The sequence below is a fragment of the Pinus tabuliformis genome, chromosome 2_2 (assembly GCF_031772625.1).
Source record: "Pinus tabuliformis cultivar Carrire ecotype Pingquan chromosome 2_2, CPIR1, whole genome shotgun sequence".
Taxonomy (NCBI): Eukaryota; Viridiplantae; Streptophyta; class Pinopsida; order Pinales; family Pinaceae; genus Pinus; species Pinus tabuliformis.
In genome coordinates this window covers 470,878,266-470,950,354 of record NC_142300.1, presented here as the reverse complement: position 1 = coordinate 470,950,354, position 72,089 = coordinate 470,878,266, and the positions used below count along the sequence as shown (strand labels likewise).

The window sequence follows — 72,089 nt, the reverse complement described above, 5'->3', positions numbered from 1 at the left end:
ATTTGTTGCTCATAATGATGAAGTGAGCAAACTTTGGCATGAGCGATTTGGTCACTTAAACTATCGCTCTCTTCAGAATCTATGTAAAGAAAATATGGTGACAGGTCTTCCCATGGTATCTTGCAGAGATGGTGTTTGTTCCGGATGTGTACTCGGAAAACATCATCGGGACAGTTTTGAAAAACGTGCCTCTTGGCACGCCTCAGCCCCTTTACAGCTCGTGCATAGTGATTTATGTGGTCAACTTCCAGTTGCTTCATTCTCTGGCTACAAGTATTTCTTAACTTTCATTGATGATTTCTCCAGACGCACTTGGGTATACTTCTTAAAACTCAAGAGTGAAGTATTTAACATGTTCTTGGCCTTTAAGGCCTTTGTTGAAAAACAATCTGGACATCAAATTCTTAAGCTAAGATCTGATAATGGCAGAGAATATGTTAAAAACACATTCATCAACTTTTGCACTGAGAATGGAATTCAAATGCAACATACTGTTCCATATACTCCACAGCAAAATGGTGTAGCTGAAAGGAAGAATCGCACCTTAAAGGAAATGGCTAATTGTATGCTTCAATCTAAAGGACTTAGTCTTAATTATTGGGCAAAAGCAATTAAATGTGCAAATTACATAATAAATCGCACTCCTACTAAGGTTTTAAAGAATATCACTCCAGAAGAAGCATGGAGCTCAATCAAACCAGATGTAAGTCACTTTCGTGTTTTTGGAAGTGAAGCATGGGCCCATATTCCAGATGAGAAACATAAAGCTTTAGAACCAAAGAGTGAAAAATGTATTTTTGTTGGATATTCTGAAGATGTCAAAGGATATAGACTTATTCCACTTAAGTCCAAAAATGTTATCATTAGAAGAGATGTAAAGTTTGATGAAAACATATCGGCCTGCGAGCCTAGTTCGGCGAATGTGCCACCTCTCCCTATCTCTTCTACTTTTGAAAATATTTCTTCTTCAGATGATGAAAGTGAGGATGAAAATCCTCCCCCACCTTCTTAGGATCCTCCTTCAGCTCCTCAGCTTCCAAAATGGGTCCGTGCTACTTGGGATGCAGCAGGTGATCTTGCCGGTGATCCTACAGATCAGCGACGTACACGTTCTCAGTTCGAGAGAGCCTCTTCTTTACTGGCTCAAGCTTCAATGAATTATGATCCTGACACCTTTGCAGAAGCTTCAGGCCATCCAGATTGGGAAGCAGCTATGAATGAAGAATATCCTTCATTATTGGCAAATGATACATGGGATCTTGTTCCTCTACCAAAGGGACGAAAACTTGTTAGATGCAAATGGGTTTACAGAACCAAGTATGGACCAGATGGGAAAGTTGATAAACATAAAGCTCGTCTTGTTGCTAAGGGCTTTTCACAAGTTGAAGGCATTGACTACACTAAAACCTTCTCCCCTGTTGCCAAAATGAACTCTATCCGCCTTGTTCTTTCCCTTGCTGCTTCTTTCAAATGGGAAGTCCATCAGATGGATGTTAAATCCGCCTTCTTGCATGGGGACTTGCATGAAGAAATCTATATGGAACAACCTATTGGCTTTATACAAACAGACTCCAGCCTTGTATGTCAGCTTAAGAAATCCCTTTATGGTCTCAAGCAAGCTCCCCGAGCTTGGTATGCCAAAATGGATAACTTTCTTTTAGAATCTGGCTTCTCTAGGTGTCATTCTGACAATACTGTCTACACCAAGAAAGTGGGCAAGTCTCTTATCATTCTTGTTCTTTATGTTGATGATCTTATCCTGACTGGTAGTGATCCCAACCTTATAAACCATGTGAAGTCTAGCCTTAAAAGGAAGTTTGAAATGACAGACTTAGGACACTTACATTATTTTCTCGGTCTTCAAGTCTTGCAATCCAAGGAAGGTATTTCCCTTTCTCATTCCAAGTATGCCAGTGATATTCTACGCCACTTTCACATGGAAGACTGTAAGCCAGCCCCTTCTCCCTTTCAGTCTGGAGTCAAACTTTCAGTCACTTGTACTCCTCCTGAAGTTGATGCTACCTTATACCGTCAACTTGTAGGAAAACTTTTGTATCTAACCCATACTCATCCTGACCTTTCCTTTGTTGTTGGCCTTGTTGCTCGGTTTATGCAAAACCCACGTGAAAGTCATTGGAAAGCAGCTAAAAGAATACTTCATTATGTTCGAGGTATAGTTCAGTTTGGGATTCATTACAGTGCTGAAGCATCTCCTCTATTAGTTGGTTTCACTGATTCCGATTGGGCTGGTGACCCTGATGATCGGAAGTCTACTGCAGGTTATGTGTTCACTCTTGGTTCAAGACCTATTACATGGGCTTGCAAGAAACAAGGTGCCATTTCTCTTTCTTCAGCAGAAGCAGAATATCGTGGTGTCGTAGAAGCTAGTAAGGAAGCCTTGTGGCTTCATCAGATCTTGTCAGAGTTTGGCTTTCAGCAGCAGCATCCGACTACACTTTGGTGTGATAATCAAAGTGCCATTCAGCTATGCAAAGATCCAGTCCAACATCAGTGCAGCAAACACATTGAACTACACATGCACTTCATCAGAAAGCTCATTCATGACCATGTTCTTGAAGTGCAATATTGTTCAACAGATGATCAAGTTGCAGACATCTTTACAAAGGCTCTCACAGAGGCGAAGTTCACTAAACTTCGATTTATGGTTGGAGTTCAGGAAGTTGTCACTAAGGGGGGATAGGCTCTAGTGCCTCCTTCCTTCTCCTATTGTGTCATATTTGTAAATCCTTCAATCCTATCCCAAGTTGTTCTTAAGGGGGGATGTTAGGATGTTCCGACACATAGGAAATAGTTAAGTAAAACTTGGTCTAGTATAGAGTTAGGTAAAGTGTGTTTCTTTACCTTGTACATTTTGTAACTTACAATCCGACGGTCACGATATGTAGTGATCCGACGGTTCATTCTCTCCCCGGTATTACCGACACTTGATCTGTGGCTTAACACCCGATTGGTCCATGATTTCTATTTAAAGCACATGGAGGGTCATTTGTAGGGTAATCCGTCTATGAGAGAAGCATTTGTAAATTTTCATTCTTTTATTAATAAATTGCCTGAAGTGGCCGCGTTGGCTCAGGCCGTGGACTGTTTCCCTCTTTGTGGGTTTTAACCACGTCAAAATACTGGTGTATTGATCTGTGATCTGTTTGTGAGCGGTGTCCTTTGGTGTTCTGTCTGAGGAACTTACCCTGTAAATTCCTACACAGCTGAAGGGGCTCGTTACACTGAGCCTGTGCGCGATGAGGACAGTGAAGAGGAATTGGACTGCATCTACCAAATCACAGCACTAGATCAAGATCGGGTGAACCTGACAGTGGACGGGAGAATCTCATGGGAACGTGACAGTTCCTGCACATCGGACTCCGATGAAGAGATCGAGCGATGGCAGAACCGATTACATGAGGTCACAACGCTAAATTGTAATAGGATGGTTAGATCATTACGCCGCGTAACAATAGAAGCAAGGGAGTTACTCATAGACACAATGCACGGGGAGGAACTAGTAGACCGTTGCGAAATGGCATGTCTAGAGTAGAAGCAGCCAAGCGCGCACGTGATGAACCGACTAAGAATCAAGAATCTGAAGCCACCACGGCGAGGTAGTCTGCCAACTAATCGTGACAAAGCCAGTACAAAACCGGGGGGGAAAGACTAGCGTCCATCTGAAACGACCACCCAATAAGAATATGTGGATACCAGGGGTTCGATGGGCCTCTAAAATCAGCAACAAAAGGAGAGGGACAAGGGTAATAAAAGTAACTCCTCAGACTGTAAAACCCACAGTTCACGAGGTCCTGGGCAAAGAAATTCGGTGGTTGCAAGAAGCTATTTAGCGTGGCACCAGTAAGCTTCATGAAATCGAGGAAGAATGGGCACGACTGAGGAGGAAAAGCGTGATGTTGGAGGAAGATATCAACAAAATCAAAGCTGGCGTCAGCACGAATATACAAATAAGGGAACCAGGCCTGGTTGGGTCTAGCTTGGCACTAAAACGAGCAGCGACCCTGCTATCATGGCTGCGATCGCACCAATGAAGAAGTGTACCATCTACAGTAGCGCTCGATGGGATAACGGAGACAAAGGCACGCGAACGGTGCCCGCAACTTGGGCTAGCAGGGACGGGGAAATCTCGGCCCTGGGGTGCGACCACCTGACTAGCTATGGAATGCATAGTCTCAATGCCCCAAGCAGCTGAAAAGAGGCACGGGACTTTAAACCAATCCGCAAGAGGCCTGCATGGAAAAATGATTCCAGGCAAGGCCAGTCGATCTGCCAAATCGCAATCGTGTCAAAAGTGTTGTGCTACCGCGTGGAGAGGCTGGGAGGTGACCGTTGAAATCACTATTCACGAAAAGAGGTTCGGGTTACGGCAGAGAGGAGCGAACAGCAAGTCATTAAGACAAGAACCCCACGTTAGATACAAAAAGATCTACCGCTCAGAAGATAAGAATAAATTGAAACATGAGGGAAGGGTTCCATTCAAACATACATGTGGGTATGTAATAGTGAGCATCAATGACCAAGGGGCGTGAGTCACCACCCAGCTACTAGCCAATAAACTCATGAGAAAATGTCATGGAGATGAGGTACCAGCCCCTGTTATTGCACTTGCAAAACAGTGTGCAGAAGGAGTCCAGTTCAACTAGGCGCAGTTCTTATGCGACGAATTTCTGACCAATTGTAAGGAAGCACAGGAGAAAGGTAAGACTTTCCATTATGCATGGTTTCTACTATCAATCCTTCTGGTTGCAGGAGAATTTCCACAGGGTAGCCAGTTTCCCAGCATTGAGCACACCCTACCTGAAGCAGTGTGGTTTACTTCGCTCTGGGCTACGAAGGACGCCATGAGGGTCCGGGAGATCAAGGTATTTTGGATATTCATGGAAGCGAGTATCCAAACATGGATCACTCGCAGACTGTGGATGTCCCGAACAGTCTACGACAAGTTGCTCAGCACGGCTGAGTTCAAAGCAGACATGCACAACCTATATCTCCGAGCGTGGAAGGATCCAAAGCAAACATGGGTCAAGCTCCCGTTCATTGCCATGGATGATGCAATTTACGAGGTATTGGCAGCATGGCCTCTGGAATGGCATGCCCTGGACATGGCCGCATTAGAAAGGATGGCAGCATAGCAGCGAAAGAAGGAAATCCAGTTGCGACTCACTAAACTGGCAGAAAGGACACGTCAGGGACAAAAGGCCACTTCGCTGCAAGAGGCGACCTAGGAAGTACTTGTCGACAAAATTACGGAGGATCAGGGAATGTCCTCGGAACAGGACATGCAGAAGGAATCTAAGACACAGGAATGCATGAACCTTACCACAAACTCGCCCCAAGGCAAAAGGTCGCGCAGTAAGGAATTGCCACATGCACGCAAGAAGTCAAAAACAACAAAGACCTTGGAAAAAGAATTTCTTGATAGCAGTAAACTAGCATGCAATGTCGCTGCTGGCGCATTAGAGACGTTGATGAAGGAGCATACAACTGTGTTGGGGGAGCTCAGAGCACAGTTTTAGGCATTACAAGTGCGACCCTCGGGAGGGATGTTACCAAACCTTGTAGATGATATAACCGTAGCCGAGCAGACAGTGCGTAGTCACACAATGAACACTTTAGTGTTGCCAGTAGGTGTGGTCTGAGCCGAAGCCGAGGGGGACATGCGAAGTTGGGAGTTGAATTTGACCGCTCTGCCTCATGAAACCCTCTACCAACTGTAGGATGGGGTAACCGCTGAGCTGCGTGCCAGGGAAGGTCGCGCCCTCCAAATCTTAACAAAGCATAAGGCAAATCTGGAGCAGGTCATCTTACAGCATGATGACTTGGTTGTCCGCAACCAAGAAGTGGAACAGGTCATGGCAAAGGCTTGCAACAAGGTACTAGAGTTGGTTGTCCTAGCGGAACTTCCAGTAATTGATAAGATCCATCACATGGTGGCAGGATATTGTACGACCCGGGAGTAAGCCGTGAGAGCTCAGTGTGAATTAAATTTGCAGATTGCAGAGCTACAACTGCAGGCGCAACCACCCACGCCCCCGGAAGTTCGCGAACAGCAACGCAGCGAAATTTAAGCAGGATTGGAATTCATGAAGCGCGCGGTCCAAGATTGCTCAGGATTGTTAGATCAGTGCCTCCTTACGCTCACATCCCTACAGGACGACCCAACGTTGCAACAGGTAGAAGCTAAAGCATGAGAGTTACAGCAGGCGTATGACAAAGTTCGGGGGGCTGTGCAAACAGTCGCTATAACACAACAACTAGCCAAAATGAGGGAGGCCCAGGGCCTCAAGGCACAAGTTGACGCCACTCGGCAGAAGGAGGCAGTACTTAAAGAACGCATCCAGCCTTGGCTGGATGAAGCCTTCGCGGTGTTGGGTGTGGAGCTTGATTATCTTCTGTATTCAAAGGTTTCAGCCATATGTATACCCTAGGAAGACTATACACCCCTCCACGCGGGGGGTGCGGGGGGGACTTGTCCCCCCCACGAGGGTCCGGGGGGGCTAATCCCCCCTGGCTGGGGGGTCCGGGGGCCAGCGGTCCCTTGGCGGGGGTTCGGGGGCAACGCCCCCGAAGCTAAAAATAGATGCAAAATTGCCTTGTAAAAGTCTAGTAATTTCTAGTCAATCGGGGTTGTTCATTAGGTGGATGATCTTATGGTAGAAGTTATGTTTAATTTAGGGTTTTTTTCCCTAAAAGGCAACCCCTCACTATATATGAGTGAATTGTATTGTGTCTATGTATATCTTTATTCTGAGTGAGGAAGAGAGAGGAGATTGAGAGCGAAGAGGGTGTTACAGCGCATCCGTTGTGGGTTGTATCTCTTCAGTTTGCTGGATAATATAATAAAAGAAGGACTGGCTGTTTCTCTGTGGACGTAGCCCAAACTGGGTGAAACACGTATATCTGTGTCTCTCTTGTTTTATGTGTTTTCTATGTTTATATTTCTCCAATATTTTATGTGTTCCATTGCTCTGTAATATATAATTTTCTAACACACGGTTTCCACCAACATCGAGGGAAAGTTAGCAAACATGCAGGCAGCATCGGAACTCAGCCCAACAAAGGAATCTGATGAGGATGCATTGGTTGGCCACGTCGAATAGATAAAGAAGGTGGCAGAATATTTTGCCGTGAGGGTAAGCGAAGCCCAAAATTTGTTGAATGACCTCCGTGCGAAGATTACTATACTAGCCGAGTGACTCAAGACAAGTCACGTTGATTGTGTTGGGGGCCTGTTGGGTAGCGGAGGTCCCTCGTAATGGTTTTGGGGCTCAAAGCCCACAGTTTTGGGTGAAGGTATGGTAAAGACTCCGCAAAATGCGCAGAGCACAAATTGCAACGAGTCAAGTCAAACAGTTGTCCGCCCGAAAATAACGTAAAATAATAGGAAGTGAGTCGGCCTGCCCATGGTCTGCGAACCATAAGAATGTATAAATAGAGCAAGGCTCTATGGCTAGAAGTTAGTTTTTGGAAAGTTTTGGTTTTGGATCTTGTTTTTCATGGGTTTGTGAAGGCAATATTCTCTACGTCTGTAAGTCCAAGTCAAGGGTGTTGGTAGAGGGATAGAGGTTCTGCAGCTGTGTGTGCAGAGGCCTGGTAGAGTCTGTAGCTGTGTACGTGGACCCCTGCAGCTGAGTGTGTAGGGCGGATCTGGTTGTATTGGCGAAATATATTAATAAAGATAAGTTGTTTGCTAAAATATCACGGATCTATTGTGTTATGGGTTATGCATCTGTTCTCTGAGCTTATCTCTTTTTATAATTACGCGCAGTGGGTTTATTGTTAAATGTTTGCTTAAAGATGAAACTAGAAGAATAGATCTGGAATAGCTTCATTAATAAAGTATAACTGTGCGAATATATGCGGAAGCTCGATAGTAGTACAAAGTGGTGCGAGGCCACAGAACTATTCGCGACCCCTCCAGACCACATCAAGACATCCTAAGGGTGCGGAAACCTGGTTCCAGCACCCTCCCCTGCTACCTCGGGTGAGACCTCAGTCCGCGCGCTACGGGTTGTTGCCAAAAGGGTCGGTAGCTGCGGGATTTGTTTGGTTAAAAACACTTCCGAACCTGGGTCATGGCCCAATAAGCCAACAATCTACGTGTTCTTTTCAATTAGATAAGATAATATAGTTTCCTTCTCCTTCTCTATTTCCCTAGTTTATTGTGTTTGGAGATGCTATGTTGTGGGCAACTTCAACTGTCTTCTAAGTGCTTAAATATCTTCATTTTTCTTCTTAACAATCTCTTAAGTTACATCCACATTTTTGGGATCCAAACCTAATTTAATTACAACATCTTCCGGTGATTTTATCCTAACATCCTTCACCAGAGAACAATTCTTTTCCATTTTAAGTTCTGCAATAGTATTATTCAAATAATTTTGTAATTTTGATACATTTGAAGCAGAACTAGTGAGAGAGGAATAAATCATCTCACTATTTTGTCTATGTAGATCAATCTGATCTATAGGATGGATTTGTTTAGTATTAAAGGATCAAACAAAAGTCTTGTAATCTCCAACAGCTCTAGAAGCATAAATTTTAGGTTCAAGAAATGCTAACTTAAATTCACCTTTTTCAGTATCAAGCTATGAAAGAAAATTGTTTTTATTAGAAGAAGTTTGCATCCAAAACTCGATATAAGTTATTGCCTTCAAAGCCTCATTCTTTTTCTTCATTTCCAAAAACTTAGAAAAGATTTTTTGGTTAGAAGAAGGAGAAGGAGAAGATTGTTTTGTCCCTAGATCCAATTCTTGCATTTTGAAAACATGCTCACTTGAAACAATAGTAGCTGGTGAAGAAATGTCATATGAGACAATTTATGATACTAATCCTTCCATATTGTTTGTCTTCTTTCTCTTGTATACTCTAAATTGTTCCATTTCTGACTCTAATAAGCTTTGATTTTTCCTCTTAAGTTATTTTTCTTTCATTGGAGTTGTAACCAAAAAAAATTGTCCTACTGACTACTCCACATTTTGATCTTTTGTCACTTTCTACAAAGTGTTTTCCTCCCATGTGTCCTTATTATTAAACTTCCCTATCTTAGGCTTGGACACATGAAAATAATGTGGGGATTTATGTTGAACTATGATGGCTTAAATTCTCCCAATGGGGTCATATGGCCAAGTAACGCCCAATTTAAACTTAATTTGTGCCATTAATTGTTCCACCTCTTTGTCTATTGACCTCTGATTCAATATAAATGGCCATACATGTGCCTTCATTTTAAACAAGGTTTGTTTAATTCTAAGCAAAATATGAACTTGATCTACAGTGAGGCTTTGTCTAATGAATTCAAGAGCAAAAATATGCATAGGCAAAAAAACTGGCAACTGATAGGGTGGATGTTCACACCCATACAATATAATTTATGTAAAATGTTGGAACAAGTGCCAATCACCAAGCCTTATTTGTTCACTAATAAATATACTATAGCATATGTGAAGAAATTTGTTCACAAATCATTGAATGAAAATTCCTCATAATTCCTTCTAACCAAGGACGTCCAATGAATCACAGACCATTGATTCCCTTGAAAATCCTACTTTTGCAATTGTATCGGGAATTTTTCTGGATGATAATAAAAATAAAAATACACCAGGACTGATCGATATTTAAAATCTTTTTCAACTCCAAATTTAATAAACTGGTCATGAATGGCCTCAGATAAAAACTAGTTACAATTGAATAAAATTTGTGGTTTCTTATCTAGACAAAAAGTTGACAGAAAATCTAGAATTACTTCATCCACTTTCTCATCACTCTGATATCCTAAAATAAAACATAAAATGGATATGACTTGTCTTAAAAACTCTGGAAATTTTGATGAATACCAGTCCCTTAAGGCATGAATAATTCAAAAATAGTCTCTCTTTTTACAAAAATTAACTTCTGATATATTTCCAAGAGAATTTCACTAGAGAATGGGTGCAAAAAGCTAGGCAAAGATATGCACAAGGCTTTTAAAATGGACTCAGAATTTACAAAAAATAGGGTTTCACCGTTTTGAGCAATTATGGTTTTCTCACTGGGTAAGTACCTGTCTGCACACCATACTACTAATTCCAGAAAAGGATGAGTTTGAGGAAATATAAACTGGGCTAAAAATGACTCCCACAAAGAAAGATCATCGCAATTGTCTTGAAACTTTTGGGAAGCCAAATTCTGCAATTCATAAACTCTGAGTTTGTAGATTCTATTATGTTTTCCCTATCAACTAAGGGACATTCATCAAATTTTGGGATGGTTTCAGACTAAAACTAAGACTCTCTTCCTTTAGTTGAACTCAATTTGAACTATCAACTTGTAGCCAGGAGCAGAATTACCTGTAAAATGTATCACGCGTTGTATTTATGATTTGTCACTGAGGGTTTTCTGAAATTTTTCACTTCGATTCTCTGAGTCTGGAGAGTGAATGAAAGTGATAGGGGAGAGACAAAGGTGGAAGAAATTAAATTATGAATGGGAGTAGAAAACAGTGGAATGAACGTTCCGATAAGGGGCATATTTAGAATTAAAAGGAAAACGTTATTCAGAATTAAATGGAAAACGGCCAATAAAATGGTGGCAGGTAATATTTATTACCAAAAACTGGGAATGGTTTTTTGTGCAGGGGTTTAGGCGGTAATTGGTAATGAGTGAGGGAGGTGCGCAATTTATATGTCACTGCCACGTTGCAAAAATAACTTTTTGCACGCACACCCCCCGCCTCTTCATTAAATGTCAAGCAAGCGGGGAGGTCGCACAATAGAACAAGAGTCATTGATCACCAAAGCGCCAATCGCCACCAATAGAAATTGCACGATAGTTAGTGTGTGGCAGTTTCACATTTTGTTTATTAAAATAATATATTGTGGCATTATATATTTGCGCACAAACTATTACAATGTGCAATAATAATAATAAAAAATTGAAATTTTAATCAAAATTTTGAAATTTTCATGTAACAAGAAAATGTTACAACACCCCAAGTGTTGGTGTAGTGTTGGGTGGAAGAAACACCTCTTTCGCTGCCCACTTTCAAGCTTTGACAATTGTTACAACATTATTTGGCTTTCTACCCCCTCAATTGCTACAACATTTGTTGTTACAACATCCGTTGTTACAACACCCGTTGTTATAGGATCTGTTGTAATGGTCATTGTTTCAGTACTTTCAATAGTATAAGTTGTTATAGCATCAAATTTTACAACAATTTCAACATTTTCAACAGTACTGGGTGTTACACCATCAGTTGCTACAACATTTTCTACATATTTAACATTGACATGTTGTTATGGCATATGTTGTTCATCATGGAATTTTTGAGGTCTAAAATGGGCCTCCTAAGAAAAATGTACAACCAAAATAAACTTTATAAGAACCAATAGGATTTAATATGATGATATCAACCATGGGCGATGATTCACCATTTTTGGAGTAAAAAAAGTAAAAAGATTAAAAAATAATAAAATAATAAAACTACTTTTTCAACTCATATTTTCAACTTATCTCCCTAAATTTATACTCAAATTTCAAGTGGGAGTACTTTTTGGATGCAAAATTTAATTCCTCATCCAAGGAGTACCCATGTTGCATACTTTCGATGGACCCTGCTACACGAAAAAATGAGAAATACATGAAAAATTGTGGCTTCAATCATGTTTTTCATGTATTTCTAATTTTTCTTGTAGCAAGGTCCATCGAAAGTATGCAACATGGGTACTCCTTGAATGATGAATAAAACTATGCATCCAACGAGTGTTTCCGCTCCAAATTTGAGTAAAGCCATAGGGTGATAAGTTGAAAATACGAGTTGAAAAAATGGTTTTCCTTTTTTCCCTCGAAAATTTGATGATGTAATCTAATATTATTTTATTATTTCCACTATTATTTTATAATTTCTTTAGGATGCCCATTTTAGACCTCAAAAATCCCCTAATGACAACATCTATTGTTACAACATCCATTGTTGTAGCATCTATTTTTCAATTCATTGTTAACTATGTTTATGCTTCTTAATTTGTTTTCTTGATCCCCTAAGTGTTGTGGTGTTTGGTGGAAGAAACACCTCTTTGGCTGCTCACTTTCAAGCTCTAACAAGCAAGATGAAATGGCTTGTGGTTACAACATCCGTTGTTACAGCATATGCTTCTCAATTTGTTGTTACCTATGTTTGTGCTTCTCAATTTGTTTTCTTGATCCTCCAAGTGCTATTGTAGTGTTGGGTGGAAGAAACGCCTCTTTGGCCGCCCACTTTCAAGCTTTGACATGCAAGTTGAAATGGAGCTCTACCCCCTCAATTTTCTCCTCAAGGTACTACATCTTCCTCAAGGCTACAAATTCAACTGCTTTGATAACATATGATCCATAAACATTAGGCCTATTGCTTGTTTATCTCATCAACATGGACCATTGTGAAAATAAATATAAAATAAAACAATGATGTCTCTAAAACTCAATTATTATTTCCAATGCAATTCATTAATCAGTTGTCAATGTAATTCATTTACAAAACCAGAAATTTGTCAAGTCGAGTTCAAGGATCCTTTGTTAGTCCAAGTGAGTTAAAGGATCCTACCCATGATGCATTGTTGTAATTCACGTAACCAATGCTCAACCTTCAACTTGTATACAATTGACCAAAAGAAACATTTGTTAGGATCAATTCTCTTAATCAACAAAGGGCATAATCGACTATTTTTGCATTAGGTTTCAAGCCTAATTCCAAAAGTATTCCAACATTATAATTCATCAATAAGACGCTATTTCATAAGGAAGTTCCATTTATTTAGTTAAAAATTGTTGCAACATCTAAAATTCATAGGTTCACCAGTGAATAGAGGTTCATCATACCCAATTTTTGAATCGACCAATGCCAATCCATAGATTCCATGGATTAACTTGATTTTGAATTTGACCCCTAATTATTATCCCTGGAAAAATCTACCTTGAATATGTTCTCAAACTGTTAGGCAAGCACAAATAATTTGCAACAATCATTTATATGGAAAGTGTTTACCCTGTAGTTTTAGTGTAGACTTGTAGAATCCCTTTAGCCCTAAATCACCTCTATTTCACCTTTCTTGTCTTCATTCTTCGACTAAAGTTAATTTCTTTCATCGTCCCACAAGTAGTTGACTTTTTTTCACCTCTAAGCCTAAGCCTATGGTGGAACGATCCCTTTATCTCCTAGCTCTTCTACATGTGAGCATCAAACACCACCATTTCTCTAGGAAGTGACATAAACAAAGGTAAGTTCCCTTTCACCACTTCTTGCAACTAGAGAGTCAATGCTACTAGTTGCAATTGCACTTGTGTCATTCTTGTTGATCCTTCTGCTCCACCTGGAGTTGACTCTAGTCTCATTCCCCATAACCATTTCATCTTCAACACTTTTACTACATCTAGATACTCAATATTGAAAGGTAACAATGACCATCCCTTCACTTGAGTGTGGAATGTAATGTATATATAGCAAAAAAAATTACAAAATCTTAGCTCAAAGACTCCCCATATCTCCCTATAAAATAGATACAACACCGTTTTTTAAGAAAAACTTCTTCAAAATATTGAAAAGCGGTGATGCTACCGAGTTGAAGGGATTTGAATGGGTGTTACAGCATCAGTTGTTATTGCATTTTCAGCAGATTTAACTTTGACAATTGTTATGGCATATATTGTTACAACATTCATTGTAATGGTCACTGTTTCAGTGGTTTCAATAGTAGTACTTGTTCTAGCATCAGCTTTTACAGCAGTTTCAGCATTTTATACAGTAATGGGTGTTACAGCATCAGTTGTTATAGCATTTTCAGCAGATTTAACATTGACAGTTGTTATGGAATTATTGTTACATCATCTGCTATTACAACATCATGTGGAAACACCATCCATGGTTCTATCATAAAATGCATTGTAAATATTTCTTACAAATATGTGAAATTAAGAAAAATGGATTGAGTCAAAGGGACACAGATTCAAGCGCTAGGGAGGAGGATTTCTTTCTTGGGAGGTTGAGGTTTTCATGTGGATAAAATCTGAAATTTTTGGGACAACCATTAAAAGTTAGTTGGTGCATGAATTAATGAATCATCTCTTAAAATTGAATGAACTGAAAGGAAGGTACACATGCCCATAAACTTGGGAAACTTCACAAGGAAAAGGGACAAGAAACTAAGAGGGGAACTGTGCAGTGCAAGAAATAAAGGACGGAGTAGTAAATGTGATACAAGAAAATAATATAGGCATGAAATTCGAATTCATGTTTAAGGAGAGAGGAAACACAATTTGAGCAACAGAAAAAAATAAATAAATTTGTTTAGATTAGTAGGTAGCATATAATAGGAGAGAAGAGAAGGGTTGGGTTGGCTCTCAGTTTCCCTAGAGGTTGTGGATTGAGTTGCTAGTCTTTAGAGCCTTGTAACGGTTTTGGGTTCCTTGGAGGTTGTGGGTTGAGATAGGATCCATGGAGCTCTGTAACAGCTTGGGTCCCATGGGGGCTATGGATTGAGATGGTTTCTTGATCCCTGTAACAGCCTGGATCCGTGGAGGTTGTGGGTTGGGATGTAATCTATGTAGCCCCGTAACAGTTTGGGTCCCCTGGAGGGTGTGAATCAAGATAGGAGAGTCTAGAGCCCTAGATAGCTTGGGAAGAGGCTAATCATGCAGTAGCATCAAAATAAAACTTGATTAAAGACCTTGGTTACTGCATTATTGTTATAATGGATCCTAGACTCCCTGGAAGGGAGTGAATCACTATGTATGCACTTGGGGTGAGGAAAGGACCTTTGGAGTCCTTGTGCTCAGAAGATGGAAGCATCAAATAGTGGGATTGAGGAAGTGGCCCAATGGATTCCATGTTTTCGTTGGCAGCTGGTGTTCTAATCCCTTAAGCAAGCACCCCCCTCAAAATCTAGAATCTGGCTCGGGGGTGACAACTACGAGTGTGGCTGCAACTATCTATGGTTGGGTGGAGAGTCCTTGTCCCAAACTCATTTTCCATGCAACTTTAAATATAAGTATACATTTGTGTTTCTTAAATATTAATGAACTTATGATGCATTTCTGGTTGAAATGGTTTGGATTCTTTTTGGACTATAATAGCATTTTAATGTGATGAGCATGTGGATGCCTCTCTATGCAGAGATAGATTTATAGTTATGATAAATAAATGCATACATAAACACATATGTCACACCTATGAAATGAACAGTGTTGATAAACAAGTTGAACTAGTGTATGCATCTGCAATGGAATGAAGTGTTGTGTTAAATGCTCATTACCGCAGTTCATAACATATACTCTACAGCAGAATGTGTAATGTTGTATATAATAAACTAACTTGAGTCATATTCCTGAACCAGAATCCTGTCTTGGGGTAAATTCTCATTCATACTAATTAATAGTGCATATGTAAGTAATACAAAGATGTCATGAAACTCCACACACAGTGGAAGGATCCATAAGGATTTGGAATAAAAAAATTGGAACATTGGGCACAGAGACCCTTTTTATTAACATAAAATAAGTACATAAGAGACCGCTGGCTTGGTAGGGTATGTACATATACATGGATGTTATTTCACTGGGCTATAAGCCCTTGAACCTATGCAAAAGACGTTGATTTCATGTTGGAAGGGTTATCCTCCCTTTAAGTGTAGGAATAGTTGAAACCCATGCAAGAAGGCTTTGACAGCCTTACATTATAAGCAACTTGGATATATTCTACTTGCACCAAGGTGTAGCTAGCTCGACCTTGAAAATATATGCATATTCCCATGGAGCTACTTATAGGATTATTTGAAGCCTGAAACCTTTGGTGTGTGGCAGGCAAGGTGGAGACCTTTCAGGAGTTCACACGCAACCGGTGGTAGGTAAGGGTTGTAGGAACACTTATGACTGCATGCCTGGAATTCCCTGTCCGAGAACGGGGAATGCAGAAGGGCCAGGAACTCCTTAGAGTTGGATTGGCTCAATATCAGGAGGGCTAGCACCATAGGGAACCTTAATAAACCATCAATGTTGGCACCGAGTACTGGCATTGATCTAGAGGTCTGTAGGACCTCTGAGACAGAGCCATGGTCGAAATAACTAGCTCATGGAAATTATGGTCGGTATGAGACTTTCTCTTACAACGGTCGTAAAGATCCACATCTGATGCATTTCTTAAGATAGGGTCAATATCCCTTAGTTGATCCATGGTAGAGATTGAAGGCAATATTGATGCGGCGCGGGAGGGAAATCCTTAAACTTATAATGAAAATTCAACAAAACGTTACACTGCTCCAAACCCTAGTCATGGAGAGTCTTTGTTGGCATGACCTAGTTTTTCGTTTAACGCAATTGGATGAGGAAGTGACGACGTGGCCCAAAGGTACAAACACAAAAGATTACCCTCGACGATTGTGTGGCGCGGTTATGGGATCAACCAAGATGATGTCAGTCAAGATGATCTGGCTGACACACCAACTTGGAAGTTTTGCGATTGGTCAGAGGTGGACCCTCTTGATAGGTCGAAGACGGGATGATGGAGTGAGTGGAGGTCATTGCATTTGGTCAGAGGTGGACCCTCTTGATAGGTCAGAGATGGGATGATGCAGTGAGTGGAGGTCATTGCATTCGGCAAGCCCTGATATATATATATATCTATATCTATATCTATATCTATATATATATATATATAGATAGTAACAACTCTAGTTGTGAGGCCCTTATGACAAGTGGAAGTCAAGTAGAGTTTAGAGGAAGAAATAAATAAATATGTTTTACCCCATTGCTTTAACAATATGAGGGGTTAGGTGATGTTACACATTCGTTCTTACAACATTTTCTTCTCAATCCGATGTTACCTACATTTATGCTTCTCAATTTGTTTTCTTGAGCCCCCAAGTGTTGGCGTAGTTTTGGGTGGCAGAAACACCTCTTTGGATTCCCACTTTCAAGCTTTGACAAGAAAAATGAAATGGGTTTTTACCCCTCATTTTTGCAACATTTTTTGTTACAACATCCATTGTAATGGTCACTATTTCGGTAGTTTCAATAGTAGCAGTTGTTATAGCATCACCTTTTACAGCATTTTCAACAGTAATGGGTGTTACAACATCAACTGCTACAGCATTTTCAGTGTATTTAAGATTGACATAATGTTATGGCATCTGTTCTTACAACATTTGCTTCTCAATCTGTTGTTACCTACGTTTTTGCTTCTCAATTTGTTTTCTTGATCCCCCAAGTGTTGGTGTAGTGTTGGGTGGCAGAACCACCTCTTGGTTGTCCACTTTCAAGCTTTGAAAATCAAGATGAAATGGCTTGTTGTTACAACATATATCACGGCATCTGTTGTTACAGCAACTATTGTTGCAACATTCGTTGTTACATCATCTTCTTTTCAATCCATTGTTACCTATGTTTGTGCTTCTCAATTTGTTTTCTTGATCCCCCAAGTTCTTGTGTAGTGTTGGGTGGGAGAAACACCTCTTTGGCTGCCCACTTTCAAGATTTGACAAACAAAATGAAATGACTTTCTACCCCCTCAATTAATACAACATTTGTTGTTACATCCATTTTTACAACATCTGTTGTTACAGCATCCGCTCTAATGGTCACTGCTTCAGTAGTTTTAATTGTAGCAATTGTTACAGCATCATCTTTTACAATAGTTTCATCATTTTCAACAGTAATGGGTGTTACAACATTTTTAGCAGATTTAACATTGACATGTTGTTATGGCATTTGTTGTTACAACATCTACTGTTACAACATCTTCTATTATAGTGTCTACTTCTCAATCTATTGTTACCTATGTTTGTGCTTCTCAATTTGTTTTCTTGATCCCCTTAAGTGTTGGTGTAGTGTTGAGTGGCAGAAACACCTCTTTGGTTGTCCATTTTAGAGCTCTGACAAGCAAGATAAAATGGCTTGCTGTTACAGCATCTTAGTTCTAACTTACTTGAAATTTTATTATCGTATGTGCACTTTGATATGATGTAATATAATTATTGTTTCATTTCATATATTGTAATATTAGATATATAACAAAGAAATTGATTATTGCATGAAATAAATAATAAATTTTCATTCTAAATGTTTTTTGTTGTAGAACAAGGATCTTCCAAAATATTTGAATGATCCTTATCACATAGATCCATATTGCATTGGCTTTGATGTTGAGATGGAAGATGATGCTCATGATGGCACAGATATAGATGACAATGAGGTCGATAACAATACAGAAGATGATGATGATCACAATGGTGATGATGATCATGAGGCAATTGTTGGTAGCATCTAGTGACATTCATGATCATATAGAATGCATCATGGATCATTTTTTATATATTGTTATGATGTTGATTTTCATGGTTACTATCATATGTATCATTTTCATAGCCTCTTGTACCATATTATTGAGTTGTATATTTTTGAAATGTATCATTTCGAATGGGAGGTCATGACTCATCAGTATTGACTCGTCAACTTTTATATGTTGAAATCGGTTGATGATTTGGATGCATATTTATTACGTATGATGGTTTTGATTTACTACTCATGATGGATGTTGTCAAATTCACTTAAATTATAGATATTTGATTTACTTGTTTTAATTATAGATGATGATCATGTTACAATAATTATCTTGTTATTTTATATATACTGGATGTTGTAGATTTTATTTTGATGTAGGTTTAATAAGTTTATTGATGTTTCTAATTCGTATGGATGTTTGTTTCCCTAAAAATTCTTTATAAACATTATCCTATAAAATATTTCAAATGCATTCATATGTTGTATAATCATATAACTTATTTAAGAGACATGGTATATTTAACTAATTAAACATATTCATTTAATTATATGCAAAACAATAATCATTTTTTGGAAGCAAACAAAGAAGAAACAATGGAAGCAAAACTGGAGGCCAAATCAGAAACCAAACTGGACACATATCCTTTCACTAAACCTGGCACTCAATAAGACACTAAACCTAGCATTATTTCCTATGATTTGAAGAAAAAAAAAAAGAAATGGAAACCACGCTAGAAGCAAAATTGGAATCCACACTAGAAGCAAAACTGGAAGTCACACTAGAAGAAAAATTGGAAGCCACACTAGAAGCGAAACTGAACACACAATTGGAAGCCACACTAGAAGCGAAATTGGAAGCCACATTGGAAGAAAAATTGGAGGCCATACTAGAAGAAAAATTGGAAGCCACACTAGAATCAAAATTGGAAGCCACACTAGAAGTAAAACTAGAAGCAAAACGCGAAGCAAAATTGGACGTTAAATTGGAATCCAAACCATGAGCCAAATTGGAAGCAAGTCTCGGTGCTATTTCCGGTGCTAAAATGGTGTTATTCAAGCGTTATTTATAGCATTATTCCTAGTACTACTTATGACCTTATTTCCTGCACAACTCCAAGAAAATTATGGGGCGTTACTTTGGACATTATTTATGGTGATATTTTTTCGGTGCTATTTGTCTGGCTATTTCCGACGTTGTTTTTGGAGAAATTTACGACACAAAATCAAGCGCTAGAAAAAACATACCTAGCCACGCCCACTTTTGCACTGGGAAAGGTGTCCAATTCAAGAACTGAAAAATTCTAAATTCCGACGCAATTTTAGGTGTTATTTCCCTATTTTGTTATAGTGTGAGTTTTTATGTTGGATATGCATTGTCAGTTTACTAAATTGCTTAGAGTACCATTATTCCTTTACTAAGTTCAATGGAATTTTATTGATACTACAACACTAAAAACTAACTTGTATAATTATTATTAATGGAGATTTTGGTCTGCTAAATTGTTTACTAATGAATGTTAGAATAAGTATTTGTTGAACAAGATCAAAGTTGTTTCCTAGGGTTATAATTGTTGCAGTGCATTTATGGTATGTAGAAAATCCTGTAGATTCACAAGCTCATGCAATTTACTAAAGCGCAAGACAAGAATCTACTTCTACTTTCAACCAGCAGAAGCCAAAAGATCGATGAAAACAACATGAACAAGAAGAGGATAAATCAATGGCACATAACACAAGATGTATCTGGGGAAAGACACTGCTGAAAACGTTGTTATTTGTATTGCATATATCAGAAATATGAGTGAAGGTACAAAGCTTGTTCTTACTAGAACAATTCTGCACAAGTATGTTCAACTTTCTCAGCTCACAAGCAAGCTCTTAGCCAACACTTAGCCAATTCTGCAGCTCTCCAACCTCCTAATCTCTTGCGTAATTACTAGGATGAATTGCCTGTATTTAAAAGGAATTCATGCTTCCAAAACTGTGCAATCCAAACATAGCATCAATATCTAATGCATGCATGATATTTACACTCTAGTAAATAATACCACTGATAGTACATTGTACCTGCACTCTAGTCTCAACTGGGTCTTTCTCTGAACTAACATGCATGAGTTTCTCATGAGGGGATCTTCAGTCAACTGGAGTAGCACTAGTGGATGCATTAGTGCATAGTCCTCTATTAGTTCCAAAAACAGTTTAGAACTAATTTAATTTAACTTTACTCATTAAATTGAGTGATCTAATTTCCAACTAAATTTAAACTCATACTGGACCCCTAAAACTTAGGGAGAACATATACATGACTACAGAAAGACTTCCAACTCGAAATTCCTAAGCTAATTAAGTTAATTAAACTTAATTAACTATTTACAAGTTGTTGTGAGAATAGAATTCGATTTTAATTCTCAGTTTAATTTAAGGACAAATTAAACTAGAATTTCTTGTTGCCACTTCTCAACATGGTATTGGACTGCTCCTATATTGTTGCAATTATGTTCATGTATGTTGTGTTAGGGTTTCTTCCTAAAAAAAAGATACCAATGTTTGAAAAGCAAGTTGTTGGGACAAGGGTTGTATATGCAGAGTTATTTATGCTAAGCAGATATTGTATTATTTGATGCAAGTATTTGTATGAATTCGATGGTTGTATTCAGTTGTTGAGGGTTTGTCAGTTGTGCTGCTATTTTTGACAGAGACATGTATATGATAAGACAGGGTTTTTGGCATAATTATTTATGCATGGATTGTTAGAGAGAGTATGTTACTGAGCTAGGGTTTGATCCCTTAAGAAAGAAAAGTTGGTATTTTTGTTGATGACCTTGTGTTGCATATTAACAAAGTCAACATATGATTTTTTATATTATTTATATTGATATTGAGCATATGTGGATCTAGTATGAAAATTGTGAAACGTGGTCCACTTGTTGAATGGGGTGGCAGGGTGGTGCAAGGTTGGATATTGGAGTCTCCTTCAGGTTGAAACATGTGAACACTTTAGGGTATCAGGGTGGTGTTAGGGTAGGTTGGAGCATGTGTAAGGTGTTGGAACATCCTTTCAATCGGAGCTGATAAAACCATGGCGTTGGGGCATCCTTCCAGTTGGAGTAGTAAACTAAGGTGTTGGAGCGTCCTTCCAGTTGGAGTTGGTAAATCAGGGAGTTGGATCTTCCTTCAGGTTGGATTTTGTAAATCATGGCGTTAGAGCATCCTTCGAGTTAGATCTGGTAAATCAGGGTGTTGGAGCATTCTTTCAGTTGAGGCTGATAAATTTGGAAGTTGGATCTTCCCATTGATGTAATATTCAAAATACCTATATTAAGAAGCATTTGTTGGTTTTATTCTAGAAGGGTTTCCACCTAAAATTTATTGTGTATTGTCTTGGATGTTGTGCATTATTGAATAGTGTTGCTAATTTATGTGTTGAACTAATTTTAATGATAATTAATGCTCTATGAAGTTAAGTAATTAATAGAAGAGAAATATTAATTCAACCCCGTCTAGTTATTTCCAACAAATGCGACTTTTTATAAGCACGGGGAGAGATAAAGGAAACTATTGAAAGAGGGGGAGTTTACCTGATTGTCGTGATAAAGTTGATCTTATGTGCCATTGCTTTATTTTGTTGTTGATTTCCCTTGATCATTAATAACAATATTTTGGTGTTTCCATCAATGTCAAAGTGGGAGAATGTTAGAAATATGTCGGCATTTGTCAGACCAGAAGGTAACTCCTCAAATGTAATCGTATTATTCATTCAGGTTGTTCATTATTATATACAAGAGGGAGTGATTGTTCAGTTCATCTCCTGATGACTCTCCAATTTATCTATTATTTATTTACACTAATTACAGTTGTTCACCCAATCCCTATGATTAGGTGTCAACATTCCCCTCCTTAATTTGAAGGGATGTTGGTGAGTCCAAGCATCGTTCTGAATCTTTCAAGCTTTTCTCTTCCAAGCGCTTTGGTGAATATGTCTGCAATTTGCTCATTAGTGGAACAATGGCGAATATGGATTGTTTTGGCCTCAACATGATGTTGAATCAAATGATATTTTGTATTGATGTTCTTCGTTTGATCATGGAACTTTGTGTTCTTGGCCAACTTTATTTTCGAGGTATTGTCAATCATGAGTGGAATCGATTGTACTTGTTTTACCTGCAAATCTTCCAGAATTTTCCTGAGCCACATGATTTCTTTTGTTTCCTCGGTTGCTGCGACATATTCTGATTCTGTTGTGGAATCTGTTGGAACTGATTGTTTGCGTGATCTCCAGGAGACAGCTCCTAATCCAAGACTCATAGCATAACCTGAAGTAGATACCCCAGTTTCTTTGTCTCCATCGAAGTCTAAATCAAAGTATCCAATCAAGCTGAAGTTGCCCACCTGTGTATACTTGATTCCAAAGTCTTGAGTTCCCTTCAAGTACTTTAGAACTCCTTTTGCAGCAGACCAATGTCCCTCACAAGGCTTTTGCATAAACCTGGGGAGGATTCCAACAGCAAACGAAATGTTTGGTCTAGTAGTAGTTAGGTAGTTGAGACTTCCTACAAGTTGTCTATACTTTGTTGCATCCTCAAATTCTTTTCCTTCAATGGATGTGAGATTTAATTTTTGTTCCATTGGAGTAGTCAGAGGATTGCATTCAGTCATGCTAAACCTATTCAATAGATCTCCAATGTACTTCTTTTGAGAAAGGAATATGGACTTCGGATGTTAAGTTACTTCAATACCAAGATAGTAATGAACATAGCCCAAATCAGCCATTTCAAAACCTTTCCTCAATTCCTTCTTTATGGATGCAATGTATCTCCCATTATTCCCCGTCATCAAAAGATCATCTACATATACCACAAGATATAAAATTGTTTTTCCAACCTTCTTGACAAACAAAGTTGCATCATCAAGATCATAATGTTTGAAATTGAGTTTTAGAAGATGCTCAGTTAGTTTTTCATACCAGGCTTGCGGTTCTTGTTTGAGGCCATACAAGGATTTCACAAGTTTGCATACTTTATGTTCATGTCCTTTTATAGCAAATCCTTCAAGATGGGACATAAAAACATTCTCTTTTAGATCTCCATTCAAGAAAGCAGTTTTTGCATCCATTTGATGGACTTTCCAACCGTTCTAAGCTGTTAGGGCAAAGAGTGTCCGGATGGTAGCCCATTCTGTTGTGGGGGGAAAGTCTCCTCATAATCGACCCCTTCCTTATGTGCAAAACCTTTTGCCACAAGCCTGGCTTTGTGCTTTTCAAGTGAGCCATCAGCTTTATACTTGTTCTTGTAGACCCACTTGCATCCAATTGGTTTGGTTCCCAATGGAGGATCAACCAGCATCCAAGTGCCATTCTTTATCAAGGCATCATACTCCTTTTGCATTGCTTCTTTACATTCATCATGAGAAACAACTTCTTTGAAGGAAGTTGGTTCAAAATCTGTAGACAAATTCAATTCATAATCATAAGAAACATCCATATCAACAGGTGAATCAAAGTCATCTACATCACCTCCATTTCACGGGGTTGAATTTCTAGTTCCTGTCTTTCCAACCTCATCAGGATGAACACTTTCAATTGTCTTTGTCAGCCACTTTAGGGGAACTTTCTGAGATGGTCCATGTTGCTTTGTTGATTGAGTTAGGACTGAATCAAGATTGAGTCTCCCAATTCTGTCAATCACATCACTCAAAGTATCATCCGTTGTTGGAGTTTCATGCGGGGGAGAGAGTGCTTCAGAAGAAGATTCCACAGGTCGATCTAGGATAGGAATCCCCCCTTCAAGATGTGGAATCTGATTATCAAATTCTTGAAATGATTTTTCATTTGCGAATCTATCCAAATGATCAAGTTGTCGCTCAACAACATTGTCAGTTTTGGATGATTAAAGAAAGATTACATCTCTAGATACAACAAACTTTTTATTGACTTCATCATAGAGATGGTATGCTTTGGAGGTGTTTGAATACCCCAGGAAGATACACTTACGACTTCTTGCACCAAGTTTGTTTCTATTTACCTTTGGTATCAAGGCATAACATGTGGAACCAAAGACCCTAAGATGCTTTACCAAAGGAATGTGCCCATACCACATTTCATAAGGAGTCTTGTTTCTAATGGCATTAGATGGACATCTATTCTTTACATATACAACACATAGAACTGCATTAGCCCAAAACATCATTTTTACATTTTTGAAAAACATCATGGGGTGCACCATATTTAAGATTGTCCAATTCATTCTTTCAGCTACTCCGTTCTGTTGGAGATTATAAGGCACAGTTTTTTGATGTTTGATCCCATGTTGGTGAAGATAGTTTTCAAATTAATTTGAAGTGTATTATTTTCCATTAACAGTGCGAATAGAGCCAATATGAGATTGTGCATCATTTTAAATCCATGTATGAAAGTTCTTGAATGTTTGAAAAGCATCATATTTGTTCTTCAATAAATAAACCCAACACATTATGGTGTAGTCATCAATAAATGTCATCATATATTTATTTCCATTTGCAGAAGGAACAGGCATTGGACCACATAAATCTGAATGAATGAGTTCAAGTTTTCTATGTGCTCTGGAATATGAATCATGAAAACACTGTTTGCTATGCTTTCCTAGAATGCAAGCATCACATTGCTTAAGTTTCCTAAGAATTGTAGGCAAACCAATAACACCATTTTTCTTCAACAAGCGGAGGCTATCATAGTTCAAGTGTCCAAATATAGCATGCCATAATAAACTTGATGGAAATTTACCTTCTTCATAATGAGAATTGTATGAGAAATTTTGTGCACAAGCAGAGGTGCCCTGCAGCTTGAGAAGCCTTTCTTCTTCTATCCCCGTCATGACAAGTGAGTGGTCTGATGTTTTTCTCACCTCAAGCTTTCCATCAAAAATATGAATGGAGTGTACTTTTTGGTGGATGTGGACCAAGGACAGCGAGTTTCTCCTCAGCTGTGGGAGATATAAAACATGATGTAGAAGAAAGTCTAGAAGACCAGGAAATTTAAGCCTGGTTGTACCAAGCCCTGATGGGTTGAGTTTTTATTTGTCTGCAAAGTATACTACTCCATCAACATTGTTAATAAATTCTTCAAAAATATCTCTTTTAAAAGTCATGTGGCAAGTTGCTCCTGAATCAAGCAACCAATCATTTTTCCAAGAAGCAAGTGAAGCATTAAATAAGTCTTCATTTACTCCAATATTACAGTGTGCCACAACATAGTGAGCAGATTCAGGTGCTATACCTTTCTCTTTGTCATTAGTTTTACCTTTCGGTTGGTTTATTTCATGCTCAATTATGTCCCAAGGCAACTTGCATGTGGATGCATCATGTGATCCATCTCTTTTGCAGCGTATGCAGTGCAAATCTGACTTTTCTCCTTGAGAGTGTCTACCCCCCTACCTCTGAAATTTCTTCCTCTTCCTCTTTGAGCACCTCTTCCTCTCGAAGAATTTTGAGCAATATTCTTCTCTTTATGTGCAAGGCACATACCCTCTTCAAAAGACTGAGGAGTTGTCTTCTTACCAAAATCTTTCTCTCTTTCAGCAAATTTTTCACAAGGGAGTCAAAGGTAATATCTTTGAGGTTTCCATTTGCTTGCAATGACTCAAGATAATTTGAGTAAGTGGGATAAAGTGCCTTGAGAAAAGCTATCAGAGGAATGTCCAGTTCAAAATTAGTGACTTTGATATCATGCATAATAGATTTTACTTCTAATGCAAGAGCAAGAGGATCATTATTTTGTAATTCAAGGGTGAAAAATTTAATCATGAGTTGAACAACTTCAAATTCAGAGTGTGAGTCATAGAGTTCTTTCTGTTTTTGTAAGGCTTCAAAAGCATTTGAAAATGGAGAAATATGGCGACTCACCTCTTCATTTACTGATGCTGCAATCAATGCATAAGCCTCCTTGTTTTTACTTTCCCAAATGGTGAATTCCTTGTTTGAGGTAGGTTGTTCTGGCTCTTTGTCTCCGTTTCCAACACACACTCCTTTCCACAGCTCATTAAAAATGAGAGTGTGTTGGATTTTTCGAGACCACTCTATTGAAAATCCAACAAGATGATGGAGCTTAGTGGAAAGGAGTCGCCTTCACTAAGTGGTCCCGCAAGGTATTTTTGGCACAAAGTCTATTTTTAGACATATGGATCATGGTGTATGAGTTGCAGGATGTTGTTTATGGATGATTGGTCATGTTGGGAAAAATAGATGGACTTCTATTTTTGGTTCACAGTGGAGTGATCAGAGTCTATTTTTAGACTGCCAAGCTAAAAATAGAAACATTCAAATATTATTAGCCCTTAGTAATATTTGGACTCTAAACATTATCTTATTCTCTTGGAGCACTTCAGTTCGAGCTACGGATGTGGCACATGCAGCTGACAGAAGGAATCACGTGGTTTCTTATGTGTTATTTGAGCTATTGCATGGAGGAATTTAGTTAGAACTCATGCATGTGAGTTCTGTGGAGTTGGATGTGGAGTTGATGGAATTGTGTTCAGTTTGACTTAGTTGAACTAGTTGTATTTAGTCTAACTGCAGAATACACTAGTGATGAGTTGTGTGAATTAAATGTTAATTAATTCACTAATTATTAGCTCATAAAGAAACTAAAGAATACATCAGTGAACTCAGTGCATGGACAGTTCAACAGAGACAGGTGTTAGAGGTAAGTGAAAGGGTGAGTTGTGACTATCAGTTGTGCATGAGATTTGCACATGCATGGATTGAGTAATGCCAATGAGGATTGCGCAGTGTGGGCCAATAACAAGGCAATTGTAGCTTGTGCTCACGTGATTCTCTTGCAGGATTGTGCAGTGGAGGCAGGCAAAGCAGCGAAGGAGATTTGAACCTGTGACTTGTTCGGATCTGAGCTAGTTTTGTGTGTAATAGGTGGAGATAGTACTGAGTACTTGTGAGGAGTATTGTACTATGTATTGTTACATGTTCTCAATCATTATAATATACAAATAGTGTGGGGTTTTCAGCTGTATGCTTTCCCCGGGTTACATACTGTGTTAATGTGTGCATGTGATTGATGTTTCATTGTTTTTAATGCTGCTAAATTGATGATCAACGTAGAGGAGGTTATGTATTTTGCATGCATTCAGCAATAGTGTATAATCGGGATAATCTCTGTGAATAAGTGTTTATTATTCAAAATTTCTACATAGTCAGGATATTTCTCCTTCCCATTGAGAACCACCCCCACAACAGATATCAATGAGTGCATTTTAAAATGTGTACTGTGTATAAAAAAATCTCTCTTCTGCTTGTAAAAAAATGACGCAGGAGGTTGACGAAAATGAGGTGGTACTCTATAATTCGACTACTGGTTAACTTTGTAACCAATTAGCTATGCTTAAATCGGGTTTTGTACGTGGATTTTCCCCTTGAGGGTCCCCCTTATCTGACCAATCACTGTCAGTCCCTCGTTGACTTCTCCTTTTATCAAGCACTTCAATCCGCACCGTTGATCTCACTTCTCCAGATCCAACGGATATCGAGTCATCCACTCACCAACTAACCCGGATGATCTCCACCATCGACGTGACCCGTCCAATCAAATAGTTGTCACGCAATCTCGCGTAAAATCTTGCACAACCGATATCAGGTCAAGAGCGCACGAGAAAAGTGGTTTTCCCGTACTACGTCTTGCTCGCTAAGGTTAATCGCATGAATTTTAGGAATACCCTTTACAGCCTTTAGGGCGCGCGAGATACCGCTTCCCACTTATCAATACCACCCACGTGCTTCATTCATACTTTTAATAAAGGCGCTTAAGGAAAGTTTTAGAACTTAAATTCAGTGTTAACGCTTAACACTAATTGACTATGATTTATAAATAAAATGTATGAACAGAGAAAAATACCCGATTAGGGTCCAGAATGCCGATACACAGTCATAAGAGAATTTCATTCATCACACCCGTGTTTAACACTATGAAACCAAGAGAGTGATGAAACCATGAGAGGTATATCGGTAGGCAGCATGCATGCAGGTGTGGGAGTGATACCTCAACTACGCTTGTGGAGCAGTTGCCTCACATAACCAGTCGAACGTCTGCAGCAGTTGCCAGAGAGGGGCAGCAGTTGCGAGAGAGGGGAAAACCTGCAGAACGGTTATCAAATTCTTGAGAGAGGCACACCTGTGGAGTGGTTGCAAGAGGTCAGTTCTGCAAAATAGGCAGAACATAGGCAGAAGGGAGTTACAAAGCAGAGAGGGAAGCCAAAAATGGCGTTGGCTCTGATACCATGTCAGACCAGGAGGTAACTCCTCAAATGTAATCGTATTATTCATTCAAGTTGTTCATTATTATATACAAGAGGGAGTGATTGTTCAGTTCATCTCCTGATGACTCTCCATTTTCTCTATTATTGATTAACACTAATTATAGTTTTTCACCCAGCCCCTATGATTAGGTGTCAATAGCATTGATTTAAAAGGAAGTGTCATCAAATGACAATGATCGGATGGTTGCAGGCAGATTGGTGAACAAGTGAATTAGTGTCTAAAGGGGCATTATATTTAGATCAATTTTTGCCTTATATATTTAGTTTAAATTCTCTTGGAAACTACTTAGATGGATAGATATCAAAAAATTATTTCCAAAGGTATATGGAAGTATGAAAAAGAACCCCATGATCAAAAGTTATGAGAAAATCAAAGTTCACAGGCCAAGGGCATAATACGTCAATTTATTTTGTCTATTAAACTGGAAGTCGGCTAGACCAGTCTAATTCTAATCTGCTCAGCGAGACCATTATAAGTCTAATCTTCCTAACCAGACCAGTCTAAGTCTAATCTACACAACTAGACCAATTTAAGTTTAATATGCCCAACTAGACCAGTCTAAGTCGAATCTGCTAGACTAAACCAGTTTAAGTCTAATATGCCCAACCAAACCAGTCTAATATGTCTGACTAGACCAGTCTAGGTCTAATTTGTCCATCTAGACCAGAAGTGTAATTCATCCATTTATACTATAAGCTTAATATGTCCATTTAGACTAGAAGTATAATTCATCTGTTTAAACTAGAAGTCTAATTCGTTCATCTAGACCAAAAGTCTAATTCATCCATTTAGACCAGATGTCTAATTCGTCTATCTAAATTGGAATTCTAATCATCTATTTAGATGAAAAGTCTAATCAGTAAGTCTCAACCAATTTGGTGGTATATTTGGCATTTTTTCCTAAATCTGATATCTTGCTAAAGTTAGAATTGCATTAAGTCACTACTAAAACCTGTAACTTACCAAAATGGTGAAAACTAGCAGTTTAACTCATAATTTCTCCTCAAAACAATAGATCATAGATTGAAGACTACATGAACACATCAAGATGATTTAACAGAAGTGGAATTAAGTGAAAAATAAGAATTCATGCATGTTAAGAGCTAAAGTTAAAAGCAAAAACCAAAATTATCAACTCAACAATCTTTATAATCAGAATTGAATTAGTAATAAAGGGCAGCGATTGGTGAATCGATCAGTTGAATCAGAGATCAGAAAATGATATTATAGCAGTGTTTATGGTGTTTAATGGTGATTTTATGAGCAGAGAATGATTTATTTATGTGAAAGTGAGGCCTTCATGGTTTGAGTTTGACAATGGAATGAAATATGAATCAAGAAGGTCTAGCAAGTTGGAGTTTGCACTCCATGGGTTGTAGATCCTTTTAGTGGCAGCTGAGAAATTGGGGAGTAGCAGCTTCCTTAAGGTTGGAGCCTAAAAAACCAGCAAGTTGGAACTTGCAACAATTTGAGGGTTGTAGCTCTCAAGTAGGTTGAAGTATGATTATTTGTTGGTTGAAGTAAATGTGCATGATTATATATGTGGTTTTTATTGTAAATATCGTAATGAGTTGTGTTATAAAGATCCAGTAAGCAGTATGTTTGCTTTGCTTTCACTAGGATGTCATTGTAAATACTGCATAGAGCTATGTTATAAACCTCCATAGGCAGTGTTTTTTATTTTCACTAGTTTGTTGGTCATAAGTGTCATGGAACATCGAGGACAGTGTTCCCCCAATGGGGAGGGGTTTGTAACATCCCCGGGTTAAGTTTCCATGTAAATAAAAATAAGACCAAGGTCATAGGACACGTATTCCAAGCTAAATGGTGGGAAAACATCACATTGGGGGTCACTTTTGGTTTACTTATGGCTATGGAAATTGGCGAAGGCAAAGAGGCATTAATTGGCATTTATTTATGAAAAATAAAAGAAAATAAGAGATAAGGAAGGTGAAATGACACAAATTTGCATACTAAGGAAATTAGAGGAAAATGAAGAAAAAGGAGACATCAATGATATTAAAAAAAGGCATCTAAGAATCAACTCATAGATTTTTCCCATCTTTGGAGTAAGTGTAGCAAAGGAAAGAGAATTAGCACTTGACAAGCAAGAAAAGGAAGGAAAAATGAAAGCAAAGGATAAGCAAGGAAAACAAGGAGAAGGTTGGATCAAAAACTTCAGCGGGAATATTTCATAGGCAACAGGTTGCATGTGTGATTTCATAGCTGAGGTGTGAAGCATGGTACATGCATTTGTTTATTTGGTTCATTTTTTGTCATTGACATGGGTTTTGTCGGGTTTGACAGTGGTTTTAGCCATGCCTTTCCATTTCTTGGATAGCCATGGTGTGATGGGATTCATTCTTGGTTGAGCTTTGGATTGTCGGAAGGTTTTTGAATTGAGTGAGGTGGTCTCAGGGAAATTCCCAAGGGTTGGGGATGGAGATGGTTCTCCTAGAAGCCCTCAATAGGTGGGTGGAGATAGGAAAATTCCTCAAGGTATGGTGAAGAAACTCTAAGGAATCCAAGCTCGGTTTGGTTTTTCGATCTAGAGACCAGTTTAGGTGAGATTACAATAGGTTGAGGGTGGAGGTGGTTTAACCTCAGGAGTCCCTGGTTGATTTTATCTTGGTTTATCCCATGACATCCCACATTCATGCTTGGAATATGGCACGGGGGTGATTGGCTAAAAGAAATATTTGGTTCATCTCAATCTATGGTCGGATGGTATGTGGAAGTCCCCGACTTGGTTGGCTTTTGCATAAATTAATAAAATATATTTTCCTATTGTACTCTATGATCACTTGCATTTGTTATTATGTCGATTTGATGGATGTTTTTTCATAGTTAATATTCTGGTTATATGTTGGTTATAAGCATGGTTCTATGATGTGATCTAGCTATGTCTCTTATTCATGATTTAAAAAGTATGTGAATGGTCGGGTGGTATGTGGAAGTCCTTAACTTGGTTGGCTTTTGCATAAGTTAATAAGAGATATTTTCCTATTGTACTCTATGATCACTTGTATTTGTTATTATGTCGATTTTATGGATGTTTTTGCATAGTTAATATTATGGTTATATGTTGGTTATAAGCATGGTTCTATGATGTGATCTAGCTATGTCTCTTATTCATGATTTAAAAAGTATGTGAATGGTCGATGAATGCATGGGATAACAAGTGTTGTTGCAACTACTTGAGAGGGCATCAGACCTTCTTGGTGATTCTCAGATGAAATTCATACTCTTAAGATTAGTAAAAAGAAGAAAAATAAGAATAAAGACATGTCCAGAGTCCAGGAGTGCATTGTTCTTTGATCTTGTGGAGAGATAGAGTGTACTTGTCAAGACCATGTTAATGTGACAATGATGGCTATGATGATACTATCATCATTGATGCTTATCAATGTAGATCCCTTCTTATGTGAATATTTCAACTTGAGATAAACCTGATTGAGTCATTATGAATACCTCCCTAGTTAAGAGAGAGTGTTGGAAAATATAACTAGTGTTGGTCTTCATAATGAATATATATATATATATATATATATATTTCATTCTATTCTTAATCAAACATGCTCTTCATGCTTTAGGAGTCAAAAAGAGTCAAAATAATATGTATTTGATTCATGTTATTTGACATTTGAAAAGATAGAAAAAGGATTTTTATTTTGCTCAATAAAAATCAATCAAAAGGTTCAAGTCGGCCCTCTCAATCAAGTTAGCATGTATGGTTATTGTACACCTCTTGGACAACAATTTAAAGACACCTAGTTGAGCTCTTTCGGAGGAAAGATAAGTGCACAAGAAGAAGTTTGTTCTTTGCAATAATCATAAGACATACAGGATGAAATTTAAAGAGAAAGAAAAAGACAAGAAAATGAATTCTCTTCCATATCTTTCACATGTGTGAGTTCTCTGAAATTTTGTGACAGGGCTAAAAAATCTGAAGTACCCTACAGTGTGTGATGGCTGAAAATTTTGAAGTGTCCCATATTCTATAATGGGGTCGAGAATCTAATTTTTTCCTGAAGTTATCAACAGAGCCAAGACCTTTGCAGTTGGACTGAAGTTTGTGAAGAGTTGACTATATCTTGATATCTTGAGGAAAAAGGAGCTTGACTACATTTGATTTTGACTTGACAGGAGGGTTGACTTGGAACCTTTGAAGGAGTTTTTGGTCTTGAATTGGATATCTCATTTTGACTTGATTCAATAAGAAGAGGATTGTTGGGTTTTCCCCCTTGTGGGGTTTTTCCCTAGCTTGAAAGCCTAATTTTTTGTCTCTTACTTCTTTGTGATCTTGGAAGACTAGTATTGTGTAATTACCTAATGAAGGAATAATAAATAATAGGAGATAGAAGATTAACTCTCACAAGTAATTACCAAGAAAGAAAATCAATCATCATATACATTACCTTTGATATTCTAAAAAGTAAATCTATTAAAGATAAATTATCTTTGTACAATCTTCCAATCTCAGGTGACTTAAACAAATTCATCGGTTTCTGGCCAAAACCAGTGGATATGTTTCAGTGGATTTTCACGACATGGACAATAAACTGTGATATTCACCTATGTTCCAAGGGTTAATTCATCATAAAATTTGAATTATTGGAGGCAAGAGATTTTATCTTACAAGAAGGTCCATGGTTCTGACATAAATGGTGGTATCAAGAATGTAGGTATGGGCTAGATTGCATAATCTACTTCTTAATTTCTGGCATCATAAAGTGCTAGAAGGAATTGGAAATATATTGGGGAAGTACATAGAGACAGATACACAAAGAAAAAAATCAATTATATTAAGTTTTAAAAATCAACCCTTAATAAAAATAAAATTTTGATTATATATATTTTAACGTATTTATAGTCACAAATTACAATTAATTTATATTTATTTTTATTTTTATTTTATTTAATATGTTAATATTTTTCCCCATTCAAGGTTTGAGCCGGAGGTTTCAGGATTTGCAAATGTCATTCTGTCATGATTAAAATACCCAGGTAGCGATCTATCACCCTTCGCATGCATAAGGCACGTGGAGCAATGGCCTCTCGCATGCAGTTAATCAATGCGATTAAGGTGGTAGGAAGGGAATAGCGTTGAGGTTTTCTGGCATTTATGCTGCGATGGTAAGTAATCTCTATGCTCATAAAGGAAACTCAGTTGCAGACTGGCTCGCGAATTGCTACAGATTTGAGATGGCGCTCCTCATGGTTCTCCATCGGGTTGTTGCTGACTTTCAATTTGCTCTGGTCACCTCTACAGGTATGTTCCTAGTTTAAGTTTTTGTTGCCTCGCAGCCATGGCTAGCCACATAGTTTTGCTTTTTTCCTCGAGGAATGGCTAGATTCTGGTGTCAGATGTTCAATGGAAGTTTCACTGTGGTTTTTGGAAGGAAATTGATGAATTTTATGAGGGTTTGTCTGTATTTTGCATTCGTGTCTATGTGTATTATGGAATTTTTCTTTCTAGCATGGGAACGTTATGGGAGGGAAAGTTAAGCTAATCATTGTATTCTCTTTGCCTAATTCCCTGGGGCATTCGTAATGCTATCTCTATGGTTGTGTTTTGTCATCTTTTATGGGTTTACATGGTTCTAGCTCATTGTTGCTCATTTCACGCCTACACCCCGAGCTATTCATGGTAGGCTTGGTGGCTTTATTTTTGGCTCCGGGATTTGCTCCAATCCATTTTCGTTGTTCACTGTAGGGCCGATTATAGGTTTACTTACTAATTTTTTCCCTCCTACCTTGATAACTTTATAGGTTTTCCTGTTCATTGCGGCTTTTGGAATTACAAGGTTGAAGTGCTTTGGTTAGCCAAGGGTTTGTCGCTTTGGTCTCCAATTGACATTGTCAGGGGTTTTAATTTTCATTGTGTCATGACACATGTTGCCTCAGTGAAGGCCCAGCAAGCCCAGGTAGCCGTGGTCATGGTAAGCAATAGGCGCAAACCCGGGAGGGAAATCAAGCCCATTCCCATCCAAGAAGAAACAGAGGTCGGAAAACAAGCTCTCACCTTACAAGAGATGCCGCCAATGCTTACCACAAGGGCAACTCACCTCAAATGTGTCAACTCATAGCTGGGTGGGAAGCTAAATTAAATCAGCAAGTTGTAGACACTGAAATCGACCTGGGAGATTGGCAGGACTTGGTGCCCAATCTCAATCACTTCCAAAGTCGGTCCTCTCAGTACAATCAAACATTGTATTTGTATAGGTTAATGAAGAATATAATAGCCAAAGCGCTACTACACCTACCTTCGGACTCATCCAATACTACTTTATGGATCCCTGGTATTTCGTAAGGAATTTCAACATATTCAATTTCAACTTCAACAATAGAATGGATGCCTTAGTCACATCAAACAGTGCATTCCCTGCATCCCGCAAACTGAGCTTCCAAGCTCTAGTTCGAAGGATTTAGCTCCCATGGATTCATCTAATAATTAATAGCATAATGGTTTCATGTCTGTTTTGTCTTTTGATTACAACAACTACAAACTTTGCATTTTGTTTTAAGTTATTTATAGTATAGGAAGTATAAGGATACTCAAACATATTTAGCACTGCTAGACAGGCTTATATTATTTTGTTTTTGGATGGTATATCATGTAGTTAGGTGACCAATGGATCTGGTTTCCCTCTAGACATGTTGAGGCCACCTAACCATTTGAATTCTAGTTGTAACTTGCCCTTTTTGAAATAAAATGAATGAAAAGGCCCTGCCAAGCTTATAAAAAAAATATGTTAATATTTTTAATAATGATATTTTTAGTGTTTATATTATTAACTCGTATTTGTTGTATTGTTTTCAATTTTTTAATTAGTTATATTGGTGGTAAAAGCATTCTTTTAAATTAATCACATTTTAGTATACTGTTTCATTTTTAATTTTAAAACATTATTAATTATTTTTTAATTTAATGAAAAGAATATATATATATATAGAGAGGTGATAAAAGCATTCATTTAAATTAATCACATTTTAGTATAATATTTATTTTTAAATTTAAAATATTATTAATTATTTTTTAATTTAATGAAAAGAATATATGTGGGGGGTAATTTTTTAATAATTAAAAGAATTTAAAAGAAGTAATGCACGTTTTTTATAAATGTTTAATGAAATTGATATGAGAAATCAAGCATAATTGTTTTATTGATTTTAATAAATGATTTGACAATTTAAAGAGTAAATAGATATGTAATTGAATTAACTTGTGAAATGAATCATGAATAAATATTAGTATACCGATATGTTTAAAACAATTAATAATAATAGTAAACATTAGATGCCAAATGGTATTGTAATCTATATCTATTTCATCATTTATTTTACCTTCAATTACAAGATGTTTGAATTATGATTTAAATATTTAGATCCAACCTTCATCTTCTATTTAATTGGTGATTTATGTTTTTTTCCCTTTTAAATATGCTTGATGTTTAACTGGTGATTTATGTTTTTTTCCCTTTTATTTAATTGGTGATTTATGTTTTTTTTCCCTTTTATATATGCTTGATGTTTAATTGATGATTTATGTTTTTTTTCCCTTTATATATGCTTGATGGTTGTTGATGGTGATTGTTTTTCTTATCCATCTCATGATGTTTGTAATTGTTATAGCATTTATGTCTAATCAATTCTCACTCACCAGCTTATTCACCAGCTTATTCTATTTTTCTACGAGTAATGGTTTTTCAATCCTTTAATTTTGACATCTTTTTGTTTTTCCATGTGATATTTGTATTAGATGTTTATTTATTTATTCAAACTATCTCTTGCTCCCACATTTTATATTTCACACCATATGTTCATTAGCTTCTTATATCAATATATCAAAACTTTTTATGTAAACATTATACGATAATAATGGTTCCAATTACCATCTTATAAAAATATTATCTTTATAGTGTCATATAAGAAATACTCGAAAATGTTTTTCTAATAAGAAAACATTGCAATAATGGTACTAATTCTTATTTCGATTTAACAAAAAAAATATTATAAATTAATAACCAACTAGTCCTCATATTTTTTAAGTAACATTTTGTATTTTACTTACCTTTGTAAATATGGTTAAATTATGATATTCATTTTTATCTATGGTATTCATTTTTAACTATGAAAAAAGACCCAACAAATAGTAATTTAAGAAAACGGTTAGTGAAACCTTATGTTTTATATAATTTAAGCTTCAATGTCAAAATAGTAGTGTGATATGGTATTCATTTTTAACTATGAAAAAAGACCCAACAAATAGTAATTTAAGAAAACGGTTAGTGAAACCTTATGTTTTATATAATTTAAGCTTCAATGTCAAAATAGTAGTGTGATATTAAGTTACACTCTTAACTCGCAAGCACAGATTAGTTAGATTAGTTTTAAACGTCAAAAAATTGATATTTTACATGAGACGGTTTCCCGTAGTCGACAAGCCATCACCAAGACCCAATTAAACCCACTACGCATTCTAAATAATTGGCCATGTGAAAGCAAGTGAATTGTTAGATGCCATAATGAAGACTTCCCGAAAGACCATTTGAAAAGAGCCATTGCTGGTCTTTCTGCCTCCAGCCAAAGACACTAGAGCCTGAAGGCAATTTCTCGGATTGCCAGACACCGTGACTGGATTTTCCAATGATAATATGATTTGAATATATATCAGCAGCAATGGAAGCTCTAAGCCTCCAGGATTTGCTTGATCCTTCCAATGTACACAAGTAGCTGTCACAAGTCCTGCACCTGCTGCGATTGTGGAGTCTCATTAAACCTCATTGTAAAATTCCTTGATTTGCACGGGATAATAATGAATGGTTCTTCAAATCACTAATAATTCCATGCCGAACGACAATCTTTCGCACATTTCCACCAAGAAGTCAGCGAGTGAATAATCCCAGACTCTATAGGGTATGCAATATCTTTTTCACGCCGCTCTAATACTGCCAAAAATTCTTCCTTGCTAAGGTTGCCATCGTTATTTTTGTCAAAAATATAAAATATGATATCAACCATGTTGTCTGTGACGTCAACGTCACAAACCTGCACAATACAAAATATCCTCACTTAGTTTATTCGCCATTTAAAATCCTGAAGCCACAGAACTTCATTTTCTTCAAAACAAAACCATCTAAATGCTTGCCCATATTTAGCACAATTGCTTGAGAAAAAACAAGCAAAGCTTAAGAGAATTGGTTTACTACATGAGATGCTGCTCGTCGAAAATCAGACTTGGTCAAGATTCCATAAACTTCTCCATAACTGCATATGGCCAATGATAGAGGCTGCAGTTTCTTGCGCAACTCAGCAAAATTCTCAAATTCCTGCATATAGTAATGCATGAAACATGTACATAGGTATCATAATAGAGAACTATTTCACATATATCCCACTTTATGCTGAAGAACCAAAATCAGATCAAAGAAGTCCTTTTACCAAGAAGAGGTCATACCTCACGTGTAATGTGTATATTACTCAGACTGGGGTCCTTGCTGAGATCATCTACCCGATCCAAGTACCGATTTACACATATCACATCTGCTGCAGCAACCATGGACAACGCAAAATCTCTGGCTGATATGCTGCCACATCCCTGATGATCATAGTGCAAAAACTCCAGACGTGTAATCTGCCAGAACATAACAGTACAGGATTGTTAGAACGGCACAAGAAAATAAGCTAAATTTTATTCATCAATATCATGCCCAGTTGATCAAAGAAACCCTCGTCAAAGAGAGCCGGAATCTAAGAAAGCATAGCTGACAAAGCAGCATATCATCATCAGAATGTCCCAATGAACCATAGAACTAGAAAAAAGGCAATCCATCACACAAACCAATCGCGTTGAAACATTCAATAAAGTTTCTCAAGCACTCTCTATCTGGGTTTTCGTGCCACCTAGGATTCATGCAGGAGCGAAGGAAAGGACATCTGGAGGGTCAGTCATGGGAGACAATGCTCTATCCCATTCCTAGGAACCGGGTATGCAATATGCTTCATCCATTCCTTTTCATGTTAGTTCCAGTGATTTGGTGACAGTTCAAATGTCTCTTCCAGTCTTTGGTTCTTCAAGGTCTTTCAATGAACAAGGTCTTTTAGTACCCAGTTCCCTACACCTAGGATTATCACAGAGCGAGGATCTCTAATGGAACACTCTACAAGGTTTTACACTGGTGGTTTACTCCCCAGTGAAGGGACTTATGAGGGACTACGGATTGCTTTCTCAGGGGGGCAGCATACGATTGGTACAAATGGAGGAGTTACATTTTCCCCAGATTCTGAGGATAACTTGGGTCTTGGCCGTTCTTTAGGTTGAGGGTATTTTCTTCAACGACAAAAACCCTAATTTGACTTGTGATGCAGTTGTAGGAGAAGGGCCTTCGCCTAAGAAACTGGATTCGCTAAAAACCCCAGTCGTGTCTTGAATCCCACGAATCAGACACAATTCGATGGGACACATCCTCTGATCATGTCCCTGTGAGCTTGACTTGTGGGATTCAATGGGATAGGTGTCCTCCGATCATGTCTCTGTGTCCGACTTGTGGGATTCGATGGGACATGTAACCTCCGATCATGTCCCTGTGTGTCCAATTTGTGGGATTCGATGGGACACGTGTCCTCTGATCATGTCCCTGTGGGTCCAACTTGTGGAATTCGATGGAACACGTATCCCTCGGTCGTGACTCAATTTCAAGACACAGATCCGGATTTTGGGACACGGATCCCTTGGAAAAGTGTGTCGCATGGCCCATAAAGCCCCCTTTTGGCTCATTTGTCCCTCATTGTTTTGTGTCTCTCTTGCTGTGGGTGTGTGGGAGCAACTAGCAAAGCATTTGGGAGCATTTTGGAGGTGATTCAAGCAACATGTAAGTGCATTTTGCTTCTATTTTTTTGCATTTTTATTATAACAATTTGCATGTGCATTTTTTTACAAGTTCGTGCTTTTTTTCTTTATTTTTCTACGGCATTCATGGCTCAATCAAGGGCCGCAAGGAAGGGGCAAAGGAAGGGGAAGAATGTCTCTATTGGTGATGCCCCTCCTATTCCAATTTCATTAGGCTCTATAAGTGTTCCCTCTATTGGAAGTGGGGCTGCATCAGCGGCTTCAAATGATGGGGAAAAATTAATTTAGAAAGACCGCAGGCTCAAGAAAACAAATATCCTTTGTGGAAGTATGTCACAAGAGAGCAAGGGTCAAGCAACACGTTGAAGGGAGGCGGCAATATTTCTTGGAATGCAACTATTGCAACAATAATTTCATGAGCACTTATTACCATGGGAAAGCTCATTTGTTGGCCTTACCAAGTTGTGGAATTGCAGCTTGTACACAGGTGTCTTTAGCTAAGAGGAAAGAAATGGAAAAAGAGTCCAATGTTGGTGTGGCAAGGGTGGTTGCATCGTCTAAAAAAAAAGGAATGATGATCCCCTTCCATTCTTGAGAAAAAGCAACAACAAATTTCAATTTGAGAGTTTTGAGGAGGGGGGTGTGGTTCAAGCAGCAAAAAGAAAGGCAGTGGCACTTGGTCCAATGGAAGAGCTTGATCTCACCATTGCTTTCTTTTTTTATCAAAACTTTATATCCTTTATTAAGATGTTTCGAGCTCTAAGTCAAGGGGCTCCATCAGGGTATGTGCCTCCTGGGTCAAAGAAGCTTAGAACCACATTGTCGACTAAGGCAAAGAAAGAGGTGGACCAAATGCCTGAGCCTATTAAATTAGCATGGCTAACATTTGGGGTTAGTATTGTTTCTGATGGATGGATAGATCTAGCATGCCACCCACTCATCAACTCCATGGTGTCTTCTTTGAATGGACCAGTTTTCTTGAAATCAATAGATGCACTTGAACCATACAATGATGCACAATATATGGGTGAGTTGGTCATTAAAGTTATTGAAGATGTGGGTGTTGTTTATTGTGTGCAAATCATTACAGAGAATGCACCTATTTGCAAGGTTGTTGTCATGATTGTGGAAGCTAAATATTGTTAAAATTGACAACCAGGGCCAAACTCCACATGGGTCATCTTATTTATGACAGTTGATATTTTTCTTGGATTCCTCTCTCCGAGAGGTGTAGGATTGATCTAAAGATCATCTGATTCTGACATGTACAAATAAAGATATGAATTTATTTATGTTATGGACAAATTGTCAAAGTCGGCCAGCAAACTTATGTAGACTCAGAAGCCCAACAGTCACGTCTATCCATCCTCAACATTTGCTATAAATACATGATGCCTCATCCTCATTTGGACACACTTATCTTCACACTTCTCTCTCTCCTCATTGATTTGGTACGGATTTCTAGGCATCTCTCTCACTCCACACATCCAAAATTTCAAGAGAGCAAAATTTCAAGAGATTGAATTTTAGAACAGTTTGACCATGCGTTGACCTCCTTTGACTGCATTTTTGTGAGGGTTATCTCTGTTTGGGCAAGCCGCATTTTTGGGCACAAAAATCAAGGTTAAACATTGACTATTGACCATCATTAACTACAACTAGCGCTGACTGCAAGTGGGTTGTTTGACTAAACTTTGACTAGGCTAAATTTGATTGTTTTGAGGGTTGTTTTATCTCACTGTTTGGAGGTTGAAGTTGACCGATTTGTTGAGGGTCAAATTTGCCATGTTACCAACATTGATTTTTTTGGTTAGGGCTCTTTTGTCGCTGTTATAAATTATCAAATTTGTAAATTGTATTGTCTCTCTCTGCAGAACTATTGAAAACTAAAAGAAGATTTGATCAAGGGTTTCCCCACATTGGGGTTTGTCTCTCGCTGGTGTCACATCTTGTGCCCTCTTGTCTTGGCTTGTCTTCTATTGTTTATGTTTATGTTCTATCTGCATTTTACTATCATGTTGATATGATTGTTAATCTGAATATTGATACAGGGCTAATAAAGAAATTGAAGTAAAATTGCTCTAAAGCATAGAACATACCATTGTTGCCTAAAATCAACATGGAATCGGAACTGAGGTGAAGGCAAAGCCCAAGCAAGAGTGAAAGAGTAATAACCAAAGACAGTGGGACAATGACAAAAGATTCAATGGGTTCCTCATCCCACTTCCCCACTAAAGACAAGCTCCATGATAAATCGAACTATCATGGATAGAAGATGTCTCTTGGTTTGACCTTGGAAGAAAAAGAAGTGATGGACTATGTGCAGGGTAAAATCTTTGAACCTCCTTCAAATGCATTGGCTGCTGCGAAGACCAAGTACAATAGGGCTGAAGTCAAAACAAAGAAGATTATTAGGGATTCCATTGACAAGCATCTGGTGGCCTACATCTCCAAATTGAAGACCTCCAAGGAAATCTACGACAGTTTGGTCGGCATGTTCAAAGTTAGTAATGCTAAACAAATTCTATTTCTCAAGAATAAGTTGAAAGATATTAAGAGGGCAAGGACGAGGATATTCAATCCTATTTCTTGAGGATTACTGAGATCAAGAATGATCTACTCCCGATTGGAGAAGTCATTCCTGACAACGAACTTACTCTCACCACCCTTAGAGGACTCCCACCTGAGTGGTATGTATTTAGAACCACCGTCCTCAACAATGATCAAATTTTGAAGTTTGAAGAATTGATGTCGAGATGCATTGAAGAAGAAACAAGAATGGAGCAAGAAATGTCTTCTAATAAAAGCAACCCCACTGCATTCTCCGCTCTTGCCAAAAGGAGAAATAATGCAGGGTCTAAAGATCATTTCCATGGAAAGCTTGGATCTAAGGGAGGAAAAAAAGGTAGGTGCTTTGTTTGCAATAAGTTTGGCCACTATGCAAGCGAGTGTCCAAATAGAAGGGACACATCGCATGATGATCACAATCATTCCAAGGGCAACTTCAACAACAATGATCAAAGGAATGGCAGGTCCAATGGCAAAGGAAAAAGGAATGCAGGACATTAAGGAAATGGTCGACCCTCCAAGAAATCAAGGAACTCCGGGCATAAAGAATCAGATGTTGTTAACAATAAGAAAAAATAGTATTATCTTATATCGGCCCTCTCCATTGCCTCTCCTCCAGACACTTTGGGAAATTGGTTGATTGATAATGGTGCCTCAAGGCACTTCACCGAATACAAAGAAGCCCTCTCGAATCTGATAGAAAAGGAGACAAACTTGGAGATAATCCTTGGAGACGATGCCATCTATCCCATGAAGGGAGTAGGGAATGTTACCCTTCAATTGAATCAAGGTAACACTGTTCATTTGCAAGAAGTACTATATGTACTTGATCTCAAGAAGAACCTGGTGTCCATTTCAGCCATGGAGGACAAAGGATTCAAGGTGGCATTCATCAATGGAAAGGTACGTGTTTGGAAAAGAAATTTTAAAGATGTTTTTATTCTTGGGTTCAAGGTTGACACTTTATATCAAGTTAGAGGAAGTCCATTGGGAGCCATGTCTTGCGACACATATCTACAATCTGAACTATGGCACCAGAGGTTTGTCCTTCTTCATTATAAAGCCCAACCCGATGTGAGACAAATGGTGACAGGTATGCCCAAGTTCAAAGTACAGCATGAAGGTGTATGTTTGGGATGTGCCAAAGGAAAACTTACAAGGGGACCATTCCCCTCAAGTAATAGCAAGACCACAGATATATTGCAATTGATTCACTCCGACATATCTAGTATGATGCCCGTAAACTCTTTGGGAGGATATTTGTATTATCTCACCTGTACGGATGATTATTCTCGCAGGACCTGATCTACTTCTTAAAGAAGAAGGATGAAGTGTTCACCTGGTTCCGACACTTCAATGCCTTAATTGAAAATCAATCCAAGAAGAAAATCAAGATACTGAGGACTAATAATGGGACCGAGTATGAATCCAATGAATTCCAAGACTATTGCAAAGAAGTTGACATTAAGAGGGAGACTACAACGCCATACACTCCTGAGTAGAATGGTGTGGCTGAAAGGTCCTCCAGACGCTTTGGGAAATCGGTTGATTGATAGTGATGCCTCGAGGCACTTCACCGGATACAAGGAAACCCTCTCTAATCTGATAGAAAAGGAGACAAACTTGGAGATAATCCTTGGAGACGATGTCATCTATCCCATGAAGGGTGTAGGGAATGTTACCCTTCAATTGAATTAAGGTAGCTGTTGAAATTTGGTACCGGAGGACAGTTGGTTCCCTAAGACTTTGATCTTTGGCCTAGGGAAAAGTGTCCAAAAGAATTTAATTTTTTCTCCTAAAGTGACTTTATAATTTTTATAAAGTCAAATCTAATTTAAAAGTGACTTTAAGTGATTAAGTTACTAAAGTCTAACTTTAAAGTGACTTTATTAAAGTTAATGAAAAATTAGAAAGGAAAAGTGACTTTGGAAATAAATGACTAAGTGGGTCTTTATTAAAGTGGGGGTGAATTAAAAAATAGAAAGTGAGATTTAAATGAGCATTTAATCTCAGCCTTAGATCTCAATCTATTTCAGCCATTGGATTTAGGGATCACTCAAAAGTCACTTAGAGTTAGATTAAAAGAGGAAAAGAGGAAAAGGTCACTCATTCTTTCATGAGCAGATTGAGAGAGAGAGAGCAAGAGAGCAAGAGAGCAAGGGAGATTTCTGGACAGGGAGGAGAAGGAGGCAGCAGCTTGGCACACATTCCAAGGCAGCAATTTAGCAAATCCGTACAACAATTTATTTGTGGAGGCCGTACAGCAGTTGGGCACGATTTTCTAGGAAAACCGTACAACAGTTGGGCACAGAAATCGAGGGCCGTACAGCAGATTTTCTTCACGAAAATCGAGGGTCGTACAGCTGATTTTCTGCACAGAAATCGAGGGTCGTACAGCTAATTTTCTGCACATAAATTGAGGTCCGTATAGCAGTATTACAGTAGTTTTCCAGTTCGTTGTGAGGCACGGAAAACGAGATAAGTTGTAAAAGTTTGCTTGCTGAATTTTACTAAATATTTTTCTCACTGTAAAAGCATTTTCAGAAATAAAAAAGAGCTCTCGAACTGGTTTTCCCCAAGAGTTGTAAGGGGTTTTTCCAGAGTCATCTTGACCAAAAATCACTGAATTTAAATGTGTTAAATGGTTGTTTGTACCTGCTGATTTTTTATTTCTGCATTTTCCAGCGTTCTGTAAAATTTCCAGAGTTTGTGTTTTCAGCAAAAAATTATTTTTTCAATTGTTGAATGTATGGATATGGGAAAGGCATTTAACTATATGGGAGAAATAAGGTGAAACTTAAAACCGGGGTGGGAAATGAGAAATTTTTACAGTAGCATTGTTCATTTGCAAGAATTACTATATGTACTTGATCTCAAGAAGAACCTAGTGTCCATTTTAGCCATGAAGGACAAAGGATTCAAGGTGGCATTCATCGATGGAAAGGTACGTGTTTGGAAAATAAACTTTAAAGACGTTTTTATTCTTGGGTTCAGGGTTGACACTTTGTATCAAGTTGGAGGAAGTCCATTGGGAGCCATGTCTTGCGACACATCTCTACAATCTGAACTATGGCACCAGAGGTTTTGTCCATCTTCATTATAAGGCCCAACCCGATGTGAGACAAATGGTGACAGGTATGCCCAAGTTCAAAGTAGAGCATGAAGGTGTATGTCTAGGATGTGCCAAAGGAAAACTTACAAGGGGACCATTCCCCTCAAGTAATAGCAAGACCACAAATATATTGCGATTGGTCCACTCCGACATATCTGGTATGATGCCTGTAAACTCTTTGGGAGGATACTTATATTATCTCACCTTTACGGATGATTATTCTCGCAAGACCTAGATCTACTTCTTGAAGAAGGATGAAGTGTTCACTTGATCTCAGAAGGTGTCCATTTTAGCCATTAAGGACAAAGGATTCAAGGTGGCATTCATCGATGGAAAGGTAAGACGTTTTTATTCTTGGGTTCAGGGTTGACACTTTGTATCAAGTTGGAGGAAGTCCATTGGGAGCCATGTCTTGCGACACATCTCTACAATCTGAACTATGGCACCAGAGGTTTTGTCCATCTTCATTATAAGGCCCAACCCGATGTGAGACAAATGGTGACAGGTATGCCCAAGTTCAAAGTAGAGCATGAAGGTGTATGTCTAGGATGTGCCAAAGGAAAACTTACAAGGGGACCATTCCCCTCAAGTAATAGCAAGACCACAAATATATTGCGATTGATCCACTCCGACATATCTGGTATGATGCCTGTAAACTCTTTGGGAGGATACTTATATTATCTCACCTTTACGGATGATTATTCTCGCAAGACCTAGATCTACTTCTTGAAGAAGGATGAAGTGTTCACCTAGTTCTGACACTTCAAAGCCTTAATCGAAAACCAATCCAAGAAGAAAATCAAGATATTGAGGACTAATAATGGGACCGAGGATGAATCTAATGAATTCCAAGACTATTGCAGAGAAGCTGGCATTCAGAGGGAGACTACAACGCCATACACTCCTGAGCAAAATGGTGTGGCTGAAAAGAAGAATCGCTCTATTGTAGAAGCAATTCGTGCCATGCTTCATGATCAAGGCCTTCCGAAATTCCTATGGGTTGAAGCTGCAAACACTATCGTGTATGTTCAAAATTGATGCCCTCATCAAGCATTGGACTCCAAGACTCCTGAAGAAATGTTCACTAGTAAGAAACCTGATGTCTCTCATTTTAGAATTTTTGGTAGTCCCGTATATTTTCATGTGCCAAAAGAGAAAATAAGCAAATTGGGTGCATCTGGGAAGAAAAGAATCTTTGTGGGTTATAGTGAAAATTCTAAGGGATATAGAATTTATGTGGCTGGTCAAAAGGAAGTTGAGATAAGTCATGATGTCACCTTCGACGAAGATATGGCCCTCAGGAAGATCAACAACCTTCCTATCCTAAGGAATGACAACGAATCTGACACAGGAAATCAGGGTGAAAAAGAAAACGAAACAATGCCTAATGTTGATGAACCTATGGATCCTATTGATCCTCCTCCAAAACGAGACCCTCATGGCTTAGGAAGACCCTTGAAGATGTCGAGAGACACATTGCACCAAGGGGGACTTTCTATGAAAGCAAGAAGCTGAACAGGTATCAAGGATATTTGACCGCCATGAGCACTATCATTCAAAATGAGCCTTCATCATTCGAAGAAGCCGTGAAGCATCAAGTATGGAAGGATGCTATGAATGAAGAATACAAGTCAATTATGAAGAATGATGTCTAGGATGTGGTCCCTAGACCCCATGACAAATCGATTATCACCTCTAAGTGGCTCTACAAAATCAAGCATGGAACTGATGGAAGTGCAGACCCTTTCATTCACAAATCTAAGTGGGAGTTGGCTCCTAAATTTGAGATGAAGGCACTAGGACCGATGCAATATTTCCTAAGGTTGGAGTTTTGGCAAAAGCCCAGTGAAATTTTTCCTCTCTCAAGGAAAATATGTTGTGAAGATATTGGAAAGATTTAGGATGGTGGACTGCAAGCCTGTGACTACTTCGATGGAACTTAACTTTAAGAAGTTATGTGGTAGGGCTGCTGGACCTGAAAAGAAATTATGTGGTAGGGCTGCTGGACCTGAATTGGAAAATGCTTATGAGTATCGTCAACTCATAGGAGCATTGATGTTCTTAGTGAACTCTCGTTCGGGCATATGTTTTGCAGTTAACACATTGAGCCAATATATGGTTGAGCTTCATCATATACATTGGATTGGTGCCAAGAATCTTCTGAGATATCTTCGAGGCACAATCACTCATGGACTAAGATACACTGTCGGGGATGGAAGGTTGCATGGTTATTCTGATGTTGATTGGGCTGGCAATGTGTTGGATTGCAAGAGCACTTCTGGATGTTGTATTTCTTTGGATTTTGCTTCGATATCTTGGATGAGAAAGAAGCAAAAATCGGTTGCCTTAAGCACCGTCGAGGCTGAATACATCGCTGCTAGTATGGCCTCCTGTGAAGCTGTCTGGTTGAGGAAGCTCTTCAGTGAGCTATTTGGACATGTGTTAGATACCACCGTGATCCTCTGCAACAACCAGAGTGGGATCTAATTATCAGTGTATCCATGTTTTATGATCACTCCAAGCATATAGATATCAAGTACCACTTTATCCAGGATATGGTACAACGAGGAGCAATAAGGCTCTCCATCACATTGGGACTGATGAGCAGGTTGTCGATATTATGACAAAGCCCTTGGGGAAGGTCAAGGTCTTGGCCTTCAGAGAACGATTTGGAGTCGTGGAGAGACCCTCTTATGAGAGTCTTGTATGAAATGGACATTGAGCTCTGGGAGCTATGAGGGGCTTGGGGTACTTCTTGGAGCGGTGAAGGTGAGTGATTCAACCTTACGCTAGTGGTTTGTTTTCTACAGGGTGAGTGGTTCAGCCTTCCCCTGCGATACCCCTTGGCAACATGTAGGCAGGATGAGTGGTTCATCCTTCTTTTGCTGAGACATCCTACCCATGCAGTCTGGGACTCATGGGAAGTACTTCTCGTCTTGCCAATGAGTAGAGAAATGAGGATAGGGACCATAGTACTACTGATGGATGCATCGTGTACTACTGTACTCTCTATTCTAGGATGACCGATATTGATCTGGGATCAATGAGAAATGACTTCGGGTCAGTAAGAGTGGTATGAGACACTCTCTTTTGATTGGAACTGACTTCGGGTCAATAAGAGTAGTATGAGACACTCTCTTTTGATTGGCACTGACTTCGAGTTAGTAGAGAATGGTATCATACATTCTCAATCACTTCTTCATATTTCAGCAAAGCAAAACAAAGCAGTGCATGGATGGCAGAGATAGTACAGATTGGCCAATGGATTAGCAGGCGGAGTTCTCCCCAGTTGAGAGGGAGTGTTATATTTGGCAACTAGGGCCAAACTCGACATGGGTCACCTTATTTATGACAGTTGATATTTTTCTTGGATTCCTCTTTCCGAGAGGTGTAGGATTGATCTAAAGATCATCCCATTCTGACATGTACAAATGAAGATATGGATTTATTTATGTTATGGAAAAATTGTCAAGGTCAGCCAGCGAACTTATGTAGGCTAAGAAGCCCAACACTCACACCTATTCATCCTCAACGTTTGCTATAAATACATGATGCCTCATCCTCATCTAGACACACTCATCTTCACACTTCTCTCTTTCTCCTCATTGATTGGGTACAGATTTCTGGGCCTCTCTCTCCACACGTCCAAAATTTCAAAAGACGGAAATTTCAAGAGGCCAAAATCTCAAGAGAGCAAAATTTCAAGAGGCTGAAATCTCAGGAATGAAATTTCAAGACAGTTTGACGAAGTGTTGACCAACATGCGTTGACCTTCTTTGATTGCATTTTTGTGAGCGCTGTCTTTATTTGGGCAAGCCGAATTTATGGGCACAAAAATCAAGGCTAAACGTTGATTGTTGACTAGCATTGACTACAACTAGGGCTGACCGCAGGTGGGCTATTTGACCAGACTTTGTCTGAGCTGAATTTCACTGTTTTGAGGGTTGTTTTATCTTGTTGTTTGGAGGCTAAAGTTACCCAATTTGCTGAGGGTCAAATCTGCCTTGTTGACCAACATTGACTTTTCTGGTTAGGGCTCTTTTGTTGTTGTTATAAATTATCAAATTTGTAAATTGTATTATGTCACTCTATTGAACTAGTGAAGACTCAAAGAAGATTTGATCAAGGGTTTCCCCACATTAGGGTTTGTCCTTGGTTGGTGCCACATCTTGTGTCATGTTGTCTTGGTTTGTCTTCTACTGTTTATGTTTATGTTCTATCTGCATTTTACTATCATGTTGATGTGATTGCTAATCTGAATATTGATAGTAGGCTAAGAAAGAAATTGAAGTAAAATTGCTCTAAAGCATAGAACATACCTTTATTGCCTAAAATTAACAAATATCCACAAGTATTTTGGACACTTTGCATTGTCCATTCCTTGAATTTAGCACTTTAATCTATTGCTTTTGATGTGCTTTGGATTGGAAGTATTATTGAGGATGCATGACATATGCGCAACTTTGTACAAAATCATACAAACTCCCTCACAATCTATAAGGAGTACACCAATCTATCATTGTTGAAGATTGCAGATACACGGTTTGCCTCTTCATTCATCATGCTGAAGAGGTTGAGGGAGGTAAAGACCACTCTTGGGCCATGGTTATTTCAGAGTTTTGGTCGTTTTGGAGAAAGATAGATCAAGAGGCCTCAAAAAGAGTGAATGACACAATTTTAGATGATGGTTGGTAGGAGAGGGTAGATTTACTTATTAAGATCACAGACACTATCATTGTTTTGCTATGATTTGCAGATACAGACCAACTCATCTTAGGAAAGGTTTATGAGGGATAGGATTCTATGATTGAGTCTGTGAGGACCATTATTTTAAAAAGTGAGTGCCCCGAGTATGAGACATCATCAGAGGCCTTCTTCACCACCATGCAAGATATCCTTGTCAGAATATGGGACAAGAATTGCACACCTTTGTTTTGTTTGGCTCACTCATTGAACCCAAAATACTACAGCCATGAGTGGTTGAATGGTGGACCTTCCATCAGATTTCCCCCCTCACATGGATGGTGAAATTTCATAGGGGAGGAAAGATGCATTGAGGCGGATTTTTCACGATAGAGCATCCCTTGATGAGGTGGAGAATGCCTTTGCAGAGTTTTCCACTAGCACTGGTCGATTTGCAGGATATGATGAGTAGAGACAAGGGAGCTAAGAAGCCCTATTCTTGTTGGGCAACTCATGGGGCAACAAGCCCTCCTCTACAGTAGTTATCCATGAAGCTCCTCTCTCAGGTGACTTCATCCTCTTATTGCGAGAGGAATTGGAGCACGTATGGGAATTTGTATAGTGTCAAGAAGAGCAGGCTCGAGCAGTCCAAGGTAGAGACAATGGTGTATGTGCACACCAACCTTCATCTTATTTACAGGCAGAGGGTTGGGTGGTTGAAGGGAAAGATAAAGATGTGGGATGTCTTTCCTGACGATATGGGTTTGGACAGCAGTGTTAAATTGGCATTCGCCAACTTGGATCTTAATGAGCCAATGCTAAAACATGTCACTTTTGATGATGGTGACACTGTTGAGGGGTCATCCTCCACACCAGCAAATGCAGAGATGACATTGGATATAGAGGAGGAGGATGCAACAGAGAAGAGTAGTGGTGACCATGATGATGACAGTGATGTTGACTTTGATGATGATGATTGATGGCCCATAAGCTACCTACTACTACCATGAGGCTTGTAGTTGTTTTGTATTTGCTATTTATATTTTCCATTGGCATTGCCACTACCTATGTAACACATTTTTATTTTGATGACTTAATGAGAAAATTACGGTTTGATGTTTCTTGTCTTTCTCCTGTTGGATCATTGATAAATCTATCACAATTGTATTTGTATGCATAATGTTACTTTGTAAAACTTACAAATTTTAAATTTACAATGTAGAATCTAGATCTATGTCTGAATTTGTATCATGAATGAGAATTTGTGTAAGAAACATCTAATTTTAATATTAATATATATATATATATATATATATATGTGTCCTATTTAGGGGGGTCAACAGGCCCGTGTCAGACACTCAAATCTTCATGCCCTGCATGTCCTGTGTCCCCGTGTCAGGTGACATAGATCATAACATATCCACATAGATCATAACAACTCTTCAAGAAAGGCACCAAAGAAGGTTTTATAAAAATTAAACAAAAAAAATTCCCAACATGACAATTCTCCCATGTAAATTCATCATTATGCAATGGATTCTTTCCTTGCATAGTCTTTTTCCCTTTTTCATTTTTTTTTTATTCCGAGGTTTTCTGTATCAAAACTGTGGGGTGGCACCAAAACATCCAGCTTTTCAGGAAGAGGTGCCCAGAAATCCCACTTTTCCAGGGGGAGGTGTCAGCACCTAAAAAGCCCTACATTTTGCTAAATATTGACCCACATCGGAGAAATATTTCCCTTGTGTTTTGAAAGTTTCACAAAACGGAAGGCATGTCAAAATGTTTCACCAGGTGTCTCACATCCTGAGGGCATGGGAAGCACAAGAGTCACTTCACCCCCAACCCTGCAGCATGCATGTCCATGGAACATTCATAAAAGCATATTAAACTGAAGCATGAACAGAACATTTGTACTTTAGTAATTATTAGTTGATTAGTTTTTCAAAGCAATTTTGTATTTACTGTAATGAACATGACATTAAGTGTTATGGTTGAGCATAGACACATACTTCCTTGTGCAAATCCTTGACAAACTGTGCAAAGTTCATAAGCTGAAGACGGTCCTTCCCGTCCTTTCCAAAAAAATACTCCACAAGACCTCCATTATCCACAGAATTGTCGACTTTAAGTCCTATACGAAGACCATCACGTTGAGCAGACCCTTGCCTGTTATTAGCTCGCAAAAATTTCATTACTTTCTTGAATTCTTCTTTCTTTATCTCCCTGAAATATGGAACAGTCTCCACATTAAAACTTTTTTTAATGAGTAGTCAACAAGCAAACACAAAAATTGACTTTTATCAGGAGTTCAAAAATGAAGATTCCAAACTCTGAGAGGGAGAAAAGTGCAATTAAAAAAAATATGAGTGCCGCTAAGAGAACTATTTTAATACATCAAGAGACTCCAATGTAAACATGAAATCCTACAAAAGTCTTAATAACTAGAAGATACATCCCGGTGCATCATCCAGATGTAATCATTGGGAAAGTGCACCAGCCTTATTAAATGTGTCAGTTGGAAGGAAATTTGTGAAGAATAAGCACATTTTTACAATTGAACCAGCTCCATTTTAAATCCTTAATTAAATGAGTAATCAATGAACAAACATGAAAAGTGAATTTTAACAAGAGCTAGTGACAGCTGCTCGGAAAATTTAAACAGCGCATTTGACCATTGAACAGACTTGAAGATATGGTGCAGTGCCTCATACAAACAGCTTTAGTAAAGCATGCCAGTTGGAAGAAAAATTTTGAAAAGTTAAAACGAAATCTTGATAAAGCTCGCTGCTTCCCAAGTTTCATAGTGTATGGATCAGTTAGAGATGTCAAAATAAACATTCCTCAGATAATATTCTAATTTTAGATTGAGTTTTTATCTGAGTAAAAAGAAGATAATCACTTTGTTAATCTCAATACAATCTTTAGAGTCTAGAATATTTTAAGACTCTTGAGAAGCTCTAAATTATCTGAACTAATAATCAAAGATGGATAATACTCTCAGCCCCTCTGCGCCAGACTAAATCTAATAGGATTTCTTGTTACTCTGCATTTGTATCAAAAAACACTTGCATCTCAAACCTAAAATATTAGTTCCAATCAAACAAAATGTGGACGAAGGCAATAATATTCATGTCAACCTGCTTCAATAAATTAGACAGTAAGAAGCACAAAGTTTGCACAGCTTGCAGCAAAATATAAGATCTAAAAAGAATGAGTAGCAGTGCATGGGTAAGCACAGCTTAAATGGTTGATCACAAGTTACAACAACACCCTGAGATTATATTAATGCACTATCCTTAAAATACTAAGGTTGCTAAGGCAAATGCCTTATCAGGGGACAAGTTCTACAATTCTGATAATAAAATCCCCATTAATGGCAGCAATGGATTGAAACTACTTTCAAGCATGACTACCAGTCAATGAACTGATTAGCAAGCACTGGATTACTATGCAATGCAAATAACTTTTTGTTTGTACTCTATGACCTCAATGTCCATGTACAGTCAGCAAAAAAACAGTTGTTTCTCTTTACAAGGAGAGAGAGGAGGGCATACCCATTGCGGTCCAGATCAAACATTTTGATCGCAGCTAAAATATCCGATTCAGGAATACTCAAGAGTGTTACGAAAAAAATATACCTGTTTAACATAAAAACATGTAAGCATCCAATGCTAAAGAACAGAATACGGAGGCTTATAAATGTTTAATTTCTCAGACAAGAAAATAATATAAAAGAAACTACAATGAAACCTCTCTTCAATGAATAAAAGTGTACCAACAAAAGTTTGAACTGAACCTTGAAATGTCAAGCATCCCAGGAAACTAAGGATTTAGTAGCCCTATAAGATATTGGGACATATTTTTTGTCTGCAAATGCTTGCTCCAGGATTCTGACTTTATGAATTGACAAATGTAACCTAAAACTCTTAAAATTCTGACTCAAAAATGACAGCAGGTTGCCAGATCATATGACAGAATGCACAATTACTACTACATCAGTGTGAATTTCTCTCTTTATTTATGCCCAACCAACTGAAGGCAGCAAGGTTCCCATGATTGATCCATCTGAAATAATGTGAGGGATACCACATTCTTTTTCTCACCTAGTCTATATGACAGAATGCACAATTACTACTACAGTGTGAATTTCTCTCTTTATTTATGCCCAACCAACTGAAGGCAGCAAGGTTCCCGTGATTGATCCATCTGTAATAATATGAGGGATACCACATTCGTTTTCTCACCTAGTCTATATGGACAGATCTTTACAAGAAGTCCCTTGCAATGCTTTATTTCTCTAAAGTATTTACCTGGGTAATTAGCTTTCCTTTAGAGCCAGAAAGAGATCTTTAAGGAGCTTCCTTTAAGCAATATTTTTAGATTGGAAAGACTTACTCTGGAAAGGAGATAAGGCCATCCCCATTAGTATCAAACCGCATGAATAACTCTGATTGAGGGCAATGAAGTTCTCCAGGAGATCGTTCCCCTCTCAAAGATCCATCCCTGACAATATTAGAATCTGGTGGTGGAAATACAGGAACTACTGCTCGCACCAGGTCAGCAGGAGTCATAAATAACTTTCCATCAGGAGTTCTAAATGATGCAAAGTATTCAAATACCTGAAAGAAATGCAAAAATAAACGATAGTGTTTTAGTGTGCCCAGAAATCTGAAAGCGACCAACAGCAAATCAGACAGTATTTAGAGTGAAACTTATAAAAAAAAATATTTATGTAACAGCACAAAGTTTCATGCAATGGCAGATGTATAACTTAGCAAGAAGCGCAGCTTACAAAAAAGCACGGTGTATGTTATGTTTCTCCACCTAAATTTCTTCTCTTATGAACTAATTGGACTGCAGGTGAAAAGAACAACAACATACTGGATATATTCACAAAATAAAGTAATAAAACACTTCAAATTCTTTGATAATTAGACTACATAAACTCCAAACGTCATCAGCACTACCTGAATATAACCTTCCACTAAATTAGCTTCTAGTCTTCCTGACAAGTATTACCATATTTCAACTGCCAAAGTTAGAAAATTACCTTTTCAGGAGAACTTCGCATCCTTATTCTCCTCTCGTAGTTGAAAAATAGTCGTCTCCTGTATGAATCTTCCATACATAAGAAAGAAAATCCTATCAAAACACTATGGATGCCTTTTCAAAACATTTCTCATCATGAAAGTTAAAACAAATCACAAAGTTCCACCCACAGTTTCACCTGCCCGCTTCAATTCTTTCTCTGTGGAATTGGTTGTTGTGTCTGAAAAAGAAGGAAAAGGATTTAATTGAAATAAAATCACAGTCTTGTATCCAAACATATTGGGGAACTGGGACCTCACTAGCCTAAGGTTGGCTTACCATAGATACATTTTCTGTGAGATATAACAGTAACATCTCCTAAGTATCCCTGAAAATCAAGCAAGCATAGAAAAAGCATAACCAAATCAAGATGAAAACAAGTAGCTCATCTTAGCAAATACAAATCAATCAACAATTGGATGCACTTAAAGAACTCTACTCTCTGTATGTTTGGTTTCAAAGATTGCACATAAACACAAAAACAAAAATGCAAGGAGATCCCAAATCCAGAAATGATGCTCATAATAAAATTGGAACCCCACTAAGGGCACCTCCCTAGTTTATTCCCGCTATCATAATGCTCTCAAAACAACTTAAATTACACACCACTTAAAGAGCTTCATTCGACTATTCCTACTGTTCACAATCTTGGAAAATATATTTAATATTTATTTCCTTAAGATGAATACATGCCAGACAGAAGCATAGCTAGAACGATATCAGGTCAAGTTTAAGTTTTAGCTTTAGCTAGAACAATATTGGGTCTATTTAAATATAAACTAAGGCTATGATCACCCAAACTATATCTCCATTTGGACTCCACATGTTGAACCACTAAGCTTAAATATCAATTCAAAATTTGGGATTTTCAAATGCCCAGACCACCAGTAATGGCACCCCTCAAGGTAGCAATATAAAAATAACAGAAATTACAAAACAATCGGCAATCACATATCAACAACTAGATGAAGTTAAAGATTATTACACAGACACAATCATATGTTTCAGAATCTTACGTCATTTCACCATTCAGGCAACTCAGTTCTAATTAAGTATCCCATAAGTGTGTGCATGTAGTCCCAATGGTTAGCTTGCTGAGTTGAACCATCTGACATAGGCCACAGGTTCAAATCCAATCAAGTCCATTGGGGTTACCAAATGTTTTGTGGTTGGTGGTTAAGACACCCTCCGTCCAAATAGTCTAGGGAAGATGGGGTTGGATTCCACAAGATCTTCCTTTAGGAAATCGTGTGTTTTTTTTTTTTTTTGTGTGTGTGTGGAGCCAGGTGAGGCAGGGCACAGAGGACAGCTCAATCAGTTGAGGTGTCCAGCCAAAGCATGTTGCTGATGGGGATCCAACAGTACAAGTTCCAATCTAATCAATAACGTCCCTCGGGGTTTACCAACCACTAATTGTGGCTGGCACTTGCACTGCCCTCCATTCAGATATTCCAAAGAAAATGGAGGAATCCCACAAGATTTTCCTCATTTTTTCTTCATTCAGCCTCAGATGCTAGAAGAGATAGTTTTATGAGCCATGACCTGGTTTCTGGATCTTTTCCCTCTGTAAATATCCTCCCCCCTTGCAGCCGCTCACACTTGGAGTCAATGGTTTTACATGTTTTAATATATACACATCATGTTTTACTTTAGATAGACCTCTTGTTCTTTATATAGGAGACATTTTTGTACTCCTGCTTTGCATCAATATTATTGCACTGAGCAGTCCCGTTGACCTACTTATATGGTCATTTGTTGCACATTAATATAACTATCTTAACTGACCTATCCTTGGAAATATGTGTGTGTGTGTATGTGTGTGTGCACGCGCACACTTGTTACACAAATATATAGATGCTTGTTACACACACACACACAAATGCTTGTTTCAGAAAAAAAAAATCTCCCTTCCAAAAGTTTGTTAATTTTCCCATTTCCGGCAACTGGATTCTAAGGATCTAATTAATTATGCAAAACCTTTCATCCTTTGAAAGACATGGTAGGCAACATATGCTTGATGAGGCAATCATTCACATCCACAGGTAAAATCTAAGTTTAGACAACTTGATATCACATGATTTATTAAATGGAAACATATGTAGATTTACCACTCGAAGAAAATCACAATGAAATTATTTTATTGGACCGGTTGTGGTTAAGAGAAGAAGAGAGTGGCATGCTAGGCTTCCTACCACGGTTGAATTCTATTAATGATCATTTGGCATCATTAAGAGCAGCTCTACAAGTTGGTCCAAAATTTCAGGCTAACATAACTCCTGTTGTGCCCTTGTCACAGAACAGTTTTCAAGAAAATTTCCTCACATAATCAAAAAGGGAGAAATTACATGTTTATCAATAATCTTGACTAGAAATTGAAAACATTATTAAACTCTATTAATAATCATTTAACATCATTAACAGCAGATCTGCAAGTTGGTCCAATATATCAGGCTAACTTAAATCTTGTTGTGCTCTTGTCATTTGTCACAAAAGGACATGATCCCTATTGAATCATGACAGTGAAATAAGGATGAAAATGAATATGACCAAATTTAACAGTAAGATTAGGAGAGCAGCCTATCAACATTGGCTCTTTACAACTAGAATATGCAGCCTACAACCAGTACTCCTAGTAGGCTGGTCACACATAAATGCTTTTTAGCACCAAGCTTACATTCATACTGTAATTTTTTAAAGGATTATAAGACTGATGAAAAAGATTTTACCATTAAACTTAACTCTGATTAAAAAACACTATTGAAAAGTACACAGGAGAGAAGAAATCAGAAATTCTGGCAACATAAATACACCATATTACAAGAGAAAAGCTGCAAGGCTAATCCATCTATGGTTTTAAATTCAGAATAAGAAGGGGTTTTGCCAACTCAAAATTCCCAGCATCCTGGAAGCATTCTAAAAGCCATAAAGACAGAATTATTTTTTGAATCCAAGACTTGTGCCTAGCCATCTATGCTATCTTTGCCTCATCTAGCAAAACTAATTCTCGTAAACAAATAGTTAAAGCCCACACAACATTTCCAAGCCTGCCTTGAAAATAAAAATACATGAAAACATTAAAAACAATCAATATCTATATAGTTTCTTCAAACAGGATTGGATTGACAAGCAGGACATGTCTACAAATCAAATAAGTTACACAATCTAACAAAATTGTTTCATGACAAAAAGTAGTTACAGTCCCCTCAATGTTTCCACATCTGACCTTCAAAATACTAGAATACATGAAAATGTTTAAAAACATATAACAATATAAATCGATATCTATATGGTTGTTCGATGCCTACAAACAAGATAGGACTGACAAGCAAGACACATCTACAAACACAGTTGTGAAACAAATCATACCAAATAAAATAGTGAAGATAGTTCATAAGGTACAGGTTGTAGATGATGATGTTATTAAGCTAGAGGTCACAAAAGAAAAATATGATAATATTCCAAAAATATAAAAACGTGTCTTAACAAGTGATCCTTACACCAAACCCTGTAGGCTAGCTTGAGTTGTTGAGAGCTATGAATAGCAAGCAGGAGGTCTCACAATCAAGTCCCCAAACTGGCTGCCTCAGCATATGTGAGCCCCATTCAATGCCCCTACCAAGTTGGCATACAATAGTCTATATGGTTCACTTTACACTGCACCATCCTTGGAATGAAGGGAAGTGCCACCCTAGGAATACATGAAAAGTTAAAGATGACAACAATCTATGGGTTTCTCTAAACAAGATTGGATTGGATTGACTAGAAAGAGCACAAGAATAAGTTTTGCATGGAAAAACAATGAAGGTAGCCTTGGATAAAATTAAACAGCCAATTGCAGATAATCTCTATTTTAAAATTAGCCTATCTTACGCGGGCCAAAGTGTGAAGGTCAAACCAGAGCTAGTCAATGACTTCAGGCGATATACCCCTTAAGAAACCTACAGGTAAATGATAAGTCCAATTCCAATTGAGTAAAAACTAAACAAGAAATAAAAGCTTAACTCCAATGGGGTCTACCAAGATACAAAGAATTTACAGATTTGAAAAGGTGCAATGGAACTTAAGTCAAAATTCACCTAGTCCCTAATCATTCACTGCCAGGCATAATCACCCCAGCTAAGCACTACTGCAATAACAATTAAGTTAATTAACTGGCCATTTTCTCATATTGTCCTTAATACCAGCCACCATAAACAGACTCAATTATCTTTTTACCTATAAGTACTTGAAGATCTGTTTCACTGCAACCCAATCCATGATTTAGCCATAAACTGACTAACAACACCAACTGAATAGGCAATTTCTATCCTTCTGCAAGCTAAAACATATATCAAGGTTTCGATTGAATCATGAAATGAAATTCCTCAACTCATCCAATCAATCTCATCTTATTCATCTCACTTCACATCCCTCAACAATTTACACCTCATGGATGGGTGTAGCAAAAGGCTTACAATCTTTCATCCCAGTCCTCCACAATATTCCTGAAACATTTATCTTGATTTAGTAATGCTTTCTTGTTCTTCCGCTCTTTGCATACCTATATACCCCTGAGAAATAATGCGCTTCACCCAGATTCTTAATCTGAAACCAAGACAACAAATAATGCTACAACCTACCAATCAACTTAGAATCTTTGCTAGCAAGTAACAAGTAGTTGACATACAAGGCAATCATTAAGACGTGTTCAACTCTTCTCTAGTTAATGTTGGATTAACAATACTATATTGAAACTCAATCTCTGACATTACAAAATCAAATTGCTTAGATATTTTTTGGGCAACTTTTTCAATCTATAAATGGACTTCTGTAATAGACAAACAGATTGTTCTTTCTCCTCCACCACAAAACCATCCAAGGTTTTCCACAAATTTCTCCCCATCTCAGGTATATTGTTTTTACATCCATATAGTGCACCTACCAATCAAAGCATACAAACATCAACAACAATAGTTTAATCAACATCATCCTTGGCCCACAAGAAAACATTTCTTGTCAATCAGTGTGTTCTTGAAAACATCCCTTCAACACTAGTCTATGTTGATTTTGCAGCTTCAGAAGGTCTTCTGCATAGGCTGGTATCTTGCATGCAGGAGAACAATAGGGTAGAGTGTGATCCTCGTGTTGATCAGAGATCTCACCTACTGCCAAGGACTTTGGGATAGAGTGTGATCCCTACGCTTGGGGTAGGTTGGTCTCGCCCATTGTCTTTGGATCCGGGTGGTAGCGATGGCTCCTCGATGATGATGATGATGATTCTGGGTAGTTAAACAGTGGTGGTTTTTGGCACATGGTTTTGGTTGCCCATGGTTTTGGTTGCCCATGGTTTTGGTTGCCTATGGATTACATGTAATGAAGCCTTTAGAAGGCTTGAATACTTCATTGTAATGGACCAGGGAGATGACCGGTGAAGGCTTACTTAGTTGGCTTGGCTAGGTTTTGGCAAAGGGACGAATGGAATTCCATTAAGTTAGTTTTTCCCCAGATTGGGGTTTTCCATAATAAAACATTTTATGAAATGTTGTTGGTTGTTTTAATGTTTCTCTATGTAAATTTAATTCCCTGGTAAATTTAACATGGTATTAGAGCCAAAGGTTTATTTATGACTTGGCTACTTGAATCTAATGGATGTATCAAAGTCAAGTGTTAGCTTCAAGGAAACCCTCTAATGCCAAGGGTTTAGCTGGCCTAGTGAGCAAGAGAGATCAAGGATTTTAGTTCTGCAAATCCAAGTGCAAGAGTTTCCCCATAATCGCAGTGTTTGTGTCATGTGATCATTATTGAATGGGAGCCACCAGATCAGTTTTGAAAGGAGTCACAAGATTTCTAACCAGAAAGGCCATGAAATCACTAAGGAATTGTGCCACAAAACCACTAAGGATTGGTGCCTAGGGCATTGGTTATGGTATGTAAGATTATGGAGTAAGCAATGTCAAGGAAGCTAGATCTGGAGAAGAAAACATTGGGTATGAGAAGGCAAGAAGGCAAGAGGATGGGCATAGAACAATGAAAAAAATATTATTATTTTATAATAGAGTTAAATTTTTTAGTACATGTAAATGGTCATATTGCTATAAAACCTAGTAAAGCATGCATGCCCTTACAAAATTACCGGTGAAGTCTGGAGTTAGACCTAGGTGATAGGAGGCATGCCAAATTATACCCTAGATATAAACTTTGACGGGGTCGGGCCTAGAGGTGAGCAGGTTGGTTCACTTGGCCGATTTGGCCGAATTTGGTCAATGAAAACCCCAAGTCAAATTTTAAGGGGAGATTGTTAGCTAAAAATTTACTGGGTGAAAGAGTCAAAGTTGCTCGGTTAAACAATGGTGGTTTTGGGCACATGGTTTTTTGGTTGCCCACGGTTTTGTGCTTATGGATTGCATATAATGAATGTTGAAAATCCACAAAATTTTGCAACTACTAATATGAACAATCTGAAAACTACTTTATTTTCATAGACACAGAATTTCTCTACTAAATTTTGCTGAGAAATAGGAACAGAAATAAACACACCATCACAATAATCAAGGCACAAAATTTTCTAGGGAACCCAACTGGGAAAACCCTCTGCTTGTCTGAGAATTTTATTCAAGAAATTTGAGCAATAGATCTCTTACAAATACTTCTTGTTTCAGTAGAGAATATGTTAAAATTGGAAACTAGGGCCAAACTCCACATGGGTCATCTTATTTATGACAGTTGATATTTTTCTTGGATTCCTCTCTCTGAGAGGTGTAGGATTGATCTAAAGATCATCCCATTCTGACATGTACAAATGAAGTTATGAATTTATTTTGATTATGGACAACTTGTCAAGGTCGGCCAACGAACTCATGTAGGCTCAGAAACCCAACAGTCACATCTAATCATCCTCAATGTTAGCCTATAAATACATGATGCCTCATCCTCATTTGGACATCAAATTACTTCACACTTCACACATCTCTCTCTCCTCATCTGATTGGGTACGCATTTTTGGAAAGCATCTCTCTCCACACATGTGAAGGAAAGGAAGGGCTTTTTCTGTTTCAGTGTTGACCAGGTTTGACCAAATTTTCAAAGGCTGTTTTTGGGCTGCGTTGACCAAGCGTTGACCTGTTTTGCTACAATTTTGGGTGGAGGAATTCTGTCCTAGCGAGCCACATCTCTGGGCACAGAAATCGAGGCAATCTGTTGACTGTTGTTAGGGCTGACCGCAAGTTGACTGTTTGACCAGACTTTGTCTAGGCAAAATTCGGTTGTTTTGAGGGTTGTTTCATCTTCTTGTTGTTTGGAGACCGAAGTTGACTGAAGTTGACCAAATCTTTGAGGGTCAAATCTGCCCTGTTGACTAGCGTTGACTTTTCTGGTTAGGGCTCTTTTGCTGCGGTCATAAATTATCAGAATTTGTATATTGTACTATCTCTCTCTGCTGAACTATTGAAGATTATAAGAAGAATTGATCAAGGGTTTCCCCACATTGGGGTTTGTCCCTGGCTGGTGCCACATCTTGTGTCATCTTGTCTTGGCTTGTCTTCTACTGTTTATGTTTATGTTCTATATGCATTTTACTATCATGTTGATGTGATTGCTAAACTGGATATTAATATTGGGCTAATAAAGAAATTGAAGTAAAATTGCTCTTAAGCATAGAACATACCATTGTTGCCTAAAATTAACAAAATACAATCTGATTCCCTCTGCTTGTACTAAGCTAAAACACTCCTTGCAAGACCCCTGATCTGCTCCTCGAGTTCCTCCTAATTCCTTGCACATAGGCTGCTCCTAAATTCTTGCACAATTCCCAAGGAAATTCATCTCTCCAATAATGCACACAAGCTTCTCTTAGCACACCTTTATCTCACAAGCTCCACACATAAACCTATGCAACCTTCTCACAAACTTGTGAGCTTTATTGTCTTGTCTCACCAACTTGTGCTCACAAGACAATGATCAAATACGTTCCTTTGTTCCTCCTTTTAAAGGCAATTCGAATGGCTGAAGTTAGCAAGTTGTTATTTCTTGAAAGTCGAACTCGTGATTGAGTGAGTTAAGTGAGTCTAACTGACTCTTGTAACTCGATCTGCCCAAATTTAGACTTGGAACTGACGCATGTTGGCTTCCATAGCTAACTCGCACTAGAAGACACTAAACTAAACTAAGCATTCCACTTCAGTCTATTAGTTAACTGCTTCATAGCTCGTCCTAACTTTTAGGAACGAATCCTAAATTATAGGAATTTGTCCTAACTTATAGGGAACTTGAACATGCTTATGAAAAACTCGGTCTGGCTCCTTGAATTAAGGCACAAATCAAGGAACCCTTTATCGGTACTATTTTCAACAATGAGAAGTTTAAAAGGCTTGAATACTTTAGTGTAATGGGCCAAGGAAGTTAGCAACAACTTGCTCGAGTTTTGGCCAAGGGACTAATAGAATTCTATTAGTTGGTTTTTCCCCAGATTGGGGTTTTCCAAGATAAAGCATCGTATTTCTGCTTTATGAAATGTTGCTGGTTATTTTAATGTTTCACTCTGTATATTTAATTTTCTCTCTGGTAATTTCAAGAGTATTGTCACATTCAGCGAAGTATCCTGATCATCATGTGTGACATTTAACGTTTTCCCAATATACTCTGATAATAGACTCTGCATGTACATTGTTTTTCCCACAAATCTAACCATGTAGCCAATAATAAGTACGGATCAATCAATGGACAAGCCTGCCAAGGAGAGGATGCCCAGGACAATTTCTGCGCTGTCATTGTCCAACACGCTCCAAATGAGATACGTTGTCTAATAAAAGTAACAATTACTCAGTGACATTGATAGTGGACAACAACTGCTCTGTGCGGCAAAGCAAGGGATAACTTTTTATCGGCTAACATGCCGGCACCTGCAAGCACTCTATAAAAGCAGTACACTTTGGCTTTGTAATCAAGTACCTTCTACCTTGCTATTAATATTTTATTGACTTGTTCTCCTATAATTTTTGCCTGCATTCTTTTACAGAACCGACAGCAACACTTTTAAAGGCAACTCCTATTGACAAATTTGTTGTACGTTGAAATGAAAAGGGATCAATATTCTATTGCGAAAATTGGCTTAAGACGATTAACAGTAACATTTCACTAACCAGGAATAAAACCCGAAACAGAGCTGGAGGATTTCGAAGAAAAGAAACCCAACCCCTCCCTGTGTATTTCCAGATATTGTAAATTTCAGTATTGTAGTACTATAGCGTGAGGGCAGAAATGGAAGTGAGAACAAAGACAGGTAAAGGAAATGGATCTAAATGGGTTTCCTGGTCAAGTTTAAGGTAGCACAGCTCAAACATATCGTAGTCAGTTATGTTGACCTATATGCACTAATAGAAACTAAAAGGTTAAGCGTGTAGTTTTCATTTAGCAAATCTTCTGCAAACAAAAATAACGAAAAATGCAAACTGTTAACCAAGAAATTTGCATTTCAACATCAAATTACATAAATGGATGGGATTGAAATAGATTACCTCGAAGAATAAATCTGTTATTGCGTCCTTCCGTTCGTTGATCTTCGTTTGAATTACTAAAATCACTTTTGAATTCCGGAAATTGCAGTAAACCCAAACCAGCACTGAGGACGAGCGCCGAAGCCCACCTCATATAAGTCCCCGAATTCGAACCCCAGTGAGATTTCGAAGATCCTGATTGGTGAAGGCAATCTCTCTGCAAACCCTGATCCACTGAACTCGCCAACGACCGAAAGAATGTCCGCCGAGCATTGCATTCCGCTGAGAAGAGTCGGAAAACCGGCTTCGACGCCTTCTTCAGTGCCATATCTATGATCAGAAAACTACTTTCAATATACCCAAAATATAACGGCGTCTTAACTTTTCGTATTAGTAAATTTCAGTATTGATGAGACTAGATCTGAAGGGAAATCAAAGGGAAATCAGTATCGGTACCGATCAGACTAAATCTGTAGGGAAACGAGCTAGATTGATATCGCCGCTATCAAATTAGGGCTCATTATTTGTTGCTTTGACGAATTATAATAGTTTTCTCACCCAAACAAAGTTCTAACAACTGTTTCGAAAATAAACTTCCCTCGATGATAAAAATAAAGAACGACGAAGAATGAGATGCATTTATTGGTGGATCAGGAGGCGCTATTTCTTCCTTCCTTCCCGTTCTCCAGCTTTTAATACCGCTAACGAGAGTCTGGTGGCGGACAACGACGGCACTAAAACCGCTTACAACGGATGACCCGCCGTTATCCTCGCGACCAAAACCGGTCTTGGTCGCCTGTTTTTCGCTGCCGGTTTGGAATGATGAACCGGCTTCTTCGGTGGGAACGTGGCTACATCACATCAGTAGCTTACACTGAGTGTCCCACACTTTTTACATAAAGTTAGGAGCAAGTTAATAAGGGAAAAAAACGAGTTTTATGGGATGCTATAACTTATAAAGGATTTTATCATATAAATTTATTTCTAATTGAGAATTATGAGAAATTTCAAATTTTGAAAAACAATTGTTTTGTTTGCTGATCAGAAGTTATGATTATCAAATCTAAGACCCTTACTTTAATTTTATGTATGAAAATAGTAACTTGGAGGAAGTGTCTTCTTACAATTACCTAGGAATTGATATTCATCACAAGCTCAACTCGAACTATAGCATTGAAAAAAGGATTAATGGAGGATGGAAAGCTTATTTTGGTCTTGAAAATAATTGTAAAATGGCAAACCTCGTAATGTGGGATAGAAAGAAGTTCCTCTTTGAAACTTTACTAACTCCGATTATCTTATATGGATGTGAAGTTTGGGGTTGTAGCATCTCTAGAGAATCCTGGAGAAAGATTGAGCAAATCCAGGAGCAAAGAAGTTCCTCTTTGAAACTTTAGTAACTCTAATTATCTTATATGGATGTGAGGTTTGGGGTTGTAGCATCTCTAGAGAATCCTGGAGAAAGATTGAGCAAATTCAGGAGCGTTTTATAACGTATAACCTCAAAATTAAAAGCAACACACCTTATCTTATTCTCTTTATAGAAGTTAGCCTTTCCCCTATCGATAGCCTAGCTATGACTAGGCTTCTGTCGTAAAAGCACAAACTCAATAACATAGGAGACCATAGATTTCATAAGCTAGCTTTAAATTCCAGCCAAAACCACCTAAGGCTCAAACGAGGTTGGTATAAAGACACCAGGGCCTCGTTAAACCATTGGGAGATCAACGAGAATGTTGCATTGCAAAACATTAATAACATTAAAAATATTGTTACTTCTAAGTTCAAAGAAAAAATGTGGTGTGAGAAAGATTTAACAGCGAAAAGAAAATTAAGATATTATAAGGAGGTCATCAACCCCACCCTAGAAGATCAAAAGTATCTCTCTGTTTTAACTTGCTCAAAGAAGAAAATTATTATAGCCATGATTAGAACTAACTCTCATGAGCTCCATAGTGAAACAGGTCATTGGGCAGTTCCTAAAACACCATGGATGGAAAGGTTTTGCCATCTCTGTGAGAATACGAACATCGAGGATGAAAATCACTTCCTCTTAGAGGGCCCCGCATACAACCACATTAGATCTCAGTTTCAAAATTTTTGTTGCAACACTGACCTTCCTAGCCTTTTACGTTGTCAAAATTACAGAGCTCGGGAGGCTTCTCTCCAAGCTTTTTGAGCATAGGAATAAAATCATAAGTCAAACTAAATAATTCGTTTCTTTAGGTCCAATAGACCAAAGTTTGGTCTCAATGGACGTTAACCATCATCATCATCATCATCAAAAAAAACCATAGTAGAAGTTATTATAATTAAGATAAAAAAAGTAATGAAAAAAAAAATAATAGAAATTATTGTAAGTAAGATAAAAAGAATATTATTATTATGTAAAAAATGTTTGTGTTTAGAATGATTTTTATAAAATATAGTTATTTATACACTTGTTGTAACGCCCTGCGGCTTGCGGCAGGCGCGCGCTCCTCCGGTTAGCGAAAAAACGACGAAGTGTTAGAGTGCCTTCGCACTCAGGCGCGCAGGTTATATGACTTGCGATGTGTTTTATACGATGGTGATGGGCAGTGAACACCCACCCAAGTCGACGGTGGTAGAACGTGACTTGAGGGGGCGCCCATGTTAACATTTGGTGGGTCGGCCAGGATAAAACGTACAAGTATGATGCGTATATATAAGGCAAGACCTACGGTTCATTTGGCAAGGAATCATTCGATCTTCGCTCTCTCCACTCGCATAAGGAGAATGCGCAGTTAAGGGAGGCGCAGGCGGTAATACGACGCACGGTTGGATGTGCCCGCCGAGACGGGCGTTCAAGTAAGAATCGGTTGACACGGTAGCTCGTCGTGTGTTGTGGATTGGCGGTGGGTCGGGCACGGGTGCACCCACCCGCCCAACGACGCGAGAGTTACATATTGTATGTTGTATGTTGTATATTGGTCCTCGGTTGGAGTTGGCACGACCGCCGTGCGCTCTTGCACAGGCGGGCGTCCTCCTCAGTTGTAAACTTGGGAAATAATAAAAGAGTTTATTATTATCGTTTGCAAGTTGATTTTACTCTTATTGTTAATGAAGTTTCGCACATTAATAATATGATTACATGTTGATAACAAATTGTTAAGGCGTAGTCCGTAAAGATTGTTAACGATGGAACATCTTAATGACTTAGGCGGTGCCGCACCCGGCCAATTTAACAAAAAAAGAATTGGGGGCGTGACAGGTGGTATCAGAGCAAAGGTTGCTCGTGACGAAGGTAATATGGTGAAGCCTGATAGAGCTGGGTTGCTCATGACAGGTGAAGCTGATAAGGTTATGGAGAAATCATGGATGAATAGTCTGGGTTTCGTGGACTTGATGGTTCATGGCAAGATCATTCAAGCTCTGGTGGACACGGGTGCGACACATAACTTTATGACGACACGGTTGGCAAAAGAGGCTGGGCTGACGATCACCCCATCGAATATGGAGGTCAAGGCAGTGAACTCTAGAGCTAAGGTGGCGGGTTTGGTACACGATGTACTTGTACAGATGAAAGACTGGAAAGGTCAGTTGGACTTCACGGTGATGGAGATGAATGACTTTGATGTGATACTTGGACAAGACTTCTTGAAGGGCAACAAGGCTATTGTTGTCCCCTTCTATGATGAGGTTGTGCTGGTTGGACAGACACGAACTTGGACTTTGCCCACTCATAGGCAAAGGGCGGAAGTCAAGGTGCAACACGTTTCTGCACTGAGTTTGGAGAGGGCCATGAAGGACTCAAATATGGAAACATATGCGGTGATGTTCAAGGATGTTGAAGGCGATGGAGTGGGGACGCCTGTTCCAGCTGAGATATCTGAGGTGTTGACCGAATATGCGGATTTGATGCCTGATGAGCTACCGAAGAAGCTTCCACCAAGGCGTGCAGTGGACCATAGCATTGAGCTTGAGCCAGGAAAGCAACCCCCGGCTAAAGCACCTTATCGTTTGTCAGGGCCTGAGTTGGAGGAATTGAAACGCCAGTTAAAGGAGTTAACTGAGGCAGGTTTCATTAGACCTTCAAGGTCCCCATATGGAGCTCCAGTATTATTCCAGCGAAAGAAGGATTTGAATGAGCTACGGATGTGCTGTGATTACCATGCATTGAACAAGCAGACGGTAAAGAACAGGTATCCTTTGCCATTGGCTGTTGATTGCTTTGACAAGCTTGCGAAAGCCCGAGTGTTTTCCAAGCTGGACTTGAGGCATGGATATTATCAGGTGCGGATAGTTGAAGGGGACGAGAAGAAGACCAAGATAGTAACAAGGTATGGTAGTTTTGAGTTCCTTGTTATGCCATTTGGGTTGTGTAATGCTCCTGCTACGTTTTGCACTTTGATGAACGATGTCCTACGACCATACTTGGATTCGTTCATAGTAGTGTACTTGGACGATATAGTGGTGTTCAGTGATAACATGGAGGATCATAAGAAGCACTTGGCGATGGTGTTCAAGGCACTTAGGGCAAATCAGTTATTCTTGAAGAAGTCTAAGTGTGTGTTCGCTCAGACTGAGATTCCGTTCCTTGGGCATATTGTTGGTCAAGGGTACATACGGATGGAGCCGAGCAGGGTGAAGGCGATCGAGGACTGGGTTGAACCGAAGAATGTCCATGAGATGAGGGTATTCTTGGGCATGACCAACTACCAACGGAAGTTTGTAGAGGGGTACTCCAAGGTGACATCGGCACTGACCGACCTATTAAAGAAAGACAAGAGGTGGAATTGGACGGATAAATGTCAAGTGGCATTTGATGATTTGAAGAAGAGGATGGTTACAGCACCGATACTGAAGTTGCCTGACTTCGAGAGACCATTTGAGGTGCACACTGATGCCTCAGATTTTGCCATAGGAGGAGTTCTTATGTAGGATGGGCATCCGGTGGCGTATGAGAGTCGGAAGTTGTAGGATAGAGAACGGAAGTATCCGGTTCATGAGAAGGAGATGACTGCGATCATTCACTGTCTTCATGTGTGGAGGCATTACCTGATTGGGAAGCCGTTTGTTGTCAAGACTGACAACGTTGCAACAAGTTATTTTGCATCACAACCGAAGCTTTCTGTGAAGCAAGCTCGTTGGCAGGACTTCTTGGCAGAATTCGACATGACTATCGAGTATAGACCGGGTAGACACAATGCGGTAGCAGATGCCCTTAGCAGGAAGGGACAACTTGCAGCATTGGAGGAGGAAGAAGACCGGGCAGCTAGGAATAGGAGTCGAGTTCAGATGTCAGAAGAGATGCAAAACAAGATCAAGGAGAGTGTTGAAACCGATACTTTGGCGCAGAATATAGTGAAGCAGATAAAGGAGGGGAAGACACGAAAGTTCTTTCTACGGGACGGGTTCTTGTTCTTTGGAAACCGACTCTATGTTCCAAAGTCATCCGGACTCAGGAGGCACCTTTTGAAGGAGTGCCACGACTCACCGTGGGCTGGCCACCCAGGGCAGCGTCGTTCTTTGGCATTGTTGGAGAGAGGATTCTTTTGGGAGAGGATGAGAGAGGATATGGAGGAGTATGTACATACGTGTATCATTTGTCAGCAGGACAAATCGGATACTCAGAGACAAGGAGGACTGTTGCAACCTTTACCAATTCCAGAGAGGCCCTGGATGAGTGTCTCGATGGACTTCATCACTCAGTTACCACAGGTGCATGGGTATAGTGGAATCATGGTCATGGTTGATCGTTTTTCCAAGTATGCTGTCTTTGTTCCTACAAAGATACCATGTGGAGCCGAGCGGACAGCGAAGTTGTTCTTTAAGAACATAGTGAAGTATTGGGGGATGCCTTTGAGTATTGTGTCGGATAGAGATTCGCGATTTACAGGGAGATTTTGGACCACATTGTTCAAGTTAGTCGGGACGGAGTTGTTGATGAGTTCGAGCCACCATCCTCAGACAGATGGGCAGACCAAGAGGATCAACACATTGCTGGAGGACTACTTGCGACATTATGTGACGGCCGATCAGAAGAATTGGCCCGAACTCTTGGATATTGCTCAGTTTAGCTACAATATTCAAAAGAGTTCCGCGACGGGGTATAGTCCATTTGAGTTGGTGAATGGACAGATGCCGGTTGCACCTCATACCGTAGTAACGGGAGGCTTCTTGAGAAGTCCTCATGCAAGAAAGTTCATGAAGGCTTGGGAGGAGACCTTGGAGTTAGCACGGTTACGCTTGCACGATGCTGCTAAGCGGATGAAGAAGTTTGCTGATCGTGGAAGACGGGAAGCGCAGTTCAGTGTGGGAGATATGGTGTTTCTCAGGATTACCGGAGAGCAGTTTCAGCCAGCCAAGGGGACTACAGGCAAACTAACACGGAAGTATGAGGGACTGTTTCGAGTGAAGAAGAAAGTGGGGGAAGTTGCTTATGAGCTAGAACTTCCACGCCATATGCACATGAAGCACCCTGTTTTTCATGTGAGCCAGCTGAAGAGATGTCAACTTGATTCAGACCATCTAAAGAGGGTTGAACCACTGAGAGGACCAGCCGGGATTGTGGACAGACCAGGACTAGAACTGAAGAAGCTTGTGAACCGCAGGACTAGGAGAATTGGTCGCCACAAGAGACGGGAATTTCTTTGTAGATGGAAGAATGCACCGGAGGAAGAGAGTTGGGAAACGGAGGACTCACTTTGGAGATGGAAGGACAAGATCGCGAAATATGACAGAAGATTGAGATGGAAGACAGGAATTGTCGGGACGACAATGACTTCTGGTGGGGGAGAATGTAACGCCCTGCGGCTTGCGGCAAGCGCGCGCTCCTCCGGTTAGCGAAAAACGACGAAGTGTTAGAGTGCCTTCGCACTCAGGCGCGCAGGTTATATGACTTGCGATGTGTTTTATACAATGGTGATGGGCGGTGAACACCCACCCAAGCCGACGGTGGTAGAACGTGACTTGAGGGGGCGCCCATGTTAACATTTGGTGGGTCGGCCAGGATAAAACGTATAAGTATGATGCGTATATATAAGGCAAGACCTGCGGTTCATTTGGCAAGGAATCATTCGATCTTCGCTCTCTCCACTCGCATAAGGAGAATGCGTAGTTAAGGGAGGCGCAGGCGGTAATACGACGCACGGTTGGATGTGCCCGCCGAGACGGGCGTTCAAGTAAGAATCGGTTGACACGGTAGCTCGTCGTGTGTTGTGGATTGGCGGTGGGTTCGGGCACGGGTGCACCCACCCGCCCAACGACGCGAGAGTTACATATTGTATGTTGTATATCGGTCCTCGGTTGGAGTTGGCACGACCGCCGTGCGCTCTTGCACAGGCGGGCGTCCTCCTCGGTTGTAAACTTGGGAAATAATAAAAGAGTTTATTATTATCGTTTGCAAGTTGATTTTACTCTTATTGTTAATGAAGTTTCGCACATTAATAATATGATTACATGATGATAACAAATTGTTAAGGCGTAGTCCGTAAAGATTGTTAACGATGGAACATCTTAATGACTTAGGCGGTGCCGCACCCGGCCAATTTAACAAAAAAAGAATTGGGGGTGCGACACTTGTTATGATAAAACTTTTATATTGATTTTATCCATAAAATTATTGGTTAAGCTAAAAAAATGATAGTATAAGTTATTGTAATTAAGATAAAAGGTAATGAAGAGCATAAGTTATGCAAAAAGTAATGGATGGTATAAATTATTGTAACTAAGATAAAAAGAATAT

The 72,089-nt window shown here is 38.8% G+C and overlaps 1 protein-coding gene across 1 annotated transcript; it reads right to left on the bottom strand.

The window, feature by feature from the left end:
• Positions 1 to 36,896: 36,896 nt before the first annotated feature.
• LOC149193367 (calcium uptake protein, mitochondrial-like) lies at positions 36,897 to 64,709 on the bottom strand. The gene is made up of 11 exons (XM_089407292.1): positions 64,626 to 64,709; positions 64,403 to 64,531; positions 55,191 to 55,239; positions 55,051 to 55,092; positions 54,874 to 54,941; positions 54,219 to 54,442; positions 53,378 to 53,461; positions 51,833 to 52,046; positions 38,069 to 38,245; positions 37,821 to 37,940; positions 36,897 to 37,659 (listed from the first exon to the last, which is right to left on the bottom strand). The coding sequence occupies exons 1-11, from the start codon at positions 64,707 to 64,709 to the stop codon at positions 37,447 to 37,449; spliced, it is 1,404 nt and encodes a 467-aa protein (XP_089263418.1). The 3' UTR covers positions 36,897 to 37,446.
• Between the last annotated feature and the right edge of the window lie 7,380 nt (positions 64,710 to 72,089).

What these genes read in the sequence shown, in the direction of transcription:
- LOC149193367 (XM_089407292.1), bottom strand. Translation starts at nt 64,709, where the DNA reads ATGGCACTGAAGAAGGCGTCGAAGCCGGTTTTCCGACTCTTCTCAGCG. An exon ending in GAAAGAATTGAAGCGGGCAG is followed by an intron (nt 54,942 to 55,050) that starts GTGAAACTGTGG and finishes TATGTATGGAAG; the next exon opens with ATTCATACAGGAGACGACTA. An exon ending in GGCCTTATCTCCTTTCCAGA is followed by an intron (nt 53,462 to 54,218) that starts GTAAGTCTTTCC and finishes TATGTTAAACAG; the next exon opens with GTATATTTTTTTCGTAACAC.